This window comes from Cherax quadricarinatus, chromosome 29, assembly GCF_038502225.1.
Source record: "Cherax quadricarinatus isolate ZL_2023a chromosome 29, ASM3850222v1, whole genome shotgun sequence".
Lineage (NCBI taxonomy): Eukaryota > Metazoa > Arthropoda > Malacostraca > Decapoda > Parastacidae > Cherax > Cherax quadricarinatus.
In genome coordinates, this window is record NC_091320.1 from 37683782 (window position 1) to 37748132 (window position 64351).

The 64351-nt window shown below is 40.5% G+C and overlaps 5 protein-coding genes across 7 annotated transcripts in view; 2 read left to right on the forward strand and 3 right to left on the reverse strand.

Annotated features, from left to right (window-relative positions):
* Positions 1–32039: 32039 nt before the first annotated feature.
* Positions 32040–35950, reverse strand: LOC128690602 (crustacyanin-A2 subunit-like). The gene is made up of 3 exons (XM_053779332.2): positions 35816–35950; positions 35130–35346; positions 32040–32462 (listed from the first exon to the last, which is right to left on the reverse strand). Exons 1-3 carry the CDS (start codon positions 35936–35938, stop codon positions 32230–32232), a joined length of 573 nt encoding a protein of 190 aa, XP_053635307.1. The 5' UTR covers positions 35939–35950; the 3' UTR covers positions 32040–32229.
* Positions 35951–36307: 357 nt separating this feature from the next.
* LOC128690604 (crustacyanin-C1 subunit) lies at positions 36308–38782 on the forward strand. The gene is made up of 4 exons (XM_053779333.2): positions 36308–36477; positions 37769–37853; positions 37966–38088; positions 38360–38782. Exons 1-4 carry the CDS (start codon positions 36340–36342, stop codon positions 38605–38607), a joined length of 594 nt encoding a protein of 197 aa, XP_053635308.1. The 5' UTR covers positions 36308–36339; the 3' UTR covers positions 38608–38782.
* Positions 38783–47980: 9198 nt separating this feature from the next.
* On the reverse strand, positions 47981–53353 carry LOC128690605 (crustacyanin-A2 subunit-like). Its single transcript, XM_053779334.2, has 3 exons — positions 53215–53353; positions 52889–53105; positions 47981–48498 (listed from the first exon to the last, which is right to left on the reverse strand). The coding sequence occupies exons 1-3, from the start codon at positions 53335–53337 to the stop codon at positions 48266–48268; spliced, it is 573 nt and encodes a 190-aa protein (XP_053635309.1). The 5' UTR covers positions 53338–53353; the 3' UTR covers positions 47981–48265.
* Positions 53354–53706: 353 nt separating this feature from the next.
* On the forward strand, positions 53707–59005 carry LOC128690606 (crustacyanin-C1 subunit-like). The gene is made up of 4 exons (XM_053779335.2): positions 53707–53864; positions 57716–57800; positions 57911–58033; positions 58569–59005. The coding sequence occupies exons 1-4, from the start codon at positions 53727–53729 to the stop codon at positions 58814–58816; spliced, it is 594 nt and encodes a 197-aa protein (XP_053635310.2). The 5' UTR covers positions 53707–53726; the 3' UTR covers positions 58817–59005.
* Positions 59006–63513: 4508 nt separating this feature from the next.
* LOC128690401 (crustacyanin-A2 subunit-like) overlaps positions 63514–64351 on the reverse strand; it is an 8011-nt gene continuing 7173 nt past the window's right edge. For all 3 annotated transcript variants that reach the window (XM_053779077.2, XM_053779080.2, XM_053779078.2), the window contains exon 4: positions 63514–64004. In XM_053779077.2, the coding sequence (XP_053635052.1) occupies positions 63772–64004 (233 nt within the window). In that variant the 3' untranslated portion in view covers positions 63514–63771. The remainder of the gene's footprint in view (positions 64005–64351) is intronic.

Below are 64351 nucleotides of genomic sequence, written 5' to 3' on the forward strand. Positions count from 1 at the left end.
CACGAGAGGTAGTCAGCATACACAGGGGCAGAGAAGTCAGGTGTGGGAGGCGCCTTGTCAGCTGTTTCGTGTGGGTCAGTTTACCTGACTACAGTGTAAATTCAGCAACACACCAGTTCATGATTGTGACCAGATATATACATGTAAATGGTTCATTAAAACCATACCCCCGGCCGGGATTGAACCCGCGGTTCATTACCTTTGTAATTTGTTCAGCCATCAAACTTTGGGGCACAGTCCCTGGACCCATGATGTACCTCTGTAATCTTTTGACTACCGCCCACAGGATGGCTATAGGGTGCATAATAAAAACATTAAACTAACTAGGCAGAAATGTTGAAACTACCAACCCAGGTTTCCGAACCACTCTCCTAGAACCTGTGATCAATGTCTCACGGCAGCGCCCTCTTTCTTTATATACAAATCGGTTTTTGATTACTAACTTAGTATCTCCCCCCCCCACCCACGTCATATAAACTACATTAAACTACGCTTCTGTTCTTGATGTAGTCCCCTTAAGGGAGGTTTCTTGACGCTGGTGAGGGGGCTCTTGATCTAGGGAACTGGATCTGTGCTTCAGTTCCCTGAATTGATTCTGAAGACCTTCCATATCCCTCCCCCACAGGCGCTGTATAATCCCTACAGGTTTAGCGCTCCCCCATAGTAATGCTCATGTAGTCCAGCATAAAGTATATTCTATCACCACCACCACACAGACTGACACACAGATATACACAGCAGATATATCCATTTTTTTTTGTTTAATAAAAAACAATAGAGCGACCACGGTAAAGGATTGTAACAATGATGTTAGAAGGGGATTTCAATATCATATATATTAGCAGGAGAGCATTTATAGGGAATCTAAGTCTAACTGCTTCCAGGTTAACAGGGAAATGTTATTAACAGATTATGATATAATTAGAGGAAATAATCTGCTTGATATATTTCTGGCAAACAACGAAACCATAAAAAAATGTTCTTGGAACCGGAGAAAAACTTGAGAAACGAGTATCTATAAGCTTCAATACTTCCTGGAAATACAATAATGAGGATAACTCAGTTATCCGTAGTCTTGAAGGATCTGAGTTCCTTCAAGGCTACGGTGGTCTTCAACAGTTCCAAGACTGAGGGACTGATTACCTCATCTTTTGTATATACACTCTTCAAAATATATCCTTGTATTGTACTGATAAAGCCACTGGTTGGCGAAATGTTTATAAATAAAGATACTTAGATGTTGCACATGTGTCTAATTCTTCGGTAAATAAAGTGATTGACAGTTTTACTTATTTCAGGGATGTACAAGCTGGAAAAGCAATATACGTTTCTTAAAAAAACTGATCAAATAAAAATGGTTCTTGACTTAATAAGAAGGCGCTGGACAGGCACCTAAAGTCTGTACCTAACCAGCCGGGTCGGGTTGCGTGCGGCCAGCAGTAACAACCTGGTTGATCAGGCCCTGATGCACCACGAGGCCTGGCCACAGACCGGGCCGCGGGGGCGTTGACCCCCAAAACCCTCTCTAGGTAAACTCCAGGTAATAAAGATAACACTGAAGATCCTCTTGGACGAGAAGAAGAAAGATATTTATCCAGATCGCATCAAGAGAAGTGAGTCCTATTGTTCAATATGTTAAAATTATCATGGACTAAAAAATAAAAATTCATAAGAGAGTATTAAATCAGAAGCATTAAGTCCAAGACTCTTCAAATCAATTCAAGTTTATTCTCTATAAGGGTTACAATGTGGGGTTTACAGGTTTTGGGTATTGTGTGGTTTACATGTTATAAAATACTAATTACAGAGGGGGCCACTAGGACACCTAGCATGGCTAGGCATTTCGAGCAGACTTAGATTAATTCTTAACATTAAATCCTTACAGATTATGGTATTAAGGCTAAGTGACTACATCATAATTTGTGAGTTTAGCAATGTGAATGCTTTTGTTTTGGCACAATACAAAGTGTCTATATTGGAGTATCATAGGCAAACTTATGACTAGTTAGGAATCATTATTTTAAGATTAAGATTAGTATTTCTGGGTTTATAGTCAGTGGGTGAGTGAGTGCAATTGTGAACCACCAGGTGGTTATCATGTAGTTAGTTGTCGGGGTGGATCAGGGAGATAAGATGTTTTCTAACTGTGGTTTTGAAAGTGATGAATGTGTCTGCAGTTCTAGAGTTTTCAGGTAGGGTGTTCCAGATTTTAGGTTATTTGAAATACATTGAATTTTTGTAAAGGTTTAGTCGGACATGGGGAATGTCATAGAGATGTTTGTGTCTGGTGTTATGCCTGTGGATCCTGTCACAACTATCAAGAAAGCGTTTTAGGTCAAGGTTAATATTGGAATTTAAGGTCCTGTAGATGTAGATTGCACAGTAGTAAGTGTGGATGTTCTGAACAGGGAGTAAGTTTAGATCTATGAAGAGTGGGGGGGTGTGTTGCCAGGGATGGGATTTAGTGATTATTCTTACTGCGGCTTTTTGTTGGGTTATTATTGGCTTTAGGTGTGTTGCTGCAGTTGAACCCCAAGCACAGATAGCATAGGTGAGGTATAGATATATAAGTGAATGGTATAGTGTGAGAAGGGCAGTTTGCGGCACGTAGTATCATATCTTGGAGAGGATCCCAACCGTTTTGGATACTTGTTTTGTTATGTGTTGGATATGGGTGCTGAAATTTAGGCTATTGTCGAGGTATAGGCCAAGGAATTTGCCCTCATTATGTCTGGCAATTAGAGTGTTGTCGATCTTAATGTTAAGCTGCGCAACACCTGCTCTGCTATCAAACATAATATAGTAGGTTTTGCCAGTGTTAAGTGTAAGTTTATTGGCTGTCATCCAAGTCGATATTTTGAGCAGCTCCTCGTTAACAATGGTGTTGAGGTTGGCAAGATTAGGGTGAGAGATGACATGAGTCGTGTCGTCAGCAAAGAGAATGGGTTTCAGGTGTTGGGATATGTTTGGAAGATCATTGATATAAATGAGGAAGAGCAGGGGTCCAAGGACACTTCCCTGCGGAACTCCAGTATCAAGTGGCCGTATTGATGAGGCTGTGTCTTTAATGGTGACATACTGATACCTATTAGAAAGGTAGGATTTAAAATATGCAAGCGCATGGCCTCTTATACCATAGTGATCAAGTTTGTGGAGTAGGATGCCGTGGTCTACTGTGTCAAACTCTTTTCTTAGGCCATTAAAAATTCCATGAGAGTCACTTATGAGAACGGGACTCTAGGAATCTAATGCTGTCTGTGTCAACAGTGACTGCCAGTGTAAGGCATCTCACAAGTTCCCACAAAGGTAACCAGATGCAATACTCGGAAATTTTCACATGAAAAGCAGTATTTAAAATTTTTCCATTTTTCGTTTCCCCAAAAAAAGCAAATTGGAACTTACACAGGAAAAAAAATAGTCCAGACATTTCTCCAAGACCGACCAGCTTCTAAAAAAACAAGTAATTTTTATGCAGGCTTAGTGTACATAACATTAAAAAGCTTAAGAATGGTCTTGAAGGTACACAGATGTTATAGACACATAAAAGAACATTACCTTAACTTAGGGTAGCCAAATAAAGTCATACACTGTGACTTTGATTAAAGGATCACAATGAAAGTAAGAAAATTAGGGAAAGTAAGAAAAACAGGGAAAGTAAGAAAATCAGGGAAAGTAAGATTAGATTAGATTAGATTTTGCCACCGAAGTGGCTAGTTTATTGTGCACCCCATATCCATCCTGTGGACGGTAGCGCGAGAGCATATGGATACACAAAAGGCCTAGGAACTAGGCCCCAAAGGGTTAACAGGAATACATATGGATTTATATCTACATATCTATAGTTCACTTATCTGTTACAAGCAAATTTAGGAAATTTGCTTAGTATATCTGGTATCTTATTTTCATTAATAAGATATCTTGACTTGTCACATAGGTTATTATACTGTCTGTCTCTGTATTCCTCAATAAGTGGATAATTAAGCACATAGTGTTCAAGAGAGTGACCATATGCCTGATCACATAATTTACATTTAGTTTGATCATCATCTGTGTGTCTCCCAAACTGCCAGAAGTACTTGTAGCCAAGCCTAAGCCTGGCCACTTCAACATCAGTCAGTCTGTTCACATTGCAAGTTGCTCCATAAACATACTTATCTACGTTCATGTTATCATAGTGGGTTATAGATCTACTCAGGCTTCTAACTGCATTCCTATAACAATCATTTTCATTATTTACTTCTCTCCTAATATTATTCCTAATGCTAGACACAGTTATACCAAAGTTATATTCTACATTCTCCTTCTGGGTACTCTTCTTGGCTAACATATCAACTTTATCATGAAGGAGTAATCCAATGTGTGATGGGATCCATAGCAATTGTACATTAATTCCTTTGTCCCTAATTTTTGAGTATCTATACCTGGCTTCTCCAAAGAGCATGTTGTTGGAGTCATTATATGAGTCAAGAGCCTTCAATGATGACATAGAATCAGTAATGATAATAGAGTCAAGCTCAGTGTCATAGGTTAGCTTTAACGCCATTAGGATTGCAAACAAAAGTAAGAAAATCAGGGAAAGTAAGAAAATCAGGGAAAGTAAAAAAATCAGGGAAAGTAAGAAAAACAGGGAAAGTAAGAAAATCAGGGAAAGTAAGAAAATCAGGGAAAGTAAGAAAAACAGGGAAAGTAAGAAAATCAGGGAAAGTAAGAAAATCAGGGAAAGTAAAAAAATCAGGGAAAGTAAGAAAAACAGGGAAAGTAAGAAAATCAGGGAAAGTAAGAAAATCAGGGAAAGTAAGAAAAACAGGGAAAGTAAGAAAATCAGGGAAAGTAAGAAAATCAGGGAAAGTAAGAAAATCAGGGAAAGTAAGAAAAACAGGGAAAGTAAGAAAATCAGGGAAAGTAAGAAAATCAGGGAAAGTAAGAAAATCAGGGAAAGTAAGAAAAACAGGGAAAGTAAGAAAATCAGGGAAAGTAAGAAAATCAGGGAAAGTAAGAAAATCAGGGAAAGTAAGAAAATCAGGGAAAGTAAGAAAAACAGGGAAAGTAAGAAAATCAGGGAAAGTAAGAAAATCAGGGAAAGTAAGAAAATCAGGGAAAGTAAGAAAATCAGGGAAAGTAAGAAAAACAGGGAAAGTAAGAAAATCAGGGAAAGTAAGAAAATCAGGGAAAGTAAGAAAAACAGGGAAAGTAAGAAAATCAGGGAAAGTGAGAAAATCAGGGAAAGTAAGAAAATCAGGGAAAGTAAGAAAAACAGGGAAAGTAAGAAAATCAGGGAAAGTAAGAAAATCAGGGAAAGTAAGAAAATCAGGGAAAGTAAGAAAAACAGGGAAAGTAAGAAAATCAGGGAAAGTAAGAAAATCAGGGAAAGTAAGAAAATCAGGGAAAGTAAGAAAATCAGGGAAAGTAAGAAAAACAGGGAAAGTAAGAAAATCAGGGAAAGTAAGAAAATCAGGGAAAGTAAGAAAATCAGGGAAAGTAAGAAAATCAGGGAAAGTAAGAAAATCAGGGAAAGTAAGAAAATCAGGGAAAGTAAGAAAATCAGGGAAAGTAAGAAAATCAGGGAAAGTAAGAAAATCAGGGAAAGTAAGAAAATCAGGGAAAGTAAGAAAATCAGGGAAAGTAAGAAAATCAGGGAAAGTAAGAAAATCAGGGAAAGTAAGAAAATCAGGGAGTCATCAAGTCAAGATACAGATATGGAACTTTTGATGCCACTTTAAAGACAGAGTTGTGAAGTTCTTCGTGTTCACATAATCAGTCAATATTTTTGCAACTAGTCAGACAAAAAAAATTGTCAAATTTTGCATTAAATTTTCTCTTTTTTTTCAGTTTCAACAATTTGTTTAATTTATTGCGTTTAAGATAAATGAAACAGTAATCATAGTTTGCCTATTTCGAATAAACTTGTTCAAACAGTTTATTATATATTTTTTCAGATGAACATCTAAGTTTCTCAATTACCGTAATGTGTAGCGAATTCCACTTCTCATTTGCCACAACTGTGGCTATATTTGACAATAAGCTTATTTAAACACTTAAAAATCTTATCTAATTATAAAACCGTGATATAGTTAGGACCTTAATGGAATTTACATCTTTTCCTGTTGGTATTTAGGGATAATAAGTTATAAAAATGATTGTGTAGGTACAGTCTGGGTCACTAGTTTTATTACTGATGTAGACAGATTATTGAAATTATTTTCCCTACTCTTGACTAAAAAAAAAAATTACTGGAATGATGATAAAAGGCGCCGTTTGGTGTAATTTCAAAATCTCACAGAACAATAGAATTCTTTCCCCATTAAGCGCAAGACAACAGACTTATTGCTAAATGTCTGATAGAAAGTTTCAGAGGCAAGTTTAATGTTGCTGTTCTTGAAGCACAGGAGCTAGACGACAAGTTTCAAGTACAAAGCGACAAGCTTCCTTGACCAAACTTGTTTAAGAAGTGTAAAGCGCAAGAGGTTTCACTTCTTGTTTGCCTGACACTGACATTGTCTCTATCGTGATAGTCATGGCCACAAGGTGGCTGATTCATTACCTCTGTAACTTGCCATGATTAGTGACCAGATCTACCTGGAGTGCATTACCTTTGTAACTAGTTCAGCTATCATGACTTTGGGGTCCAGTCACTGGACCCATTGTGTGCCTTTGTAATCTTTTGACTGCCGCCCACAGGATGGGTATGGGGTGCATAAAGATATTAAACTAAAGTGAGTGTGTGTGTGTGTGTGTGTGTGTGTGTGTGTGTGTGTGTGTGTGTGTGTGTGTGTGTGTGTGTGTGTGTGTGTGTGTGTGTGTGTGTGTGTGTGTGTGTGTGTGTGTGTGTGTGGTGTGTGTGTGTGTGACTCAACAATCAATATTTGCACCAATAACTCATTACAGTTGTGACCGGGTGTGGAAGTGTGAATTGCTCATTACTCTATAATTTGTTCATGATTGTAGCCAAAGTATAAACGTAAGTAACCATTCTACAGAATTCATTACCTTTGTAACTTGTGAGCTCATTACCTTTGTACCTAGTTCAGCTATCAAAACTTTGGGGGCCCAGTCCCTGGACCCATTACGTACCTCTGTAATCTGTAAATACCTTTGTAACTTGTCATGATTGTGACCAGACTTACCTGGAGTTCATTACCTTTGTAAATTGTGAGTTCATTACCTCTGTAACTTGCTCAGCTATCAAAACTTTGGAGTCCAGTCCCTGGACCAATTATGTACCTCTGTAATCTTTTGACTACCGCCCACAGGATGGGTATGGGGTGCATAATAAACATATTAAACTAAACTAACACAAGGTGGCGCAGGGGATGGTATCATCGAGTCCTTTAAGCACTCAGGCCTTCGTATGGATCACCGTAATACAGATATGTATTATGAAATGATGTCATGTATTGGTGAATCTTTCACAGATAATCTCTTGGATGAAATACAGGAGTTGCGCTGAAGATTACAATTAATGAAAGATGCTACCGTCAACGACTACCGTCAGCAACTACCTTCAACAACTATCATCAGCAACTACCGTCAACAACTATCGTCAGCAACTACCTTCAGCAACTATCGTCAGTAACAACTACCGTCAACAACTATCGTCAGCAACTACCTTCAGCAACTATCGTCAGTAACAACTACTGTCAACAACTACCGTCAACAACTACCGTCAACAACTAAGTATAAAGTTCGTAACAACTAGATTAGTGAAAAATGGAACCATCTCCACGCATTTTCGAACAGTGATAGAGCCTGTTGAAAAGGTTGCAAATGGACTAATGAAAGTGTAGATCATGCAGGTGTTGCATCATTCCATCCTCATCAGTTGAAAGAAAACCCACATGTTGAAACAGATGAGGATTTTGCTGCTGATGCAAATATGAATGATTTCAGAGCACCCATTTTAGCAAAATACTTCACTTTCAACTAATGGTGAAGGTGCTAATACATAAGAAAATGCTGGGTAATGGAGGAAAATGAATGATTAATTTAATTACCTGGTTTCCTGTATATGGTGACTTGACATTGCTCGATCTCATCACAGTTGCACCTGAAACGAAACAATGGTATTCAGATGTAAACACCTTCACCTGTCATTAGTTTGTAGCTAATCTGTGAAGAGGGAGCACAAAATACTTGATCTAACTTCCAAGTAATCTGTCAATTCACATTTTATTAGATTTGCTGAACATGTTCAAGACATGTAGTCGAGTAACTTTCTTTTCAGGGTTCGTGTTTAGAAAGTGATGGTAGCAAGAATACAACTGGTGAATTGTTATGGAGGCGTTATATTGGTATTTTTTGGCTAGCTCGGCCTACCATGTCTGCCTCCAGCTTGTGTTGCTTCCTGGCATAATATGACAGACGCTAAGGATAGGGTTGCTAGACAAAGAAAAAGGATTGCTGGGTATTTGAAAATGTAGGAAACACAGGGTCAGGAAGTAGTGGAGACGGAATCCATACACAGCTTAAATTGAATAGAAAAATCAAAATTATTGGTAAATAAACGAGCATATATTGCACGATTTTATTTTTATTTGCGATCAATGTAAACAAAAAGAATTAGGGCACCCACAATAATAGTCCTAAAAGTATGCCTGAATCACCATGCTACATAAACTTGTGGATGTTTTATGCTGCCCATACAAACGATTTTCTGATGTGAACAGCATAAAGTGCCTGATACTAGTAATAATAGATTCAAAGTGCCTGTATTCATGTATCTGTGTTTTCTTGTCTGTCAGAACTAATATCCTTCATTAGGAATGGTTCAACAATGAAAAGAAGGATATCTGGTTCAAACTCCATATATGACCTGTCACCAGCAGATCTAGCTTCGTTATCAGTGCTACTGTGACAGCTGATTCGTATGTGGGAAGGAATCCAGACAAATGAGAAAAGAAAGCCTTTATTCTGAGGACTACCAGTGATATACTGATCCTTGTCAAATGCAGCTATACCATGGAATCTTGGTACAAAGGACATCTCTACAATGCATTGGTTTGGTAAGAGAGTTGTGGATGAGTGGAACAAACTCCTGAGTACCGTCATAGAAGCTAAGATATGTAGTTTTAAAAATAGGTTAGATAAAAACAGTGGACCTTTGATTATTGGCCGTTCCGGATATCGGCCATTTCGGTTTTCGTCCACTTTTTTGGCTGAAATTCTATCACAATTATCAGCCATTATTTCAGTTTTTGGCCGCACTGGACATGTCCACCCGCCGCTCCACTGTGTTCATGAGTCAGTCTGGTTGTGTCTATGGGTGAGTGTGGAAGCCTCCACACATTCATCCAAACATTTCACTATAATCCATTGTTTTTTGTGCATTGTTTTGAGTGCAACTGCAAAACAAGCAACCATGGGCCCAAAGAAAGTTGATATTAAAGTTCCTTTGTTAAAGAAATTGAGAAACATGATATAATTCAAGATAGGCAGGCATAGAGGTAAGGAGTGTAGCAGGCATGCAGGGAGTGTAGCTGGAAGGCATGGAGTGTAGCAGGCATGCAGGGAGTGTAGCAGGCATTAAGGGAGTGTAGCAGGCAGGGAGGGAGTGTAGCAGGGAGGCAGAGAGTGTGTAGCAGGCAGGGAGGGAGTGGACAGTTTTTTTGTGTGATAGGGGTGCAGTGACTCACGGTCGTCCAAGTGGCAGTAAAAGACAAATAAGGGAAGTAACGCCTCCTCACCTTCTTCCATATGCCAACAAGTCTTCACTAAAGGTATGTAATGTTCATTTATTAGTAAAATTAGTGCTTTATATTTCTTTTTCATTGTTTTGTGTATGTAAAAACTATAGTTAATTTTTAAAAAATGTATTTTTTGTTCATATGCTTGGGTGTTTGGAACGGATTAATTGTATTTATATTAATTCTTATGGGAAATATTATTCCGGATTTCGGCCATTTCGGTTTTAGGCTGACCTTCTGGAACGGATTATGGCCGATAACCGAGGATCCACTGTACATAAGTGGGTGTGGGTGGGTGCGAGTCGGACCTGACTAGCTTGTGCTAGTAGGTCTGATGTCATTCTCCATTCTGGACAAGCACCTAAAGTCAATTCCTGATCAGCCGTTGGTTTGCGTGCAGCCAGCAGCAACAGCCTGGTTGATCAGGCGCTGATCCACCAGGAGGCCTGGTCACAGACCGGGCCGCGGGGGCGTTGACCCCCGAAACTCTCTCCAGGTAAACTCCAGGTAAGTGAATGTGACTTGACCTGACTAGGTTGGGTCATTGGCTTAAGCCAGTGGGAGACTTGGACCTGTCTTGCATGGGCCAGTAGGCGTGCTGCAGTGTTCCTTCTTTGTTAGGTTGTTATGTTATGTACTTGTTAATCTCCGGCACAATTATTGTTCATGGCCTACTTCCTCCATGATGGGTTTCACCTACCAGTGACAATACCTTTATCTGCTGCACCTCAGCTGACTCCAATATATAAGCATCCATCTTTCTGGCTGTGTTTCAGTCACCAAAACAATGGTACTGAACACCTGCTTAAGCTTAGGCTGAGGGACTGATAACCTCAGCTGCAATGGTCTTCCGTATATAATTCTATGAGACTGGAGGACTGTTTATCATTTTTTTTATTACAGGGACCAGTTTTAAAGGCTAAGAGCTTTTATTCTACCTCAACTCGTATTAAAATCTAGATCTATCTAAGGTATACTACAATCCCCCCGGGATGCCACCCACAACAGTTGACTAACACCCAGGTACCTGCTTTCTGCTATGTGAACAGGGACAGCAGCTGTAAGGAAACATGCCCAACGTTTCTACCCATGCTGGGGATCGAAACACGGACCCTCACTATGTGAGTTGAGTGCGATACCAACCGAACGACAGTATAAGTTTATGTCACTGTATTGCAGTGATAAAGCACTTTTTTTGGGCGAAACGTCTACGAAAAATGATATCCAGATTTTGCCCATTAGTCTAGTTCATCACCTTGTCGGCATTGTGTGATATTTATTTATTTATTTATTTATTTTATTTATTTAGTAATTTGAGCATACATACAGAGGTACAAAAAAATACAGGTAAGAGCAGCATGCCAAAGCCACTTATATGCATAGCATTACGGGCTGGCTTAAAATTAACTTAAGATTAACTAAGCAATGATGAAATCAGTGATAAGACATTATTGTAAACAGATAACTATAAAGCACAAATGAGTATTACAAAGACTGGTCATATGGTTGCATGCATTGCTGTACATATAATGACACTATGTAGGTGATAAGAGGGGGTTGGGATAAAGAGCGGAGGGAACAAGAGGACTGGGGACAGCTTCGTCAAACAACCGTGACTACCTTAGTGGAACAAATCTAAAGACAACAATAGTTGGGTCAACCTGGTGAGGTATTATGTGGGTGTCCCGTTGCTCGATTGCAAGCTAGTAAGGAAACACGCCCAGTGTGGGCGTGTTTCCTTATACCGTTTATCGCTGTTCACCCATCAGTAAAATAGGTACCTGGGTGTTAGTGGACTGGTGTGGGTCGCATCCTGGGACAAAATTGACCTAATTTGCCCAAAATGCTCTGTATAACAAAGGACTTTCCATATAGTAGTATGTCTCTGATGTCGGCTAGGCCTTGTACATGTATTTGTAGCAATAAAGATATTATTATCAAACGTAAAAAAAACTTTCTTGTTAGTTCTTTCCTTAATTGTTTCTCCTTCTGCCAATCCCTGTTTTTCTATTCATTTTTGTTAAACCATCAGCCTCACAATTTAAGTGTGTTAGATTTTGCGGCCTTGCAGTCTGGCAGTTCTGAGAATCACGAAACGAGTTTTGTATCTTAATAACTCCTCAGCCAGGTGGGAGGTGGGAAGGGTGAAGGGTGAAGGGTGAGGGGCACCTTGCCCACCGTATCCTGAGTTGATACGTCGCTTTTAAAAGGTACTACTCTTCGTTACAATTATTCCAGATTCATTGACGACACGTGGACAAGAGCTATACTCTGTCATTCTCTGTGAGGTGAAGTGGGATCTCTGTTAAACTTGCAGTAAGTCAGTGTTCGTGCCTTTGCTAATGTTCCAAAGTCCGCATTTCTGTATGTAATATATTACGATGAAAATAAATGTTATAAAATACCGACACAATGGAAGCATAAACACATATGCAGTTTAATGTGATCCTTTATTGACAACGTTTCGCCCACACTAAACGTGGTGTAATTATAGGCTTCTTCCTGCGTGCACTCAGAATCTGCAGCAATGAGTTCCTTGAGGAAGAATGCACTATAATTGAACAAGTGTTTTCTAAACTCCACTATCCTCGTCACTTCATCAGAGACTGCAGACGACGGGCATTAAACATCTTCAACACACCCAGAGAAGATACTGCCGAGAAGAGATACATAGTCCTCCCCACCAACTCCATTGCCAAACATGTTTCCAACATCTTTTCCAATACCTCATTCCAAGTATCTACCTCCACAACCACGACCATCAAGGACATCACCAGTAATAGACAGGACAAGCTTCCATCCTCTGCAGGGGTATACATAATCCCTTGTAATGACTGCAACAAATTATACGTGGGCGAAACATCAAGAGACCTCCAAACACGTATTTCAGAACACCAATACGCAAGCAGGACTGACGATACAAGGAATGCCTGTGTACAACATCGCAATTCACACAACCATTTAATTAACTACAGAAACTCAAGACTTATCGCCACAGCAACAGCCTGGTTGATCAGGCTCTGATCCACCAGGAGGCCTGGTCACAGACCGGGCCGCGGGGGCGTTGACCCCCGGAACTCTCTCCAGGTAAAACAGAAGACAACACTCAATACCGAAGAATCCTGGAATCATCACTTATCTCTATAACCAACAATTTCAACCAGAACAATGGCTTCTATAACAGAGCTGAACCACTTGCCAAGAAACTTCTTCATCACTATCCCACATAAGAACATAGAACACTGCAGAAGGTCTGCTCACAACTTATCCAATACCCCTTCCAAGCTACCTAAGATTTTAGACTCTAGGTGGCCCGGTGTTAGTTTAAAATGTTTATTATGCACCCCATACCCATCCTGTGGGCGGTAGTCAAAAGATTACAGAGGTACATAATGGGTCCAGGGACTGGGCCTCAAAGTTTTGATAGCTGAGCAAGTTACAGAGGTAATGAATTCACAATTTACAAAGGTAATGAACTCACAATTTACAAAGGTAATGAACGGTGTGGCTAAAGCTCCCGCTTCACACACGGAGGGCCCAGGTTCGATTCCCGGCGGGTGGAAACATTTTGACAAGTTTCCTTACACATGTTGTCCTGTTCACCTAGCAGCAAATAGGTACCTGGGTATTAGTCGACTGGTGTGGGTCGCATTCTGGGGGACAAGATTAAGGACCCCAATGAAAATAAGTTAGACAGTCCTAGATGACGCACTGACTTTCTTGGGTTATCCTGGGTGGCTAACCCTCCGGGGTTAAAGATCCGAACGAAATCTTATCTTATCTTATCTTAACCCCACCCGGTAGATCATCAGATGCAGCATTCTCCACCTGACCTCAACATTCTGAACCTGACTATAAATGCTCACGTACCTTCCACCCCAGGTTTGTGACTTGAAAAAGCCCACTGTGTGGGCGAAACGTTGTCAGTAAAGGATCACATTAAACTGCATATGTGTTTATGTTTCCATGTAATATATTGCATTATATCATTACTAGAGAGCCTCGTGATACACTGGAAGAGCTACTGGCTGGTGTTATGACTTGATGTGGGTGAAGATCACTGTGTAGACTTGTTGTGGGTGAAGATCACTGTGTAGACTTGCTGTGGGTGAAGATCACTGTGTAGACTTGCTGTGGGTGAAGACTACTGTGTAGACTTGCTGTGGGTGAAGATTACTGTGTAGACTTGCTATGGGTGAAGACTTCTGTGTAGACTTGGCGTGGGTAAGACTACTGTATAGACTTGGCGTGGGTGAAGAGTACTGTGCAGACTTGGCGTGGGTGAAGACCACTGTACTCACCTATTTGTACTCACCTATTTGTGGTTGCAGGGGTCGAGTCTTAGCTCCTGGCCCCGCCTCTTCACCGGTTGCTACTGGGCCCTCTCTCTCCCCGCTCCATGAGCTTTATCAAACCTCGTCTTAAAACTGTGTATGGTTCCTGCCTCCACTGTGTAGACTTGGCGTGGACGAAGAGTACTGTGTAGACTTGCCGTGGGTGAGGACTTCTGTATAGACTTGCCGTGGGTGAAGAGTACTGTGTAACCTTGCCGTGGGTGAAGAGTAAGTACTGTGTACTTTGTCTGATAGGTCGTAGGTTCGAGACTTCTCTAGTCTGAGATGAATGTTTGTAAATATTTCGCTTTTATTGCTAATTGTAAGCATTTTAATATCACACGCGGACCAAAGTATGTAAGAGTTAATATAAAAACCTGGTTGCTACCTTATGTTACCACCGGCTGTGGACCAAACGCCTGGTTCAGTGGGCGCCAGTTGATTGTGGCCTGACTTGGTGTGTATTCCTGATGAGTTAAGGGTCTTTGAATTCATGAGGACAAACACGTAATGATAAACAATTTCACTGTACTTTCTATACTCTCGGGACTTCTTGAAGATGGCAGGTGAACCGCCTTCTTCTCTGCTGTACTGGAGATAGGTGTCAGTCAGTTTAGATGACCATATGTAGTTCCATAACATCTGTTTGCTATCTGTCCAAGTTTTCACGGTAGTTATATCATCATGCTTTAGGCTTCCATGACGTCTATATAGCTGATGTTGCTCCTGTATTGTTCGACATCCAACTTTTGCAAGGCTTCTCTTTCCCTCAGACTTATGGCAAACGAGACCATGGTACCCGGATCGGTCTACTGATGCATTGTCGCATATTTACTTGTGTTCAGTGAGGGAAGGCGAAGTGCAACACCAATACAAATTGCCTGCGGGTTGACTTGTGTGCTTAAAGAGAACTTTGGGATTGCCAACAGAAAGTCCTTCGCTTCATTAGTGCCAATGAACCAGAGGAGACATAATCACAGCATAGAAGACAGTTATAAACATGAGCAATTTAGACAGATGAGTTACTCATTACTCTATAATTTGTTCATGATTGTAGCCATGTATAAACGTAAGTAACCATTCTTACAGGATTCATTACCTTTGTGTGTGTGTGTGTGTGTGTGTGTGTGTGTGTGTGTGAGTATGAGTGTGTGTGTGTATGAGTGTGTGTGTGTGTGTATGAGTGTGTGTGCGTGTGAGTGTATGAGTTTGTGTGTGTGTGTGTGTGTGTGTGTGTGTGTGTGTGTTTATGTGTGTGTGTGTGAGACAGAGAGACTCAGCAATCAAGATTTGCACCAATAACTCACTACAGTTGTGACCGGGTGTGGAAGTGTGAATTGCTCATTACTCTAAAATTTGTAACTTGTCATGATTGTGACCAGACTTACCTGGAGTTCATTACCTTTGTAAATTCTGAGTTCATTACCTTTGTAAATTGTGAGTTCATTACCTTTGTAAATTGTGAGTTCATTACCTCTGTAACTTGCTCAGCTATCAAAACTTTGGAGTCCAGTCCCTGGACCAATTATGTACCTCTGTAATCTTTTGACTACCGCCCACAGGATGGGTATGTGGTGACTACCGCCCACAGGATGGGTATGTGGTGACTACCGCCCACAGGATGGGTATGTGGTGACTACCGCCCACAGGATGGGTATGGGGTGCATAATAAACATATTAAACTAAAGGCAGAATTTTTTTTTTTTAATTTAGCAGAAACAGATTTTTTCGACATAGGGAATAGAAAGAGGGAACATAAACTAGAGGATTAATTGATCCAAACAAAATAATGCATTCTTTCATTATTAATACAGTGAAATGCATAAGGAAGACATTCATAAATAGATTTAAGTATAAACATAATGAAGAATCTGTAAAAAAGGACAGGATGGAAGTGATATAATAATATCTTCATCTTCTACAAGTACATGTACAAGGTATACAGACCATAGCTGCCATCAGTGACATACTACTATATAGAAAGCCGCTTCTTATGCTGAGCATTTCCCGCAAATTAGGTCAGTTTTGTCCCAGGATGCGACCCACACCAGTCCACTAATACCCAGGTACCTATTTTACTGATGGGTGAACAAAGACAACCAGTGTAAGGAAACACGGCCAATGTTTCCACCCCTTGGCCGGGAATCGAACTCAGACCCTCACCGTGCGTAGCGAAAGCCTTTGCCACCAGGCCACGGGGGTCTAGGGACCCGGTTCCCATGAGTACAGGAAAGAAAAAAACACCACAAGACGCTGAATATTGCATCTTAGTTTAATATGTTTATTATGCACCACATACTCATCCTGTGGGCGGTAGTCAAAAGATTACAGAGGTACATAATGGGTCCAGGGACTGGGCCTGGTGGCCTGGTGGTTAACGCTCTCGCTTCACACGGTGAGGGCCTGGGTTCGATTCCCAGCCAGAGTTGAAACATTGGGCGTGTTTCTTTCCACCTGTTGTCTATGTTCCCCATCAGTAAAATGGGTACCTGGGTGTTAGTCGACTGGTGTGGGTCGCATCCTGGGACACTGACCTAATTTGCCCGAGATGCTCAGCATAACAAGTGGCTTTCTATGTAGTAGTATGTCATTGTTGTCAGCTAGGACTGCATACCATGTACTTGTAGTAAATAAAGATTATTATTATTATTAAAACTGAAGTTAGCCAGCATAGAGAAGACCACAGACGATCGTGGGCACCACCAGAGGCGTACGTCATAAGAATAAATTATGGAGGCAAAGCCGTAAGTGGCAAACATAAAAACCCACTTTAGTAGCCCGAAAAAAAAAAAAAATTCCCATTAAACACATCGTAAAGCAGGTCCTTCACAGAGTCCTCAAAAAGAATGGAAGAAAACGAGATTTGCAACCTAAACAATTCCTAAACTCAGAGAAAACGACAAACGAGGATAAACTAACTTAATTTTATTTCGTTACCTTTGAAGACTTGAGAGCCAGAGGAGGCATTAGCAAGACTACAAGATATTCATAAGCATTTATAGGAACGACATGAATACTGTAATGAAATAAACAATGAACACGACCCACAGAGACATCAGGAAACAAACGTCGAGTTTCAGATTTAGAAATAAAATGATTTAGAGAATGTCATGGAGTTAGACTAAGAGAGAATCAAACACACGTTTGATAGAGCACATGAGGCTAGAAATCTCTTAAACCGGTCGATAGTGATCCAGAGCTGTAAAACAACCCAGTTTTCTCGCACCTTGGCGAGTATAATTACGTGCCTATGCACCTAATTATACACGTACACCACGCCCCTCCCTACACACACCACGCTCCTCCTTACGTACACCCTGACTTTGCTCCATGTAAATAAAGCATTACCGCATGTGTGTGTGTGTGTGTGTGTGTGTGTGTGTGTGTGTACTCACCTATTTGTACTCACCTATTTGTGGTTGCAGGGGTCGAGTCATAGCTCCTGGCCCCGCCTCTTCGCTGATTGCTACTAGGTCCTCTCTCTCCCTGCCCCATGAGCTTTATCATACCTCGCCTTAAAACTATGTATGGTTCCCGCTTCCACTACGTCATTTTCTAGGCTATTCCACGGCCTGACTACTCTATGACTGAAGAAATACTTCCTAACATCCCTTTGATTCATCTGAGTCTTCAACTTCCAATTGTGACCTCTTGTGTCTGTGTCCCATCTCTGGAACATCCCGTCTTTGTCCACCTTGTCTATTCCGCGCAGTATTTTATATGTCGTTATCATGTCTCCCCTGACCCTCCTGTCCTCCAGTGTCGTCAGGCCGATTTCCCTCAACCTTTCTTCGTAGGACAATCCCCTTAGCTCTGGGACTAGTCTTGTTGCAAACCTTTGCACTTTCTCTAATTTCTTGACGTGCTTGACCAGGTGTGGATTCCAAACTGGTGCTGCATACTACAGTATGGGCCTGACGTAAATGGTATACAGAGTCTTGAACGAATCCTTACTGAGGTATCGGAACGCTATCCGTAGGTTTGCCAGGCTCCCGTATGCTGCAGCAGTTATCTGATTGATGTGCGCCTCAGGAGATATGCTCGGTGTTATACTCACCCCCAGATCTTTTTCCTTGAGTGAGGTTTGCAGTCTTTGGCCATCTAAACTATATTGTGTCTGCGGTCTTTGTGTGCGTGTGTGTGTGTGTGTGTGTGTGTGTGTGTGTGTGTGTGTGTGTGTGTGTGTGTGTGTGTGTGTGTGTGTGTGTGTGTGTGCACTCACCTAGTTGTACTCACCTAGTTGAGGTTGCGGGGGTCGAGTCCGAGCTCCTGGCCCCGCCTCTTCACTGATCGCTACTAGGTAACTCTCCCTGAGCCGTGAGCTTTATCATACCTCTGCTTAAAGCTATGTATGGATCCTGCCTCCACTACATCGCTTCCCAAACTATTCCACTTACTGACTACTCTGTGGCTGAAGAAATACTTCCTAACATCTCTGTGATTCATCTGTGTCTTCAACTTCCAACTGTGTCCCCTTGTTACTGTGTCCAATCTCTGGAACATCCTGTCTTTGTCCACCTTGTCAATTCCTCTCAGTATTTTGTATGTCGTTATCATGTCCCCCCTATCTCTCCTGTCCTCCAGTGTGGTCAGGTTGATTTCCCTTAACCTCTCCTCGTAGGACATACCTCTTAGCTCTGGGACTAGTCTTGTTGCAAACCTTTGCACTTTCTCTAGTTTCTTTACGTGCTTGGCTAGGTGTGGGTTCCAAACTGGTGCCGCATACTCCAATATGGGCCTAACGTACACGGTGTACAGGGTCCTGAACGATTGCTTATTAAGATGTCGGAATGCTGTTCTGAGGTTTGCTAGGCACCCATATGCTGCAGCAGTTATTTGGTTGATGTGCGCTTCAGGAGATGTGCCTGGTGTTATACTCACCCCAAGATCTTTTTCCTTGAGTGAGGTTTGTAGTCTCTGGCCCCCTAGACTGTACTCCGTCTGCGGTCTTCTTTGCCCTTCCCCAATCTTCATGACTTTGCACTTGGTGGCATTGAACTCCAGGAGCCAATTGCTGGACCAGGTCTGCAGCCTGTCCAGATCCCTTTGTAGTTCTGCCTGGTCTTCGATCGAGTGAATTCTTCTCATCAACTTCACGTCATCTACAAACAGGGACAGCTCAGAGTCTATTCCTTCCGTCATGTCGTTCACAAATACCAGAAACAGCACTGGTCCTAGGACTGACCCCTGTGGGACCCCGCTGGTCACAGGTGCCCACTCTGACACCTCGCCACGTACCATGACTCGCTGCTGTCTTCCTGACAAGTATTCCCTGATCCATTGTAGTGCCTTCCCTGTTATCCCTGCTTGGTTCTCCAGTTTTTGCACCAATCTCTTGTGTGGAACTGTGTCAAACGCCTTCTTGCAGTCCAAGAAAATGCAATCCACCCACCCCTCTCTCTCTTGTCTTACTGCTGTCACCATGTCATAGAACTCCAGTAGGTTTGTGACACAGGATTTCCCGTCCCTGAAACCATGTTGGCTGCTGTTGATGAGATCATTCCTTTCTAGGTGTTCCACCACTCTTCTCCTGATCATCTTCTCCATGATTTTGCATACCATACATGTCAGTGACACTGATCTGTAGTTTAATGCTTCATGTCTGTCTCCTTTTTTAAAGATTGGGACTACATTTGCTGTCTTCCATGCCTCAGGCAATCTTCCTGTTTCGATAGATGTATTGAATATTGTTGTTAGGGGTACACATAGCGCCTCTGCTCCCTCTCTCAATACCCATGGGGAGATGTTATCTGGTCCCATTGCCTTTGAGGTATCTAGCTCACTCAGAAGCCTCTTCACTTCTTCCTCGGTTGTGTGCACTGTGTCCAGCACTTGGTGGTGTGCCCCACCTCTCCGTCTTTCTGGAGCCCCTTCTGTCTCCTCTGTGAACACTTCTTTGAATCTCTTGTTGAGTTCCTCACATACTTCACGGTCATTTCTTGTTGTGTCTCCTCCTTCCTTCCTTAGCCTGATTACCTGGTCCTTGACTGTTGTTTTCCTCCTGATGTGGCTGTACAACAGTTTCGGGTCAGATTTGGCTTTCGCTGCTATGTCATTTTCATATTGTCTTTGGGCCTCCCTTCTTATCTGTGCATATTCGTTTCTGGCTCTACGACTGCTCTCCTTATTCTCCTGGGTCCTTTGCCTTCTATATTTCTTCCATTCCCTGGCACACTTGGTTTTTGCCTCCCTGCACCTTTGGGTAAACCATGGGCTCATCCTGGCTTTTTCATTATTCCTGTTACCCTTGGGTACAAACCTCTCCTCAGCCTCCTTGCATTTTGTTGCTACATATTCCATCATCTCATTAACTGGCTTCCCTGCCAGTTCTCTGTCCCACTGAACCCCGTTCAGGAAGTTCCTCATTCCTGTGTAGTCCCCTTTCTTGTAGTTTGGCTTCATTCGTCCTGGCCTTCCTGCTTCTCCCTCCACTTGTAGGTCTACTGTGTATTCGAAGCTTAAACCACATGGTCACTGGCCCCAAGGGGTCTTTCATATGTGATGTCCTCGATATCTGCACTACTCAAGGTGAATACTAAGTCCAGTGTGTGTGTGTGTACTCACCTAGTTGAGGTTGCGGGGGTCGAGTCCGAGCTCCTGGCCCCGCCTCTTCACTGATCGCTACTAGGTCACTCTCCCTGAGCCGTGAGCTTTATCATACCTCTGCTTAAAGCTATGTATGGATCCTGCCTCCACTACATCGCTTCCCAAACTATTCCACTTACTGACTACTCGGTGGCTGAAGAAATACTTCCTAACATCCCTGTGATTCATCTGTGTCTTCAACTTCCAACTGTGTCCCCTTGTTACTGTGTCCAATCTCTGGAACATCCTGTCTTTGTCCACCTTGTCAATTCCTCTCAGTATTTTGTATGTCGTTATCATGTCCCCCCTATCTCTCCTGTCCTCCAGTGTGGTCAGGTTGATTTCCCTTAACCTCTCCTCGTAGGACATACCTCTTAGCTCTGGGACTAGTCTTGTTGCAAACCTTTGCACTTTCTCTAGTTTCTTTACGTGCTTGGCTAGGTGTGGGTTCCAAACTGGTGCCGCATACTCCAATATGGGCCTAACGTACACGGTGTACAGGGTCCTGAATGATTCCTTATTAAGATGTCGGAATGCTGTTCTGAGGTTTGCTAGGCGCCCATATGCTGCAGCAGTTATTTGGTTGATGTGCGCTTCAGGAGATGTGCCTGGTGTTATACTCACCCCAAGATCTTTTTCCTTGAGTGAGGTTTGTAGTCTCTGGCCCCTTAGACTGTACTCCGTCTGCGGTGTTCTTTGCCCTTCCCCAATCTTCATGACTTTGCACTTTTTGGGATTGAACTCCAGGAGCCAATTGCTGGACCAGGTCTGCAGCCTGTCCAGATCCCTTTGTAGTACTGCCTGGTCACCGATCGAGTGAATTCTTCTCATCAACTTCACGTCATCTGCAAACAGGGACACCTCAGAGTCTATTCCTTCCGTCATGTCATTCACAAATACCAGAAACAGCACTGGTCCTAGGACTGACCCCTGTGGGACCCCGCTGGTCACAGGTGCCCACTCTGACACCTCGCCAAGTACCATGACTCGCTGCTGTCTTCCTGACAAGTATTCCCTGATCCATTGTAGTGCCTTCCCTGTTATCCCTGCTTGGTCCTCCAGTTTTTGCACCAATCTCTTGTGTGGAACTGTGTCAAACGCCTTCTTGCAGTCCAAGAAAATGCAATCCACCCACCCCTCTCTCTCTTGTCTTACTGCTGTCACCATGTCATAGAACTCCAGTAGGTTTGTGACACAGGATTTCCCGTCCCTGAAACCATGTTGGCTGCTGTTGATGAGATCATTCCTTTCTAGGTGTTCCACCACTCTTCTGATAATCTTCTCCATGATTTTGCATACTATACATGTCAGTGACACTGGTCTATAGTTTAATGCTTCATGTCTGTCTCCTTTTTTAAAGATTGGGACTACATTTGCTGTCTTCCATGCCTCAGGCAATCTCCCTGTTTCGATAGATGTATTGAATATTGGTTAGGGGTACACATAGCGCCTCTGCTCCCTCTCTCAATACCCATGGGGAGATGTTATCTGGCCCCATTGCCTTTGAGGTATCTAGATCACTCAGAAGCCTCTTCACTTCTTCCTCGGTTGAGTGCACTGTGTCCAGCACATGGTGGTGTGCCCCACCTCTCCGTCTTTCTGGAGCCCCTTTTGTCTCCTCTGTGAACACTTCTTCGAATCTCTTGTTGAGTTCCTCACATACTTCACGGTCATTTCTTGTTGTGTCTCCTCCTTCCTTCCTTAGCCTGATTACCTGGTCCTTGACTGTTGTTTTCCTCCTGATGTGGCTGTACAACAGTTTCGGGTCAGATTTGGCTTTTGCTGCTATGTCGTTTTCATATTGTCTTTGGGCCTCCGTTCTTATCTGTGCATATTCGTTTCTGGCTCTACGACTGCTCTCCTTATTCTCCTGGGTCCTTTGCCTTCTATATTTCTTCCATTCCCTAGCACACTTGGTTTTTGCCTCCCTGCACCTTTGGGTAAACCATGGGCTCATCCTGGCTTTTTCATTATTCCTGTTACCCTTGGGTACAAACCTCTCCTCAGCCTCCTTGCATTTTGTGTGCGTGTGTGCGTGTGTGTGTGTGTGTGTGTGTGTGTGTGTGTGTGTGTGTGTGTGTGTGTGTGTGTGTATGTGTATGTGTGCGTGTGTGTGTGTGTGTGTCTGTCTGTCTGTGTCTGTGTATGTGCGTGCTTGTGTGTGTGTTTGCATGTGTATTTGTGTGCTCATATATATGTGAGTTCTTGTACTCGTGTGTGTATGTATACTCGTGTGTGTGTACTCACCTATTTGTGTGTGTGTGTGTGTATGTGTGTGTGTGTGTGTGTACTCACCTAGTTGTACTCACCTAGTTGAGGTTGCAGGGGTCGAGTCTGAGCTCCTGGCCCCGCCTCTTCACTGATCGCTACTAGGTCACTCTCTCTGAACCGTGAGCTTTATCATACCTCTGCTTAAAGCTATGTATGGATCCTGCCTCCACTACATCGCTTCCCAAACTATTCCACTTACTGACTACTCTGTGGCTGAAGAAATACTTCCTAACATCTCTGTGATTCATCTGTGTCTTCAACTTCCAACTGTGTCCCCTTGTTGCTGTGTCCAGTCTCTGGAACATCCTGTCTTTGTTCACCTTGTCAATTCCTCTCAGTATTTTGTATGTGTGTGTGTGTGTGTGTGTGTGTGTGTGTGTGTGTGTGTGTGTGTGTGTGTGTGTGTGTGTGTGTGTGTGACTTAACAATCAATATTTGCACCAATAACTCATTACAGTTGTGACCGGGTGTGGACGTGTGAATTGCTCATTATTCTATAATTTGTTCATGATTGTTGCCATGTATAAACGTAAGTAAGTAAATTCACTTACAGGATTCATTACCTTTGTAACTTGTGAGTTCATTACCTTTGTACCTAGTTCAGCTATCGAAACTTCGGGGGTCCAGTCCCTGGACCCTAAATTTCAGCACCCATATCCAACACATAACAAAAAAAAGTATCCAAAACGGTGGGGATCCTCTCCAAAATACGATACTACGTGCCGCAAACTGCACTTCTCACACTATACCATTCACTTATATATCCATACCTCACCTATGCTATCTGTGCTTGGGGATCAACTGCAGCAACACACCTAAAGCCAATAATAACCCAACAAAAAGCTGCAGTAAGAATAATTACTAAATCCCATCCCTGGCAACACCCCTCCCCCACTCTTCATAGATCTAAACTTACTCCCTGTTCAGAACATCCACACTTACTACTGTGCAATCTATATCTACAGGACCTTAAATTCCAATATTAACCTTGACCTAAAACGCTTTCTTGATAGTTGTGACAGGATCCACAGGCATAACACCAGACACAAACATCTCTATGACATTCCCCGTGTTCGACTAAACCTTTACAAAAATTCAATGTATTTCAAAGGACCTAAAATCTGGAACACCCTACCTGAAAACTCTAGAACTGCAGACACATTCATCACTTTCAAAACCACAGTTAGAAAACATCTTATCTCCCTGATCCACCCCGACAACTAACTACATGATAACCACCTGGTGGTTCACAATTACACTCACTCACCCACTGACTATAAACCCAGAAATACTAAACTTAATCTTAAAATAATAAATCCTAACTAGTCATAAGTTTGCCTATGATACTCCAATATAGACACTTTGTATTGTGCCAAAACAAAAGCATTCACATTGCTAAACTCACAAATTATGATGTAGTCACTTAGCCTTAACACCATAATCTGTAAGGATTTAATGTTAAGAATTAATCTAAGTCTGTTAATGTTAAGAATTAATCTAAGTCTGCTCGAAATGCCTAGCCATGCTAGGTGTCCTAGTGGCCCCCTCTGTAATTAGTATTTTATAACATGTAAACCACACAATACCCAAAACCTGTAAACCCCGCATTGTAACCCTTATAGAGAATAAACTTGAAATGAATTGAATTGAATTGTGTACCTCTGTAATCTTTTGACTGCAGCCCACAGGATGGGTATGGCAGCTTAATGAATTTTTCCTTCTTGTATTTAACCTGGAGGTGTGCATGTGCAGAGACCTACAAGTGCCACCTACTTCATGTCAATACTACATCAAGTTGAAATTAGGTAAATTAGGTTATGTTATGTTATGTTATGTTAGGTTAGGTTAGGTTAGGTTAGGTTAGGTTAGGTTAGGTTAGGTTAGGTTAGGTTAGGTTAGTTTAGGTCACGTAAGGTTAGGTTAGGTTAGGTTAGGTTAGGTTAGGTTAGGTTAGGTTAAGTTAGGTTAGGTTAGGTTAGGTTAGGTTAGGTTAGTTTAGGTCACGTAAGGTTAGGTTAGGTTAGGTTAGGTTAGGTTAGGTTAGGTTAGGTTAGGTTAGGTTAGGTTAGGTTAAGTTAGGTTAGGTTAGGTTAGGTTAGGTTAGGTTAGGTTAGTTTAGGTCACGTAAGGTTAGGTTAGGTTAGGTTAGGTTAGGTTAGGTTAGGTTAGGTTAGGTTAGGTTAGTTTAGGTCACGTAAGGTTAGGTTGGGTTAGGTTAGGTTAGGTTAGGTTAGTTTAGGTCACGTAAGGTTAGGTTAGGTTAGGTTAGGTCAGGTTAGGTTAGGTTAGGTTAGGTTAGGTTAGGTTAAGTTAGGTTAGGTTAGGTTAGGTTAGGTTAGGTTAGGTTAGGTTAGGTTAGGTTAGGTTAGGTTAGTTTAGGTCACGTAAGGTTAGGTTAGGTTAGGTTAGGTTAGGTTAGGTCACGTAAGGTTAGGTTAGGTTAGGTTAGGTTAGGTTAGTTTAGGTCACGTAAGGTTAGGTTAGGTTAGGTTAGGTTAGTTTAGGTCACGTAAGGTTAGGTTAGGTTAGGTTAGGTTAGGTCAGGTTAGGTTAGGTTAGGTTAGGTTAGGTTAGGTTAGTTTAGGTCACGTAAGGTTAGGTTAGGTTAGGTTAGGTCAGGTTAGGTTAGGTAAAGATTGGTCAGGAAACAGGTCAAGTGTTGTGATAAATGATTTTGATAACTGACAAGTTGAAGATTGAGACACTTATGCAACATACGGGAATCTATATTAAAAATAGATTCCCATATGTTGCATAAGTGTCTGAATCATCAGGATAAGTGTTTCCTGGCGTAGGTCTTAGGCACATGACGACCCGCCACTGGAGTGTCTGGTCATCTGACCGAGGCCTTCCACTGGCTCACCCTTCCACCCCTTTAAAAAAAATATATAGGCTGAAATAAAAACAAAAAAAGTTGTAGGGAAATAACGTTTACCACGCCATGACGTGGACAACAGAGAGAGAGAGAGAGAGAGAGAGAGAGAGAGAGAGAGAGAGAGAGAGAGAGAGAGAGAGAGAGCAGTTCTTGCATGTCGGTAAGTGTACCAATCTTCACAACATAATTATGTCGCAGGTAATAAGCACCGTAGCGTCCACTGTGAACAAAGCGTACACTGATGTATAACGTATAAAAGTTCTGCGGAGAGCGATCTGCTGTTAATGGCAGCAGAAATAAATGGATCATTAACTGGGTAACATTAATAAAACGAACTTTTTGTGGCGATGTTACCGAGAACTCAATGAATATTGTCCAGTTGGGTTTATTTTAGTGTCTAATTTGTGAGTCGGAAAGGTGAGGCAATGACGCGCGCGCGCACACACACAGACACACACACAGACAGACACACACACACACACACACACACACACACACACACACACACACACACACACACACACACACACACACACACACACACACACACACACACACACACACACACACACACACACACACACAGCTTTAAGATGAGGTATGATAAAGCTCATGGAGCAGGAAGAGAGAGGACCTAGTAGCACTCATTGAAGAGGCGGGGCCAGGAGCTGAGTCTCGACCCCCTGCAACCACAATTGAGTGAGTACACACATCTGAAAACACTATAGCAGGGGTGGGCAACCCTTAGCACGCGTGCCAAACCTGGCACGCCAACGACTTCTTTCCGGCACGCTTACCTCTGGTGTCATCTCAAAAAAAAAAAAAAAAATGCGATATTTATCACGTATTCGTTCCAAGAAAAGAGAGGAAATAGTCGACATATGCTTCCAGAGATTCTCTATCAAAGATACGGCCGACTTTGGCACGCCCATCCCTGCACTAGAGGATAAGAGGGATAAGAGGGATAAGGGGAACATAATAATGACGTATAAAATACCGAGAATAATTGATAAGATGAACAGGGCCAGAATATTTCAGAGATGGGATGCAGGAAGAAGAGGACACAACTGGAAGCTGAAAACTCAGAAGGGTCACAGGGATGTTAGGAAGTATTTCTTCAGCCTTTGAGTTGTCAGGAAGTGGAGCAATATGGAGAGTGAAGTGTTAGAGGCAGGGAGAGAGTGGATCTATTAGCAACCAGCGAAGAGACAGGGCCCAGGAGCTGCGAATCGACCTCTGCAGCCACAAAATAGGCGAGTACAGGAACACGAGATGGCAGGGGGACGTGAGGCTGGTGTATGTAATGAGGGACGTGGTGTGCATAGGGAGATGCATGGTGTACGTAGGGAGGGGCGTGGTGTACGTAAGGAGGGGCGTGGTGTACGTAGGGAGGGGTGTGGTGTACGTAGGGAAAAGGACGTTACGGTCACCAAGACGGACTAATCGATGAATAAGATACACGTATTAATATACAGTATATAGATATCCAAGTGTTACACATGCATCTCATTCATCAAGACTCGTCTGCAACAGGAGAAAGACGTCGCCGAGCTTCCTCCCGAGGTTCCCTGGGATTCCGGGCGCTGGCTCAAGATTCGGTTATGAAAGCCAAGGAAATCAGATAAGAGATAAGATTGTTTTTTTTAACCCCTGACTGTCAGCCACCCAGAATAACCCAGGAAAGTCAGTGCGTCATCGAGGACTGTCTCTCTTATTTCCACTGGGGTTCTTTAGTCGTGTCCCCCAAGCTGCTACGCATACCAATCGACTAACATTCAGGTACCTACTTGCTTGCTAGGTGAACAGGGGCAGAAGGTGGAAGGAAACACATGCAGTGTTTCCACCCGGTCGGGGGTTGAACCATGAGTAGATGGCAAGAAAGCTTCCATGGCAGCGGTTGAGTGGATGGTTACATGGTTGCCTCCAGAGGCTACTAGGGGTAATAACCCCCAGCGGCCCGTTCCCAGACCAGGTCTCTTGGATATTACCCTGATCTATCAGGCTTTTAATACTCTCCGCCGTCAGCTGGGTAGCTGACTTCTACAAAACCTTCAGAGACTTCTCTTTACTGAATGAATACTTCCTAAATCAAGTATATATATATATATATATATATATATATATATATATATATATATATATATATATATATATATATATATATATATATATATATATATATATATATATATATATATATATATATATATATATATATATATATATATATATATATATATATATATATATATATATATATATATATATATATATATATATCACATCTGGCAACATCCGTGCACACAATGGATGTCTAGGCTCCAGGAGAGCTCCAAATGAGAACTACCAACAGCCTCCCCCAGCAGATAGGGCTGACAGCTACCGTGACTTCACCTCTACAGAGGACCTCAAATCTGCAATCAAATTAACATCCACCAGGACTCTGACACACATCCCCAAAGCAGCTCGCCCTCAGGCTGCTAGCAAATTCGCTGACCTTCTGAAGAAAGTCAGCGATGCTCCTTCAAACAACAGATCCCGGCACAACTTGCTGCTTTTTGGCAATGCTTGTTTGGCTGTCCCACCAAGGAGGGACAAGTCACTAGCAACACATGTTATTAGGGCAATAAATGCATTCCCAAGGGATGACAACCTCGTCCGTCTCGTCCCTAGGGCGACAAACACCCGTCGGGCAAATGCCAACAACAGGACACCCGACACCTCAAAAATCAGAGCCCAAATTAGCAAAAAAATAGAAGAGGGTAATACTATTGGAGCTCTGAGACTTATAACCAGTGAGGATACCATCGCTCCCAAGAACGTCAGCACGGCGCAAGCTCTGAAGGACAAACATCCACCCAGGGCTCCCAGTACCAACATTGACCTCCCTGACATTGCAGCAGGCGTAGAACATCTAACCTTACAGGATGCTGATGTGTATAAAGCTGCTATGTCATTTCCACAGGGTTCAGCAGGAGGTTTCACCGGTTTAAGGCCTCAACACTTAAAACAAATACTCAATCCAGCACTTGGTGAGGTTTCAGAGAGGCTGCTGTCTGAACTCACCAAATTTTCCAACCTGTGCCTGGCTGGCGGTGTCCCAGAGGCCATCAGACCCTTTTTCTTTGGCGCCTCATTGTGTGCCCTCCGGAAAAAGGATGGCGGAATCAGGCCCATTGCAGTGGGTAACACCCTTCGGCGCCTAGTCGCCAAGGCTGCAGTAAGAAGAGTGAGTCAAGAGGCTGCTGCAATGCTGAAACCAACTCAGCTCGGTTTCGGCGTTCAACAGGGCTGTGAAGCAGCTGCCCATGCAGCACGAGTATATATCAAAAACATGTCCTATGAAAAAGCCTTGGTCAAATTGGACTTTGCCAATGCTTTCAACTCAGTCAGAAGGGATGCTGCTCTCCAAGCAGTTTATAGAAACTTCCCTTCCCTTTATCCCTTCATAGAATCGTGTTATAGTGTGACTTCCAAACTATTGTTTGGGGACCATGAAATTGACTCGTGTGAGGGCGTGCAACAGGGGGACCCTCTCGCCCCCTTTCTATTTTGTTTGGTCATCAAGGAAGTCACGGAGGCACTCTCCAGCGAGCTCAATATCTGGTTCCTGGACGACGGTACCCTGGCTGGCACAACAGAATTTCTCCTAGAGGACATCAGTAAAATTAAAGACATGGGAGAAAGCCTGGGCCTTTCTTTAAACCCCACCAAATGTGAAATAGTTTCTACCAATCAACAGATGATCCAGAATATAAGTGCCGTTTTACCAGGAGCACGAGCCATTGATCCAGCCAATAGCACTCTCCTCGGTGCTCCTCTTGGGTCCAATGCCATCGATCTGATCCTAGGAAAAAAAGTCTCAGACCTCCGGACGATGGAAAGCAGGATGAAAGACATTGACACACACGATGCCTTCTACCTACTCACCAGGTGCCTGTCAATCCCAAAACTTACCTATTTTCTGAGATGCTCCCCAGCCTTCAGCAATCCAAAACTCAAGGAATATGACTCTCTCCTGAAGGCCATGCTAGAGAGTGTATTGAATCTTTCCCTTGACGATGGACAGTGGTTGCAAGCCTCACTTCCGGTCAGGCTTGGAGGGCTAGGAGTACGCAGATCTTCCCAGATTGCTCTACCAGCTTTCCTGTCCTCTTCCATTGCATCAAACGAGTTGATAAGACAAATTCTTCCTGACACCCTCAGTGACTCAGCAGGAATAGAAGACCCTAGCTATGCCAGTGCCATCACCGAATGGGAGACTCTTGCTGCTCCAGCACCAAACCCTAGTGCAGCACTGGCTCACAAACAGTCAAGCTGGGATGGCCCAATTGCTGAAAAGGTGCTTGCCAACATGCTCAGGGCTGCAACATCAGATAGGGAGATTGCCCGTCTCCAGGCTGTGAGTGCACCTCACTCCGGGGACTTCCTCCAAACAGTTCCCATATCGGCAATGGGAACGCGACTCGACCCTAAGACCCTCCGTATTGCAGTGGCTCTGCGCCTTGCTGCCCCAATTCACACAGAATATATGTGTATTTGCGGCGAAGTGCAAGCAGACCAATACGGTCTACATGGTCTTAACTGTTCCAAAACCAAGGGCTGGCATGCAAGACACAATGAGGTCAACGACATCATTAAGAGAACCCTTGCTACAGCTGGATGCCCTGCCGAGAGGGAGCCACGATCCCTTGCAGCAAACAATACCCACAACCCAGCAAACAGCCCCGACGGGATCACCATCTATCCTTGGAAGAATGGCAAGCTCTTAGCATGGGACTATACCTGTGTGTCCACACTGGCTGACACCTATATCCATCACAGTGTGGGGCGACAGGGAGGAGCTGCTGACCACAGGGAGGAGTACAAGATCAGCAAGTACAGGGACATAAGCCAACAGTATCAATTTGTCCCAGTGGGATCAGAGACCTTGGGATCATGGGGAAAAAATGCCACACGTTTCCTTAAAGAATAGGGTTCCAGACTCATCGACACCACCAGGGACCCAAGGGCAGCCACTTTCATGTTCCAGCGCCTCAGCGTCGCCATCCAGAGGGGAAATGCTTGCTGCATACTTGGCTCACGTCCAGCCTCGGAGGAGCTGGAGGAAATTCATGATCTTTGATACATTGTGCCATTGTATTCATGTTTATGTTTTTTTCTGTAAATGTATTTTGTTTATTAATAAATGTTCTCTATATATATATATATATATATATATATATATATATATATATATATATATATATATATATATATATATATATATATATATATTATTATTATTATTATCACACTGGCCGATTCCCACCAAGGCAGGGTGGCCCGAAAAAGAAAAACTTTCACCATCATTCACTCCATCACTGTCTTGCCAGAAGGGTGCTTTACACTACAGTTTTTAAACTGCAACATTAACACCCCTCCTTCATATATATATATATATATATATATATATATATATATATATATATATATATATATATATATATATATATATATATATATATATATATATATATATATATATATCTCCTATATATTATTTATGTTGCCTTACTCTGTGATTATGGAGGTATCTTTATAAAAAATACATTTCTCCCGTGCATGGTTCAGGCTATCTTGAGAGATGGAGATTGTCAGGCTAAAGAAACTGAAGTTCTGAAACGACGCTGGTGAAACTTTAAAAGACATACTTGACGATATCCACATTGCCCTACTGAAGTCTCTCAGCTGAATTTGACAGATGTCAACACTATGTACATAATCCGTCCACTAAGATGGTATATAATTGGGAAACATAACTAGATTTTTTCCCATTATATAGAATATAGTAGCAGCTCATTGCTGATGTATTTAACTTTACTAGATACTAAAATGTTGTGAAACAGCTGGCTTATATGCTCGTCATTCAGCTGACTCTTCATCTTACTTCAGGCTCTCTGTACACATTACCCCTTTCTGTTCAAGTTTAAGCTCTTGTGACTTGGTAAAGCAGACTGCATGAACGCAACGTCCTCAAGAATTTAATGTAACTGAATTTGTGTCTGTTTCTCTGTACACTGTTATCCACACGAGACTTTTGATGTCCAGGTGTAGTAATGAATTAATTTTGAAAGGAAGAAAATTTTTATATAATTTTTAATTGGAAATTTATTAAACATATTGTAACGATAGCGCAAATTATATATATTGATACAAACCATATATATATATATATATATATATATATATATATATATATATATATATATATATATATATATATATATATATATATATATATATATACAGATTTATGTATAATCCCTATTAAAAAACTTTTTACATATTCACACCAAGATGTTCAGGGCTCGTTGCTTGGGAATAACGTGTGGTCACCTCTTACGCTTGAGTTGGATAAGTGTTCATTATTTTGTTGCATCATGATGGTATAATGAAAGAATGATTTGATCTTCATTATAGCATGTTAAAGTTTCCAAGAGATTTAAGCTCTGTAGATACACTCAGCCGTCTGGGAGACAGGCACAAACTTGGAGAACTCAACACCGTTCTTGTTGAAGACAGCGGCACACTTCTCGGCAGCAGGTCCTGAGGTCTGGGGAGTACGAGAGAACACGAAGCCGAACTCTGCTTTGTAGTTATCGGTGCTGATGCAGGAGTAGACGCAGGAGTAAGTTTCGTAGTCAGTAGCGATGACCTCGAAGGGTGAAGCAAACACTGTCGAGAAATAATGCAAAATTCATAAAAATATATACTTGGTAAACAGAAACCTCTCAAGGAGGTAGTCAACAATGAGTGAAAATCACAAATCTGTTTAATGTTTTACACCGTGAAGAGTGCTGGTATTTTCTTTGACTCGTGAGCATTTAAGAAAGTAGGAAAATCATATTAGTTTTTACATATGTTTAATATAAGAAATGTGTTGGTATTTAGTACCATTTACAAACTACCTGTCTGACTCAGCGGAACACTGAGCATTTTATTCAGTGAATGTCTTTATTATCCCATCATAGGACACAGCTCAGGAAAAGGCACAATTTTCTGAAGGATTGTCTTGGAGATATAGGTATTCCAAATTCTACACTCAACCGTCTCAAACTCCAGACATTCCTTTTCTCCCACAGAACATCTATATCTCAAAGGCTGGATGGAGGAGGTATCAGCACAAGCAAAAAAAAAAAAAAAAAAAAAAAAGAAAAAAAAAAAAAATATATACTAAGTTCTGAGCCCCTGCATTCAGTCAACACCATATGCAGCTTATCTTCAGTTAATTCACCAGAGTCAATGCACAACATCAACTTATACGTATTTACATGTAAACTGTTGATTGTCTGTGATACTAGACTAGACGTTGGATGACGGACTTGATCAACTGTTAGATAAATGGTTTAGAAAACTGATAAGTTGGTGTATGAGACACTTGTTCAACATTTGGAGTATCTTTACTAGCGAAATTTTTCCACAATAAAGAAACCCAAGTGTTGCACAAGTGTCTCATTCATCAACAACAACCTTCGCCGGTCCTCTCCTCCCATAAACCGAGCTACGGAATGTTAGACATTTCGGTCCAAGTTGGACCGAAACGTAATTGTAAGCCTTTTTTTTTTTATCTCTCTGCCATTCCCTATCTTAACTGGCCGGGGATGAGTCTCATTGTCACAGCAACCGATAATGGAAGTGTAGTTGTGACGACAACTACAAAACTCATACACAACAGACACATCTACCAGCCTACCTATCTCCCTCCTCTCTCTCTCTCTCTCCTTCATAAAAACACGATAAATATTAAAACTCGTAAAACAAGTTTAAAATCTTCTCTACTTTTTCCCCAATAAACCAAGACCAATACACATATATGAGTTACCTAAAATTCGTGGGCGTTGACAGTGAACTATTTTATGAACTCTAAAAAGATACCAAATTAATCATCAGAGACACTTCCCTCTCTCTCTCTCTCATATATATATATATATATTTTTATATATATATTTTTATATATATATATATATATATACAATATATATATATATATATATATATATATATATACATATATGTATATATATATTTTTTATTTTTTATTATCACACTGGCCGATTCCCACCAAGGCAGGGTGGCCCGAAAAAGAAAAACTTTCACCATCATTCGCTCCATCACTGTCTTGCCAGAAGGGTGCTTTACACTACAGTTTTTAAATTGCAACATTAACACCCCTCCTTCAGAGTGCAGGCACTGTACTTCCCATCTCCAGGACTCAAGTCCGGCCCGCCGGTTTCCCTGAATCCCTTCATAAATGTTACTTTGCTCACACTCCAACAGCACGTCAAGTATTAAAAACCATTTGTCTCCATTCACTCCTATCAAACACGCTCATATAATATATATATATATATATATATATATATATATATATATATATATATATATATATATATATATATATATATATATATATATATATATATATATGTCGTGCCGAATATGTAAAACTGGTCAATTAGCAAGAACTCATTTAAAATTAAGTCCTTTCTGAAATTTTCTCTTATACGTTTAAAGATATACTTCTTTCATTAATGTTAATGTAAAAAATTTTAATTTTGCACCAAAAGAATCTTAGAAAACTTACCTAACCTTATTATAACAAGAACAATTTATTTTAGCCTAACCCAACTAAATATATTTTAGATTTGTTTACAATAATTTAATACTAAACAAACACAATCAAATATATTTTTTTCGTTAGGTTCAGAATGATTTTGGCGAAATTATTGCATACACAAATTTTCACTTGTCCTATATGGCAAGATGAACGTTGCTATTTAAGCCAAGATCGAAAGTTCTGCCTATTCGGCACGACATATATATATGTATATATATATATATATATATATATATATATATATATATATATATATATATATATATATAAAAATATATATATATATATATATATATATATATAAATATATATATATATATATATGCAACAGTTAGGTGTCTTTATTCGAAACGTTTCGCCTACACATTAGACTTATTCGGTCGAGTATAAAAGAGTTTAGCAGAAGCAGTAGAGATGTGAAGATGATGTAATCAGTCCATCAACCACGAAGACCTAGTTTTGATGTGGTTAGTCCCTCAGCCTGGAGAAGAGTTCTGATCGTCTTCACATCTCTACTGCTTCTGCTAGACTCTTCTGTACTCGACTGAAGAAGCCTGCTGTGTGGGCGAAACGTTTCGAATAAAGATATCTAACTGTTGCGTATGTGTCTGACTTATCAACTTGTCGTCATTTTATACCATTTTAATATTCCTTGATATAATTTTGAGGATTTAATTCCAGATGCGGCAATATCTGCAAAAAATTGTTTATCTCCATACACTTACCCGAGGGAGCATCAATGAGCATGTGAGCTGCTGGGAACTCCTTAGTTGGGTAGACCTTGAAGTCCATCTGAAGGTACTCGTCGCTGGGGTTGAAGCCGGCGGTGGTCACCTTGAAGCCGTAGTCACTCTCGGAATAGTCAAAGTATGAGTGGACGCAGCGAGTTACTGGCTGGTATGGGTTCTCGATGACGTGGGTCTGGTACCATCGCCCAGCATACTGCAATACAGAGAATAATGTACACAATCAGAAAAATAGAAAATAGATATAAACCATACCACGGGTAGGGTTTGAACCCGCGGTGAGAGATCTCAAACCTGCGGTTGATACTACCTGACCGCGGGTTCAAACCCTACCCGTGGTATGGTTTGTTTACAATCGTGTCATTAAGATTTCGTAAGAAAATAGACTTCTTATACATTATGATTACCAACAGACCCCTGGCAGTCTTCAAGCTGGCACTGGACAAGCACCTAAAGTCGGTTCCTGACCAGCCGGGCTGTGGCTCGTACGTTGGTTTGCGTGCAGCCAGCAGTAACAGCCTGGTTGATCAGGCTCTGATCCACCAGGAGGCCTGGTCACAGACCGGGCCGCGGGGGCGTTGACCCCCAGAACTCTCTCCAGGTAAACTCTAGGTTATGAACATTCTTGATTTTTATGTATAAATTTAATATGACCCTCCACTAACCTTTCTGAGGTCGAAGTTATCCTGATTAGCAACTGAGGCACATTTGCCAGGTTTGAGGAAACTAGGAATTCCCTCGGCGGCAACACAGGCCAGGAGGGCGGCACTGATGACTATAATATACATGGCGAAAGTTACGCACACACTGAGGTACTTAAACTCGTGCTTTTGCTTATATAGATTGCTTCATGCACAAAAAAAAGTGGGAGGCGCTCGGTCTCTGTGATCATGTGGAAGATTCATATAACGTTATAATTTCTTTTAGCTTTCTTTCCGGCACTTTTATTTTTTTTTGTATACAACAACAGTATCTTTGCATACTGAAATTCTTTATTCGTATATAATTATGAGAAAGAAAATATGGTTTTGTATAAGCGAAAGTTGGTAGTGCAAATTGGTACTGGAAGGGCTACAGTAATAATTTTCTACCAAAAGCCGAGAGTAGCTGGAATGACCCTGATCTGGAGGATGTATAAATGAGAGGTGAGAGGGACCTATCCAGCCAGAACCTACCCTAGCCTGACACCATGCAGTCGCTGCCCATCCTGCTGGTCCTCGTGGCCGCCGTCGCTGCTGACAAGATCCCAGACTTCGTCGTCCCCGGCCAGTGTCCTGCTGTTGACAAGAACAAGCTGTGGTCAGAGCAAGTCCCAAACCACGCCAACGTAAGTTCTGTTATTGTCTTTTCTTTGTCTTGAAAACAAAATATAAGATAACGGGTATGGCAGAAATGCCCAACTGTTGTACACGTGTCTTATTCATCAAATTGTCAGTATTTTATACCATTTTTCATGTCTAGATTAAGCCAGTCTAGACATAACTTGGCCTGATTTATCGACACTGTCAGGATCGGTAAACACGTTGATCAGTCATCCTCAGGTATAAAGTACTTAGATTATTCTTCAAGGTGCACCTTAAGAAAGTGATATATTGCACTTTGTCGAGGCAAGAGTTGCACTGAGTTATTCATATGTTGTGAATCTCTACCATTTATGAAGAATTAGACACATGTGCAACATGTGTCTAATTTATATTGATAAAGCCATCCAGTGGCTTTATCAATATAAATTCAAGGACATAATTGGTAGACAGTAGAACTATATACAACTGGCTGGGTAAATATTTTTGTCGGTGGGTTTGGGTTTGAGAAGGACTCGCCTAGTATGGGCCAGTAGAACTACTGCAGTGTTCTTCCTTTCTCATGTTCTTATGTTAACAATCTCAGGAGCATGAAACAACATCCCATTTGCATAATGTTTCCATTTACTCAAGAAAGCTAAAGCAAATATTATTGACATAGATAAAGAATGAATAGGTTTCAAATCATGAATTAAATTTATTAATTATTTGCATTCATCAACAATATATAAAGGAATCATGCACGTCAAAGACGTCGACAACGTTCACAACACCAATAACATGTGAAAAATTTGCATGAAAACTAGATTTAATACTGACTATGTATTGCTCTAAGTTGAGTTTTATCGAGTCACCAGTTTGTGAAGAGCTTTTCTAAATCATTGGTTTGTGAAGAGCTTTATCGGGCCATCGCTCGGTATAGAGCTTTATTGAGTCAATGGGTTGTGAAGAACTTTCTCGAGTCATCGCTGTGTGTAGAGCTTACTAAAGCTCTACACACAGCGGTACATTATCCCCACAACAACTCGCCCTCTAATATTTTTGTTCTCATTGTTATCGACAAGACTATTTCATCCGCAAGACATTTCGTCCGCAGCAAAATACGAAACGTACACAACACTTAGAACATTAATTTAGGAAACATTTCGCCCACAAGGATCTTTTCATTCCAACCCCATTGAGCGAAACTTTTCCTAAATCAATGTAACTCTTGTTAATACTGAATCTAGGGGGGCTCATATAATTCATGGTATTTTCATGATAAAGGTTCTCTGTGCCCTTATTTTATATAAAATGTTTATTTTTCTTGCATTGCAGTATGCTGGTGTATGGTACGAGTTCGCACTTACTAACAACCCATATCAACTTATCAACAAATGTGTCCGCAACGAATATACCTTCGGTAAGTTTTCTGACCAGAAATTCTAAACACGGTGTTTAGGCACAAATTTACCTCAACATGGATCTGTAGGAAGTTATTTTCGAGTAACGATAACGATAATTTATTTTGACAGATGGAAAACAGTTTGATGTTGCGTCGACTGGTGTCACTGCTGACGGCAGTTTGTTGAAGCGCAGCGGTCAGGTCTACGCTAACCCCCTGGGTGAACCTCACCTCTCCATTGACTTTGAGAACTGTAAGTTGTCGCAGATTCTTGTAACTTTACCATGACAAAAAATTTTGAGGTGCCTCGTGGTATGTGATAATGCATAACATGTTATGTACGTATATATATATATATATATATATATATATATATATATATATATATATATATATATATATATATATATATATATATATATATATATATATATATATATATATATATGTGCGTATGAAATTGATCCTTGCAAGATGTTTTAATCTTATTATTTATGATGTTATAATTTAATAATTTTTTCCAGCGTTCGCAGCTCCCTACATTATCCTGGACACTGACTACACTAACTTCGCCTGTGTATATTCCTGCATCAGTTACAACTTTGATTACCACTCAGACTTTGCTTTCATCTTCACTCGCTCCCCAAGTCTGGCAGACAAGTTCGTGAAGCGGTGTGAAGCTGCCTTCAGGAGCATCAATGTTGACACTTCCCGCTTCACCAAGACCGTTCAAGGATCCTCCTGTAATTATGATGACCAGAAAACTCTTTGAATGATTTTATTCAGCGAAATTTGACCTTTATGTCTAATTTTGATGTCTTAGAGGCCAAGAAATCTTGATCATATGTATGTGAAAAATGTCTGGAGGGACTTTTTTTTAATGTGCATGAAGTTAATATTTTTTTTGTGTTTGATAGCGCATTTGTATATGTTGTGCATACAATATATGTGCATATAAATACTGAATTTTGTTTCCACTGAATCCTTCGAAAATTTAATTTTTATATTAATTCCTAATATATTACATAAGTTTCTGAATATTACATGGAGTTTACCTGGAGTTTTCCTGGAGAGAATTCCGGGGGTCAACGCCCCCGCGGCCCGGTGTGTGACCAAGCTTCCTGGTGGATCAGAGCCTGATCAACCAGTCTGTTACTGCTGGCTGCACGCAAACCAACGTACGAGCCACAGCCCGGCTGATCAGGAACCGACTTTACGTGCTTGTCCAGTGCCAGCTTGAAGACTGCCAGGGGTCTGTTGGTAATCCCCCTTATGTGTGCTGGGAGGCAGTTGAACAGTCTCTGGCCCCTGACACTTATTGTATGGTCTCTTAACGTGCTAATGACACCCCTGCTTTTCATTGGGGGGATGTTGCGTCGTCTGCCAAGTCTTTTGCTTTCGTAGTGAGTGATTTTCGTGTGCAAGTTCGGTACTAGTTCCTCTAGGATTTTCCAGGTGTATATAATCATGTATCTCTCCCGCCTGCGTTCCAGGGAATACAGGTTCAGGAACCTCAAGCGCTCCCAGTAATTTAGGTGTTTTATCTCCGTTATGCGCGCCGTGAAGGTTCTCTGTACATTTTCTAGGTCAGCCCTTTCACCTGCCTTGAAAGGTGCTGTTAGTGTGCAGCAATATTCCAGCCTAGATAAAACAAGTGACCTGAAGAGTGTCATCATGGGCTTGGCATCCCTAGTTTTGAAGGTTCTCATTATCCATCCTGTCATTTTTCTAGCAGATGCGATTGATATAATGTTATGGTCCTTGAAGGTGAGATCCTCCGACATGATCACTCCCAGGTCTTTGACGTTGGTGTTTCGCTCTATTTTGTGGCCAGAATTTGTTTTGTACTCTGATGAAGATTTAATTTCCTCGTGTTTACCATATCTGAGTAATTGAAATTTCTCATCGTTGAACTTCATATTGTTTTTTGCAGCCCACTGAAAGATTTGGTTGATGTCCGCCTGGAGCCTTGCAGTGTCTGCAATGGAAGACAGTCATGCAGATTCGGGTGTCATCTGCAAAGGAAGACACGATGCTGTGGCTGATATCCTTGTCTATGTCAGATATGAGGATGAGGAACAAGATGGGAGCGAGTACTGTGCCTTGTGGAATAGAGCTTTTCACCGTAGCTGCCTTGGACTTTACTCTGTTGACTACTACTCTCTGTGTTCTGTTAGTGAGGAAATTATAGATCCATCGACCGACTTTTCCTGTTATTCCTTTAGCACGCATTTTGTGCGCTATTACGCCATGGTCACACTTGTCGAAGGCTTTTGCAAAGTCTGTATATATTACATCTGCATTCTTTTTGTCTTCTAGTGCATCTAGGACCTTATCGTAGTGACCCAATAGTTGAGACAGACAGGAGCGACCTGTTCTAAACCCATGTTGCCCTGGGTTGTGTAATTTATGGGTTTCTAGATGGGCGGTAATCTTGCTTCTTAGGACCCTTTCAAAGATTTTTATGATGTGGGATGTTAGTGCTATCGGTCTGTAGTTCTTTGCTATTGCTTTACTGCCCCCTTTGTGGAGTGGGGCTATGTCTGTTATTTTTAGTAACTGTGGGAGGGCCCCCGTATCCATGCTCCCTCTCCATAGGATGGTAAAAGCTCGTGATAGGGGCTTCTTGCAGTTCTTGATGAACACGGAGTTCCATGAGTCTGGCCCTGGGGCAGAGTGCGTGGGCATGTCATTTATCGCCTGTTCGAAGTCATTTGGCGTCAGGATAACATCGGATAGGCTTGTGTTAACCAAATTCTGTGGCTCTCTCATAAAAAAATAATTTTGATCTTTGACTCTCAGTCTGGTTAGCGGCTTGCTAAAAACTGAGTCATATTGGGACTTGAGTAGCTCACTCATTTCCTTGCTGTCATCTGTGTAGGACCCATCTTGTTTAAGTAGGGGCCCAATACTGGACGTTGTTCTCGACTTTGATTTGGCATAGGAGAAGAAATACTTTGGGTTTCTTTCGATTTCATTAATGGCTTTTAGTTCTTCCCGCGATTCCTGACTCCTATAAGATTCCTTTAGCTTAAGTTCGATGCTTGCTATTTCTCTGACCAGTGTCTCCCTACGCATTTCAGATATATTGACCTCTTTTAGCCGCTCTGTTATTCTTTTCCGTCGCCTGTAAAGGGAGCGCCTGTCTCTTTCTATTTTACATTTACTACTTTTTCTTAGAGGAATAAGCCTTGTACATACATTGAGTGCCACCAAGTTAATCTGTTCTAGGCATAAGTTGGGGTCTGTGTTGCTTAGTGTATCTTCCCAGCTTATATCGGTTAGGACTTAATTTACTTGGTCCCACTTTGTTTTTGTTATTGAAGTTGAATTTGGTGAATGCTCCTTCGTGACTAATCTCATTATGTCGGTCTGGGGCTCCGCGCAGACATGTCTGAACCTCAATTATGTTGTGATCTGAGTATATTGTTTTTGATATGGTGACATTTCGTATCAGATCATCATTGTTAGTGAAGATGAGGTCTATTGTATTCTCCAGTCTAGTAGGCTCTATTATTTGCTGGTTTAAATTGAATTTTTGTGCAGAGATTTAAAAGCTCGTGTGAGTGTGAGTTTTCATCAGAGCTGCCTCCTGGTGTTATTACTGCAACAATATTATTTGCTATATTCCTCCATTTTAGGTGCCTTAAGTTGAAATCCCCCAGGAGCAAGATGTTGGGTGCAGGAGCTGGCAGATTTTCCAGACAGTGGTCAATTTTTAACAGCTGCTCCTGGAATTGCTGGGATGTTGCATCCGGAGGCTTGTAGACTACCACAATGACTAGGTTTTGGTTCTCGATCTTTACTGCTAAAACTTCCACTACATCATTTGAGTCATTAAGCAGTTCTGTGCTAACAAGTGACTCTGCAATGTACAGGCCAACCCCCCCCCCTTTTTTGCCTGTTCACTCTGTCGCATATGTATAGGTTGTAACCTGGGATCCATATTTTTTTGTCCAAGTGATCCTTTATGTGGGTCTCAGTGAAAGCCGCGAACATTGCATTTGCCTCTGCAAGCAGTCCACGGATGAAATGTATTTTGTTGTTTGTTGCTGGCTTTAGACCCTGTATATTTGCAAAGAAGAATGTCATCGGACTGGTGGTATTGTTGGTACTGGGGGGGGGGATTTTTTTTCCGGCATTAGTATCTGTATCTGTTGGTTTGGAGTGGAGGCCATCGACTGTGGTTCCACTCCAGGAATGACTGGATTTGGTGTACGATTTCTGCCATTTCCTGCTAGATTTTTTTTCCTTCCTGGCACTAAAAAACCTCTCCCTCTTGAGTGGCTGTGGCTACCCAGGTTTTCCCATGGCCTGGATGTTTTGTATCTTTTTGTCTCCTTTAGATGGTGTGCCTGGCAATTTTAGTTATAGCACAGTCTTTCCTGTACTGAAGAGGTACACATTTCAGGGTGAAAAAGCTTACAGGAAAGGAGTTTGCATTTTCCTGTTGTCATATGGGCACGGCATTTTCTAGGGTGGTCATAGTTGCACGTCCCATCTGTTTTTCCAGATTTCCCATGCTTGCAGATACCAAGTGCATAGTATGTGCACAGGCTTGGTTTCCGTTTGCCTTGGGTTTCTGTGACTGTATTCCCTGTTGGTGCATGTTTACCTGTCTTATTCCTATCCTCCCTAGCACCAACAATGGAGCTCCCACCAGTTGTTTTTGGTAATATATCCTCACTATTGCTAGTGGAGTCCTCTTGTTTGCCATTTCCTGTGGTATTTTTGGTTTGCAATATTGGTTTTATCTTATCTTTGACTACACTTGTTTCCCCACTACGGCTCCTGTCTCCCACGAGGTCATTTATATGCATTCCTTCCTGCGTATAATTCCCGACTACCTGGACAAAATCTCCAGCTTCACCATTACTGTCTCCCAGGACAGCACCTCCAGCTTCCCCATTACTGTCTCCCAGGACAGCACCTCCAGCCTTACAGTTTCTGACTACATGGCCAGTATCAAGGAGATATTTTTTACTAATTCTTTACTACTGATAAAAGAAAAACTTTCTACAAGAATGGTTTATAATTAGCACATAACTGGTGGTGTTAGTAATATGGTGTTTAAAAACCTTGGTTATACAGAACATCTAGTTCAGTCTTACAGTTATAACTGTTTATATTGAACGGATGGGCAAGTTTTAATAAAATATTTCTAGTTTTCCACCGAATTGTCTTTAATTAATTTGAACATCAAAAAAAGCAGTGATTCTTAATTTAAGATTGGGAAAGTGGTCAAATTTCTTTGGTGTCATATCTCTTTGAAAATCTTTATTTTTATTATGAAAACTGATTGGGCAAGTTCTGTAGTAACTTTGTTCCTTCCTTGTAGTGCCAGGTTTAGATACTGCAGGTGATGATTTACATCTGTGAAGAACATTAGGTCCTGTACCCATTCGTGATCTTCTAGTTGTGGGTATTTCGTTTCTTTTCTCTTATAAAACCAATGATTGATTAAAAAAGAGAAACAAACTTATTCTCCAGCTCCTCAATACAATTTCTAAATTCACGGTATGTTTTTGTACTTGTCGAAATGAAATTGACAATTTCTAAAATATAATTTATGACACTGTTAAACTTGAAGTGTTCACTTACTAAATGGTCAAAGTGGATGATACTGTGGATCAAGAGACGTTTAGGATAGAGGAGATCATGTGTCAATTGCCCAACTAGGCCAGTATTTTGACCTACCACAGCTGGTTAAGATAAGATAAGATAAGATTTCGTTCGGATTTTTAACCCCGGAGGGTTAGCCACCCAGGATAACCCAAGAAAGTCAGTGCGTCATCGAGGACTGTAACTTATTTCCATTGGGGTCCTTAATCTTGTCCCCCAGGATGCGACCCACACCAGTCGACTAACACCCAGGTACCTATTTGCTGCTAGGTGAACAGGACAATACGTGTAAGGAAACGTGTCGGAATTTCCACCCGCCGGGAATCGAACCCGGGCCCTCCGTGTGTGAAGCGGGAGCTTTAGCCACCAGACCACCAGGCCACCTGACAGACCACCAGGCCACCAGGTTCTCCGTCTGTTGAAATGTTAACAAGTTTATGCAATGATAGTAGCTTTGTTAAGTGTATTTTTGGTGTCATTACATTCTGTGGTTTCCTTTAATCTTATCAAGTCTTAAGAATTCTTTTTTTTACACATTTCCATCGTTTGTAACATAGTGAACAAATGTAGCAAGCTGAGGAATATCCTGAATATCTGTAGATTCATCCAATGCTGAGCTGAAAGTAACGCAACTTTGCACTATAATCGTATGTTCACTGCAGAGTGAAAATACGATTATAGTAACTAATTTCAGAAATACGTCTCTCAATAGTGCAGCGCTAGAAAATAATTTTTTTCTAGTACAAATTTAAGTTTTGAGTTCTCTGGAGCGAATTGCAATATCACTGATATTCTTATTTTTTACAAATTTTCCTTGACTGTAAGGTAGTTTGAGCAATATTCTAAGCTATAACAAAACTTCAGTAGCCAAATCACTTAGCTTACAAAGGGAAAATAAGCTATTTTGTTGAATGACTAAATCTAATTTCAAAATTTTTATCTTATTTTTACGCAGTTCTGATTCAGGAGGAAATTCACATGCAAATTTGTTATGGTTACATTCATGGTGAAGCTTTAAATTACTGGCCTTAAAGTGGCTGATGGTTGCATGACAGATAAAGCACAGAGACTTTTCAATCTTAACAGTAAAAGAAAAATCGCCCTTCCATTGATGGTTAAAACACTCTTTTCTTGTTCGTATTTGTGTTTTATGCTCTTCTGTTGCTCTGTCATATTAAACAAGGGTTTTGCAATTTTAAAACCAATCTTAAGTATTTATTAATTAGAAAAGTACTTATATACACTTCACTGCGCTAGTTACGTCCCGCTACCACTGCCACTACTACTACCACTAGTGTGTACTGCATGAAGATTTATGGCGCAGAGTCCAGTTGCTTCATCACCTGTTTACTGTGATCTTATTGCGCATATATATATATATATATATATATATATATATATATATATATATATATATATATATATATATATAGTATAATATATATATATATATATATATATATATATATATATATATATATATATATATATATATATATATATATATATATATATATATATATATATATATATATATATATATATAAATAATCTCAATAACAACACTGCTCTAGCCAACAATTCGAACCCATATTGTACTGGCTCGCCTTCCTGGTGAGCCAGAACCACATGATGGCTTAACTCACAACCACCTAATCCTACAAAGATGGTGCAGCCAGCAGAGCTAGATGTTTTACCGCCACCCGAGGAGATATGGTAATGTGGGAGCTTCTAACCCTTTATCGGGCAGGCTCTAAAATTTTCTAGCTTAAACACGTGCAAGTTTGCGCGTGTCATCCTACACGCGCCGCGCATCTGGATTCCCGTTCTTTAATTCTAACCAATCACAAGACTTCCCTGAGTCGCTTCAGCTAAGTGGTGATGGCGTTTGCCGCCTTCCCATTGGTTGAGAGAACAAAACATAAACACTTGTGGCTTGGCGTCGCCCAGAGTGGGTTTTTTCCATCCAGTGTCACTAATATACTCTTGGATTTTACCCTCTACAATGTCGGTAAGTACTTATTGTTGTGTTTAGTGCATACATGAATAGTTTAGGCATATTTTGATATATACATAAAGTCCCTGTGAAGCATAATGTGAGTGTAGCATGCAGTTGAAAAAAGTGCAACAAAGGAAGCCCACAAATTTTCATGGCTGCCCGAGAGGTGACATAGTACAATTTCAGTAAAATAAATATTTATAAAAAAAATTCTATTGTATATATGAATTCTGTAGTGGTCTGGATCTATACAGAAGGTTTTTATTGTCCTTCCAGATCAATGAGAAGTTGTTTTATGGAGAGCCCTCCAGCACCAGGTCAAAATATGTCTGCATTTTGGAGGACAATGACTCAGAATCAGAAGTAGATGACCCAGAATTGCTGGATAGTGATGATGAATATTTGCCACTGGATGCAGAGGTGTCAAGTGATGATGAGGAGGAAGAAAGGCCAGCCAAAAAGCAGAAATTATTGAAGAAAAAGAAAGGTTTAGTTGCAAGTATTGCAGCAACTCGAAGAAATATGTCACATCCTCATTTCAGTGTTCTGTATGCAAAGTAAATCTGTGCATAAAGAGTAATAGAAATTGTTTCAGGGACTACCATACTATGAATTAGGAACAAGAATAATTGGTCTTCCTCATGAATCTCAGGAATATGGGACTTGAAAGTTTTATCCCTTTGCAATGTGTCCTTGTTGCTATTTGTTTCATTTTTATATTTTTCTAATACATACAAACTGTTTTGATACAAGTTCCATTTATGTTTTTGATATTGTCTGTTTGTATAATAAATTTAAAAAATAGTTATTGGGTGTTTTATTAATAATTGCACAGTTTGCAACATTCAGATTTTTACTCCCTATGTCGGGCAAGGGCGTAAATTTTCGTGCTTCGGAGATTTGCAGTTGCTTGAAAACTAACCATCAGAATTCCATTTATATAGGCTCATTGACCTTATATTGAGTTACTAAGCTAATTTCATTCTCATCCCTGTTTGGTGTACTAGCCTCACGAGCAGCAATTATATATTATTGTAACCACGAACGAGTGGTATTGATCAATAACAATACTGCGGTAGCCAAGGATTTGAACCCATATTGTACTGGCCTTCCTTCATGGTGAGCCAGAACCACATGACGCCTAAACCCACAGGACCACCGAATCCTACAAAGATGGCACAGCCAGCAGAGCTAGCTGTTTTACCGTCATCCGAGGATGTATGGTGATATTTATATCGGAGACGTTTCGCAAGCTATTGGCTTCTTCAGTTCATCACAGCTCCCTCAACGGATCCGTCCCTGGAATGACCAAATCGACTCCAAGTTGAGCGACTAATTACATCAAGCCTCTCATTTTCCACCGTTTTTCTCTGTAATGGACTGAAGAAGCCACTGGCTGGCACAGTGAAGTTCCAAACTTCCATTCGCAATGTCTACATCATTCTCTAGGAACAGTGCCCCAAGAAATATGTAAAGGGAACAGGCAGAAATGCTTCGGTCCGTCTAAGTGAACATGGAAGCGCCTGTGACAGGGACAACATAAAGAACGATTGTGACCTCCACAGGACATATGATAAGTTGGAATGAGGCACACCACGAGCCCACTGAAGATGACCTTAGACGCCAACGGTACCTAGAAGCCTCTCTAATCGATGTCACCGGCACCGTGGGACATAATACTGTGAGTTACAAAACTAAAAAAAAAAAAAATGGCATATATAATACTCAACGAGGCAAAGCCAACCTACCTCACAACACAGGAATCACGTAACTTTATTGTATACCTGACATTATCTCAAAAAGCCTCACATGCATTTTTCAAGTCACTATGTGATTGATAGAAGTCCTCCAAACTTTCCTCAGCACTAGTGAGCACTCGTCTAAATGGACCATGAAAACGGGAACGGACCCCGCATGAACCAGATACATGATCTACTGTACGTCAAATAAGGCAACAGCGATACTCCCGCTCCATAGAAAATTATCCCCGTTTCAAATCACTATTCCTCTTTACCCCCCAAGAAAAGAACTTCTTAAATCACACCATAAGCTTCGCCTTGAAGCCAATCAGCATGTCTTAAGATGAAAACGATGCCTTAGTCACACAGCACACATTTTCACAAATTGTATTCATGGTTCTGTTCACCAATACACTGGTGCAGCTGGCAGTGCTGTTGCCATACAGAATGATGACTCTCATCAAGAAACTGGAGAATCCACCAATAATTTGACCTCTACCCTTCAAACTGAGCTTTTTGACATACTTCTCGCACTCAAATGTGTCCTTGTATCAAATGTTGACACTTAAATTGTAAATGATACTCTATCATCCATAACTCCTTTTAACTCCTTAAATATCAATTGTGTTATACTTGTGTCAGAAGCCAGACACTGGTTTGGTAGGATTGTGGACAATGGAGTCAGTGCACACTTTCTGTGAATTCCATCTCACATTAGCCTTCAGATGCATAATATATTTTAGATGTTCATGTGTAATCATGGGTTAATTTTGATATGAATACAATGACAGTTTCGTTTTATTGAAAATTTATCAGACATATTTTAACGATAGCGCAAATTATATATATTGATACAAACTATATACACATATATACAGATTTATGTATATTGTCTAATAAAAACTCTTTCCATTTTCACACCAAGATGTTCAGGGCTCGTTGCTTGGGAATAGCATGTGATCACCTCTTACGCTCTAGTTCTATAATTGTTCATTATTTTGTTGCAACATGATGATATAATGAAAGAATGAATTGATCTTCATTATAGCATGTTAAAGTTTCCAAGAGATTTAAGCTCTGTAGATACACTCAGCCGTCTGGGAGACAGGCACAAACTTGGAGAACTCAACACCGTTCTTGTTGAAGACAGCGGCACACTTCTCGGCAGCAGGTCCTGAGGTCTGGGGAGTACGAGAGAACACGAAGCCGAACTCTGCTTTGTAGTTATCGGTGCTGATGCAGGAGTAGACGCAGGAGTAAGTTTCGTAGTCAGTAGCGATGACCTCGAAGGGTGAAGCAAACACTGTCAAGAAATAATGCAAAATTCATACAAAATATATACTTGGTAAACAGAAACCTCTCAAGGAGGTAGTCAACATTGAGTGAAAATCACAAATCTGTTTAATGTTTTACACCGAGAAGAGTGCTGGCATTTTCTTTGACTCGTGAGCATTTACGAAAGTAGGAAAATCATATTAGTTTTTACATATGTTTAATATAAGAAATGTGTTGGTATTTAGTGCCATTTACAAACTACCTGTCTGACTCAGCGGAACACTGAGCATTTTATTCAGTGAATGTCTTTATTATCCCATCATAGGACACAGCTCAGGAAAAGGCACAATTTTCTGAAGGATTGTCTTGGAGATATAGGTATTCCAAATTCTACACTCAACCGTCTCTAACTCCAGACATTCCTTTTCTCCCACAGAACACCTATATTTCAAGGGCTGGATGGAGGAGGTATCAGCACAAGCCATAAAAAGAAACATCTCTTCTGAGTTCAAATAACTAAAATCTGAGCCCCTGCATTCAGCCAACACCATATGCAACTTATCTTCAGTAAAGTCACTGCTGATTGTCTGTGATACTAGACTAGACGTTGAGTGACGGACTTCATCAACAACTGTTAGATAAATGGCTTAGAAAACTGACAAGTTAGTGTATGAGACACTTGTGCAATACTTGGGGTATCTTTACTGGCGAAATTTTCCACAGTAAAGAAACCCAAGTGTCGCACAAGTGTCTCATTCATCAACAACAACCTTCGCCGGTCCTCTCCTCCCATAAACCGAGCTACGGAATGTTAGACTTAACTGGCCAGGGATGAGTCTCACTGTCACACCAACCGATATGGAGGATGGTGTGACTACAACTCCACGACAAATCTTGAAATTAATAAAACAAGGTTAAAATCTTTTCTACTTTTCCCCAACAAACCAAGACCACTACACATGAATGAGTTACCCATCTCCATGAGCATTGACAGTGAGCCATTTTATGAACTCAAGTAGGACACAAAATTATTCAACACAAATACACACACACACACACACACACACACGCACACACACACGCACACACACACACACACACAAACACACACTAGGTAAGACACATATGTAACAGTTAGGTATCTTTATTTCGAAACGTTTCGCCTACACAGTAGGCTTCTTCAGTCGAGTACAGAAAAGTTGATAGAAGTAGAAGATACTTGAAGACGATGTAATCAGTCCATCACCCTTAAAGTTTTGAGGTGGTCAGTCCCTCAGTCTGGAGAAGAGCATTGTTCCGTTGTCTGAAACACTGACTGAGGACTGAGACTGAGGGACTGACCACCTCAAAACTTTAAGGGTGATGGACTGATTACATCGTCTTCAAGTATCTTCTGCTTCTATCAACTTTTCTGTACTCGACTGAAGAAGCCTACTGTGTAGGCGAAACGTTTCGAAATAAAGATACCTAACTGTTACATATGTGTCTTACCTAACAATCTGTCGGTATTTTATACCATTTTAATGTTCACAAACACACACACACACACACACACACACACACACACACACACACACACACACACACGCACACACACACACACAAACAGACACATACACACACACACACACACACACACACACACACACACACACACACACACACACACACGCACACAAGCACACACACACACACACTCACACATACACCCCCCCACACACACACTCACACATACACCCCCACACACACACACACACACACACACACACACACACACACACACACACACACACACACACACACACTCACACATACACCCACACACACACACACACACACACACACACACACACACACGCACACACACACACATACACCCACACACACAAACACACACACATACAAACACACACACACACACAAACACACACACACACACACTCACACACACACACACACACACACACACACACACACACACACACACATACACATACATACGTGTGTGTGTGTGTGTGTGTGTGTATGTGTGTGTGTGTGTGTACTCACCTATTTGTACTCACCTATTTGTGGTTGCAGGGAGATGAGTCTTCAACTTCCAACTTCGATGTTAGGAAGAACTTCTTTGGTCATAGAGTTGTCAGGAAGTGGAATAGTCTGGCAAGTGATATAGTGGAGGGAGGAACCATACATAGTTTTAAGAGGTTATATAAAGCTCATGGAGCAAGGAGAGAGAGAGGACCTAGTAGCGATCAGTGAAACGGCCGTATCCCACCGAAGCAGGGTGGCCCAAACGAGAAAAACGTAAGTTCCTTCTTTTGACTTTAGTAATGCATACAGGAGAAGGGGTTACTATCCTTGTGCTCCCGGTATTTCAGTTGCCTCTTATTTCATTTTTTAATTAACACATCGGCCGTTTCCCACCGAGCCAGGGTGGCCCGAAAAAGAAAAACTTTCATCATCTTTCATCCCATCACTGTCTTGTCTGTAATTGTTTTACATGATGGTAGGATTGCTGGTGTCCTTTTTTTTGTCTCATAAACATGCAAGATTTCAGGTACATCTTGCTACTTCTACTTACACTTAGGTCACACTACACATACATGTACAAGCATATATATACATACGTACCCCTCTGGGTTTTCATCTATTTTCTTTCTAGTTCTTGTTCTTGTTTATTTCCTCTTATCTCCATGGGGAAGTGGAACAGAATTCTTCCTCGGTAAGACATACGTGTCGTAAGAGGCGACTAAAATGCCGGGAGCAAGGGGCTAGTAACCCCTTCTGTATATATTACTAAATGTAAAAGGAGAAACTTTCGTTTTTCCTTTTGGGTCACCCCGCCTTGGTGGGATACGGCCAGTGTGTTGAAAGATATATATATATATATATATATATATATATATATATATATATATATATATATATATATATATATATATATATATATATATATATATATATATATATATATATATATATAGGGGTCGGCCTAGGAAAGGTTGGAGGGGGGGGGGTAAAGGAGGTTTTGTGTGCGAGGGGCTTGGACTTCCAGCAGGCATGCGTGAGCGTGTTTGATAGGAGTGAATGGAGGCAAATGGTTTTTAATACTTGACGTGCTGTTGGAGTGTGAGCAAAGTAACATTTATGAAGGGGTTCAGGGAAACCGGCAGGCCGGACTTGAGTCCTGGAGATGGGAAGTACAGTGCCTGCACTCTGAAGGAGAGGTGTTAATGTTGCAGTTTAAAAACTGTAGTGTAAAGCACCCTTCTGGCAAGACAGTGATGGAGTGAATGATGGTGAAAGTTTTTCTTTTTCGGGTCACCCTGCCTTGGTGGGAATAGGCCAGTGTGATAATAAAAATAAAATAATATATATATATATATATATATATATATATATATATATATATATATATATATATATATATATATATATATATATATATATGTCGTGCCGAATATGTAAAACTGGTCAATTAGCAAGAACTTGTTTAAAATTAAGTCCTTTCCAAAATTTTCTCTTATACGTTTAAAGATATATTTTTTTCATTAATGTTAATGCAAATTTTTTTAATTTTGCACCAAAAGAAACTTAGAAAACTTACCTAACCTTGTTTTAACAAGAGCAATTTATTTTAGCCTAATCCAACTAAATATATTTTAGATTTGTTTACAATAATTTAATACTAAACAAACACAATGAAATATATTTTTTTCGTTAGGTTCAGAATGATCTTGGCGAAATTATTGCATACACAAATTTTCGCATGTCCTATATGGCAAGATGAGCGTTGCTATTTAATCCAAAATCGCAAGTTCTGCCTATTCGGCACGACATATATATATATATATATATATATATATATATATATATATATATATATATATATATATATATATATATATATATTTATTATATATATATATATACATTATATATATATACATACATTATATATATATATATATATATATATATATACATATATATACATATATACATATATATATATACATTATATATATACATTATATATATATAAACATTATATATATATACTTTATATATATATATATATATATATATATATATATATATATATATATATATATATATATATATATATATATATATATATAAGAATAAAACTGAAATGGAGGAAGCAGGTGTAAATGAAGTGCAGGAATGAAGAGTGCCCTTGTTCAACGGGCATATATAAGAAGGAAAGGACTCAAGGCTTGGCCGAGGGTATATGTTGTTCCTCTGTATAAAGTTGTAGAAGATAACAGACAGTAAGAGGAGTGTGATAGTACGTAGCCGTGGAGATGCATGGCATTCCTTGATATAATTTTGATGATTTATTTCCGGATGTGGGAATATCAACAAAAATTATTTAGTCTACCTAATACACTTACCCGAGGGAGCATCAATGAGCATGTGAGCTGCTGGGAACTCCTTAGTTGGGTAGACCTTGAAGTCCATCTGAAGGTACTCGTCGCTGGGGTTGAAGCCGGCGGTGGTCACCTTGAAGCCGTAGTCACTCTCGGAATAGTCATAGTATGAGTGGACGCAGCGAGTTACTGGCTGGTATGGGTTCTCGATGACGTGGGTCTGGTACCATCGCCCAGCATACTGCAATACAGAAAATAATGTACAGAATTAAGAAATAGAAAAACAGACATCTTATACATAATGAACATTCTTGATTTTATGTATAATTTTAATATGAACTTCCACTAACCTTTCTGAGGTCGAAGTTATCCTGATTAGCAACTGAAGCACATTTTCCAGGTTTGAGAAAACTAGGAATTCCCTCGGCGGCAACACACGCCAGGAGGGCGGCACTGATGACTACAGTATACATGATGAAAGTTACGCACACACTGAGCTAGTAACACTCGTCTCTTTGCTTATATAGGTAGCTTCATGTATAAAAAAAGTGGGAGGCGCTCTGTCCCTTTACCCATGCGGAAGAGTTAGGTGTTTTCATTTCTTTTAGTTTTCTTTGAGTTACTTCTTTTTTTCTTGTAGATAAGAACAGCATCTTTGCGCACTGATATTTATTACTAAATAAATATGAGAGAAAAAAATATGGTTTGGTATAAGCGAAAGTAGGTAATACAAACTGGTACTAGGAGGGTTCCAACAATTCTCTTCTGCCAATAACCGAGGAGCTGGAATGACCCCTGATAGAGCGGGTATATAAATGAGAGGTGAGAGGGATCCAGCCAGATCCTACCCCAACCTGATAACATGCAGTCGCTGTCCATCCTGCTGGTCCTTGTGGCCGCCGTCGCTGCTGACAAGATCCCAGACTTTGTGGTCCCAGGCCAGTGTCCTGCTATTGACGAGAATAAGCTGTGGTCCGAGCAAGTCCCAAACCACGCTAATGTAAGTTCTGTAATTAACCTTTCCCTGTGGTATTGTCAGGAATCTTGGGGGCATGAAATAACCGCCCATTTGCAAGATGTTTCCATCTACTTGCGCAAGCTAAAGAAAATATTATTGACAGATTGAACATTAAAATGGTATAAAATACCGACAGGTTGTTAGGTAAGACACATATGCAACAGTTAGGTATCTTTATTATGAAACGTTTCGCCTACACAGTAGGCTTCTTAAGTCGAGTACAGTATCTTCTGCTTCTATCAACTTTTCTGTACTCGACTGAAGAAGCCTACTGTGTAGGCGAAACGTTTCATAATAAAGATACCTAACTGTTGCATATGTGTCTTACCTAACATTATTGACAGAGATGAAAGCTAAGCAGATTTCAAATAATGCATCAGATTTACTAAGTATTTGCATTCATCAAAATATATGATGGAATCATGCGAGTCGAAGCCATGGACAGCGTTCAGAACACCAACAACAATATGTGAAAAATTTGCATAAAGACAAAACATAAGACGAAAATTCGTGATCAGCAAAATACGAAACGTACACAAAACTTTGAACATAATTTAATAAGCCTACGAGAGCCTTTTCATTCCAACCCCTTTCAGTGAAATTTTTCCTAAAACAATGTCCTAAATGTTTCAGACGTTTCTATATTTTACATTTTGTCGTTGTTGAGGTATCTAGTGTTCATATTGTATCTAGGGAGCTTCTATAATTCATATTATTTGCAAGATATTTTTCTTTTATCAAGAACACTTTAAAGTGTAATAAAGTTGGTAGAATTACCGACAATATGTAAAGTAAAAGGACACAAGTGCAACTAATGTGACATTTTCTTGTGGCAACGTTTCGCTCTCCAGGAGCTTTATCAATCCATTACATAAGAACATAAGAACATAAGAAATGAGGAACACTGCAGCAGGCCTGTTGGCCCATACTAGGCAGGTCCTTTACAATTCATCCCACTAACAAAACATTTGCCCAACCCAATTTTCAATGCCACCCAAGAAACAAGTTCCGATGTGCAAGTCCCTCTCAAATCCAACCCCTCCCACTCATGTACTTATCCAACCTAAATTTGAAACTACCCAATGTCCTAGCCTCAATAACCCAACTAGGTAGACTGTTCCACTCATCAACTACCCTATTTCCAAACCAATACTTTCCTATGTCCTTTCTAAATCTAAACTTATCTAATTTAAATCCATTACTGCGGGTTCTCTCTTGGAGAGATATCCTTAAGACCTTGTTAATATCCCCTTTATTAATACCTATCTTCCACTTATACACTTCGATCAGGTCTCCCCTCATTCTTCGTCTAACAAGTGAATGTAACTTAAGAGTCTTCAATCTTTCTTCATAAGGAAGATTTCTAATGCTATGTATTAATTTAGTCATCCTACGCTGAATGTTTTTTAACGAATTTATGTCCATTCTGTAATATGGAGACCAGAATTGAGCTGCATAATCTAGGTGAGGCCTTACTAATGATGTATAAAGCTGCAGTATGACCTCTGGACTTCTGTTGCTTACACTTCTTGATATAAATCCCAGTAATCTATTTGCCTTATTACGTACGCTTAGGCATTGCTGTCTTGGTTTAAGGTTGCTGCTTACCATAACCCCCAAGTCCTTTTCGCAATCTGTATGGCTAAGTTCTACATTATTTAACTTATAAGTGCTAGGGTTATGGACACTCCCGAGCTTCAGAACCTTGCATTTATCTACATTGAACTGCATCTGCCACTTTTCTGACCAAGAGTAGAGTTTGTCTAAATCCTCCTGAAGTTCCCTAACATCTACGTTTGAATCAATTATCCTACCTATCTTCGTGTCGTCGGCGAATTTGCTCATATCACTAGCAATTCCTTCATCAAGATCATTGATATATATTATAAACAACAACGGGCCCAAGACTGATCCCTGTGGAACGCCACTTGTTACAGATCCCCACTCGGATTTAACCCCATTTATGGACACTCTCTGCTTCCTGTCTGTGAGCCATGACTCGATCCACGAGAGCACCCTTCCCCCAATGCCATGAGCTGCTACTTTCTTCAACAGTCTTTGGTGCGGAACTCTATCAAATGCCTTACTAAAATCTAAGTAAACAATATCAAATTCTTTATCGTGGTCAACAGCCTCAAAAGCTTTACTGAAGAAAGTTAATAAATTAGTTAGACAAGACCGGCCTCTTGTGAATCCATGCTGAGTATCATTAATCAAGCTATGCTTATCGAGATGGCTTCTTATAATCTCAGCTATAATTGACTCTAGTAATTTGCCTACAATTGAGGTCAGGCTTATTGGGCGGTAATTTGACGGTAACGACTTGTCCCCTGTTTTGAAAATAGGAATTACATTAGCCATCTTCCACATATCAGACACTACACCTGTTTGAAGAGATAAATTATTAACAAGGGATTCATTGTTTGCCAGAACTAAGTCAAGCAGGTTATTTCCCCTTGTAGGTTCTGTCACAAACTGCTTCAAAAAACAATCCTGAACTACTTCTAAGAAATCGTATGATTCTAAATTCCCAGTCAAGAAATTCCAATCAATATGACTAAAGTTAAAGTCTCCTAGAATTACTACATTATCGTGCCTTGTGGCCCTAACAATTTCCTCCCATAGTAGTCTCCCCTGGTCCCTATCTAAATTTGGGGGACGGTATATCACACCAAAAATTAACTTTTCATGCCCCTCTGAAAATTCTATCCAAACAGACTCTGTATGTGTTACTTCAGACTTAATACCCGCTTTTATGCAACAGTTCAAGCGATCTCGGACACACAGTGCCACCCCACCCCCCCTCCCGATACTTCTATCTACTTGGAACAATTTAAAACCCTGAATGTGACATTCTGCAGGCATGTCCCGACTTTTTGAATTAAACCACGTCTCAGTAATGGCAAATACATCTATGTTACCTGCACTAGCAACTAGTCTCAACTCGTCCATCTTACTCCTAGCACTGCGACTACTTGTGTAATAAATACTTAAAGACCCTCCTCTCTCTTTACCCTTCCTGCTCCTTTCTGTTATTCCACTAAACCTATTACTGTCCTTGTCAATTAGTGCCACTGGCCCTCCAATATCCACCTCATTTTGCCTATTACTAGTTCTCCTAGTACTCACACCACTTCCCCGAGACTTCACAGTTTTCCCGCAAAAACCCATACCACTAACTATTCCTAGTTTAAAGACCTAACAGCTCCCTCCACTGCGTTGGCCAGTGCTCCCACCCCACACCTAGATAAGTGAACCCCATCCCTGGCATACATGTCATTTCTGCCATAGAAGAGGTCTAGGAGAGACTATGTGATGGCAGTAAACCCTGCCATCATATAGTCTCTCCTGTTATACTACACAAAGCACATTACAGAGAGTGAACACTGAAACAAGCTGCCTCTTACCACTCTATATTTGTCCAAACTATTTTTATGTTACCCAAGTAATAGCTTTTATATCCTTTTACTCATGTACGAATTAATTGGTCTACCATATTGTATTACTTTTGTCACTACTGCTACTACTACTACTACTACTACTACTACCACCACCACTAGTGAACATCGAAATGGTACCTCTAGTATTGCACCTCACTCTGAGCCTTTATATACCCTCTGTGTCCATGTATTGTTTGTAATGGCTTGATAAAGCTCCTGGAGAGCGAAACGTTGCCACAATAAAATGTCACATTAGTTGCACTTGTGTCCTTTTACTTTACAACACTTTAAAGGTTTTTTTTTTAAGGCACAGAGAACATAGGTTCTCTGTGCGCTTATTTTATATAGAAGAAATAATGTGCATTAATAATGTTAATTTTTCTTGCATTGCAGTATGCTGGTGTATGGTACGAGTTTGCACTTACTAACAACCCATATCAACTGATCAACAAATGTGTCCGCAACGAATATACCTTCGGTAAGTTTTCTGACCAGGAATCTTAAACGGTGTTTAGGCACAAATTTGCCTCAACATGAATCTGTAGGAAGTTATTTTCGAGTAACGATAACGATAATTTATTTTGACAGATGGAAAACAGTTTGATGTTGTGTCGACTGGTGTCACTGCTGACGGCAGTTTGTTGAAGCGCAGCGGTCAGGTCTACGCTAACCCCCTGGGTGAACCTCACCTCTCCATTGACTTTGAGAACTGTAAGTTGTCGCAGATTCTTGTAACTTTACCATGACAAAAAATTGTTTTAAAATGCCTCGTGATATGTGATATACAGTGTATAATGCTATGTAATGTCCGTGTAGATATATATATATATATATACTACTAGGCCAGCGATTCTACAAGAACCACGCACACAGCACGGAGCTATGTGTTTTGCCTTGGTTCGAGGACACTCGTGGCAGTGGTATCGCAAAACACAGAGCTCCGTGTTGTGTGCTTGGTTCTTGTAGGATCGCTGGCCTAGTGGTACATTGTGCTGTCTCTGGATTCGGCACAAGGTTCGTAAATAATTTAAAATCACTTGTTTCGTGATTTCATTGCTATATATATATATATATATATATATATATATATATATATATATATATATATATATATATATATATATATATATATATATATATATATATTTATTTATTTATTTATTTATTTATTAAATGTGTGTGTGTAAAATTTATCTTACAAGATATAAGTATTTATGATGTTATTAATTCAACAATTTTCTTGCAGCGTTCGCAGCTCCCTACGTTATCCTGGACACTGACTACACTAACTTCGCCTGTGTATATTCCTGCATCAGCTACAACTTTGATTACCACTCAGACTTTGCTTTCATCTTCACTCGCTCCCCAAGTCTGGCAGACAAGTTCGTGAAGCGGTGTGAAGCTGCCTTCAGGAGCATCAATGTTGACACTTCCCGCTTCACCAAGACCGTTCAAGGATCCTCCTGTAATTATGATGACCAGAAAACTCTTTGAATGATTTTATCCAGCGAAATTTGACCTTTATGTCTAATTTTGATGTCTTAGAGGCCAAGAAATCATGATCATATATATGTGAAAAATGTTTGGAAGGACTTTTCTTTAATGTGCATAAAGTTACTATTATTTTTGTGTTCGATAGCGCATTTGTATATGTTGTACATACAATATATATACATATAAATACTGAATTTTGCTTCCACTGAATCCTTCGAAAATTTAATATTCATATTAATTCTTTATATATCACATAAGTTTCTGAATATGAGGAGATATTTTCTGCGAATACTTTACCACTGATATAAAAAAAATTCATATAAAGAATGGTTTGCAATTAGCACAGAAATTGTGATATAAATGGCATGTTGCTTAAAATCCTTGGTTATACAGAACATCTATTGCAGTCTTAAAGTTATAACTGTTTATATTACACGGGTGGGCAAGTTCTTATAAAATGTTTCTAGTTTATATTACACGGATGAGTAAGTTCTTCGATAAGATGAGCCACATGTGATACTTTTCATACATTTTTGAATGTTCAAGAGCCACAGAAAATATTTTAAAATTGGATTTATAAGTAATAAAAATACAGAAGACAGAATACGTTTAATCTCTGCTCGTTGAAGACTTTGATTAAGTCTTAATTTTTGCAGTTAATAGTTTAAAATCTGGCTGGTAGGATGTCGAAGCTGTTCTAAGAAGCTCAGTTTGGTGGCTCATAAATGTCATTCCTGAGAAGAGAGATTCACAGCAGTAAGTTGTCCCAAAAATTGAGAGTAGTTGGAAGCCAGTTTTCTGAAGACTGGGATACGTTGCTTCTGGAATTTATTTCCAAAATTCAGTTAGATGTGAGCTTTTATGTCCTAGCTTCAAACCCACATCTTCCTGCAGCTCGATAAGCTTTGTTGCTATTGAAGCAACAAAGGCAAAAGGTGCAACTACAGGACATCCATCCTTGATGACATGTCACTAAAGGTACAACAGGACACCCATCACTGATGACATCAGTCACTAAAGGTACAACAACAGGACACCCATCACTGATGACATCAGTCACTAAAGGTACAACAGGACACCCATCACTGATGACATCAGTCACTAAAGGTACAACAACAGGACACCCATCACTGATGACATCAGTCACTAAAGGTACAACAGGACACCCATCACTGATGACATCAGTCACTAAAGGTACAACAACAGGACACCCATCACTGATGACATCAGTCACTAAAGGTACAACAGGACACCCATCACTGATGACATCAGTCACTAAAGGTACAACAGGACACCCATCACTGATGACATCAGTCACTAAAGGTACAACAGGACACCCATCACTGATGACATCAGTCACTAAAGGTACAACAGGACACCCATCACTGATGACATCAGTCACTAAAGGTACAACAGGACACCCATCACTGATGACATCAGTCACTAAAGGTACAACAGGACACCCATCACTGATGACATCAGTCACTAAAGGTACAACAGGACACCCATCACTGATGACATCAGTCACTAAAGGTACAACAGGACACCCATCACTGATGACATCAGTCACTAAAGGTACAACAGGACACCCATCACTGATGACATCAGTCACTAAAGGTACAACAGGACACCCATCACTGATGACATCAGTCACTAAAGGTACAACAGGACACCCATCACTGATGACATCAGTCACTAAAGGTACAACAGGACACCCATCACTGATGACATCAGTCACTAAAGGTACAACAGGACACCCATCACTGATGACATCAGTCACTAAAGGTACAACAGGACACCCATCACTGATGACATCAGTCACTAAAGGTACAACAGGACACCCATCACTGATGACATCAGTCACTAAAGGTACAACAGGACACCCATCACTGATGACATCAGTCACTAAAGGTACAACAGGACACCCATCACTGATGACATCAGTCACTAAAGGTACAACAGGACACCCATCACTGATGACATCAGTCACTAAAGGTACAACAGGACACCCATCACTGATGACATCAGTCACTAAAGGTACAACAGGACACCCATCACTGATGACATCAGTCACTAAAGGTACAACAGGACACCCATCACTGATGACATCAGTCACTAAAGGTACAACAGGACACCCATCACTGATGACATCAGTCACTAAAGGTACAACAGGACACCCATCACTGATGACATCAGTCACTAAAGGTACAACAGGACACCCATCACTGATGACATCAGTCACTAAAGGTACAACAGGACACCCATCACTGATGACATCAGTCACTAAAGGTACAACAACAGGACACCCATCACTGATGACATCAGTCACTAAAGGTACAACAACAGGACACCCATCACTGATGACATCAGTCACTAAAGGTACAACAACAGGACACCCATCACTGATGACATCAGTCAGTAAAGGTACAACAACAGGACACCCATCACTGATGACATCAGTCACTAAAGGTACAACAGGACACCCATCACTGATGACATCAGTCACTAAAGGTACAACAACAGGACACCCATCACTGATGACATCAGTCACTAAAGGTACAACAACAGGACAACCATCACTGATGACATCAGTCACTAAAGGTACAACAGGACACCCATCACTGATGACATCAGTCACTAAAGGTACAACAGGACACCCATCACTGATGACATCAGTCACTAAAGGTACAACAGGACACCCATCACTGATGACATCAGTCACTAAAGGTACAACAGGACACCCATCACTGATGACATCAGTCACTAAAGGTACAACAGGACACCCATCACTGATGACATCAGTCACTAAAGGTACAACAGGACACCCATCACTGATGACATCAGTCACTAAAGGTACAACAACAGGACACCCATCACTGATGACATCAGTCACTAAAGGTACAACAACAGGACACCCATCACTGATGACATCAGTCACTAAAGGTACAACAACAGGACACCCATCACTGATGACATCAGTCACTAAAGGTACAACAACAGGACACCCATCACTGATGACATCAGTCAGTAAAGGTACAACAACAGGACACCCATCACTGATGACATCAGTCACTAAAGGTACAACAGGACACCCATCACTGATGACATCAGTCACTAAAGGTACAACAACAGGACACCCATCACTGATGACATCAGTCACTAAAGGTACAACAACAGGACAACCATCACTGATGACATCAGTCACTAAAGGTACAACAGGACACCCATCACTGATGACATCAGTCACTAAAGGTACAACAGGACACCCATCACTGATGACATCAGTCACTAAAGGTACAACAGGACACCCATCACTGATGACATCAGTCACTAAAGGTACAACAGGACACCCATCACTGATGACATCAGTCACTAAAGGTACAACAGGACACCCATCACTGATGACATCAGTCACTAAAGGTACAACAGGACACCCATCACTGATGACATCAGTCACTAAAGGATTCGCATAAAATTAAATAAAAATGGCTTTACATATTTTTTGTTTTCTCAAACCTGTTTTATAAAGTGTTTCTAGGTTTTCTCCGTATTGTTCCAATTTCCTGTCTTTAATTTCAGCCTCAGGAAAAGTAGTTATTCTTAATTTAGAAAGTTGGGAAAGTGGTCAAATTTCTTTGTTGTCAGATCTCTTTGAAAAAACTTTAAGCTGAGTACTGAAAACTGATTGAGGAAGTTCTGTAATAACTTGTTCCATCCTTGAAGGGCCAGATATAAATACTGGTGTTGAATTACATCTGTAAAGGACATCAGATCCTGTACCCATTCGTGATCTTCTAGTTATTGGTATTTCTTTTTTCTTTTCTCTCAATAACTAGTTAAAAAAAAAAGAGAGACAAAATTATTCTAAAGATTGGTATTTGAGAACTATATTACACTACAGTAGAATGAAAGGTCACCTGGCTTTTCTTCAAGCTTCAGCTCCTTAATATTAAGCAGACTCTTGGATGTCATACTGCCAGGCTCCTGCTCGCTTATCAATATCCCTGGCAGGTTAAATCACCAACACCTGATGATGTAGACCAAACTTAAAAGTATTTTTTCCAAAGTGGAAAAGTACCAACCATTCTGGAAAAATTCCTGACTTTGCCCACCGTAAATAACGCATATCCACTTATTTTTTTCGAGGATACCTTGCTAAAATATAGAGTATTTTTTTGCGTGTGTGTCCTAATTCATGTCTGCATAAATAACGAATTACGATTGTAACCAGATATAAACACGTAAATAGTTCATTACCACTAACTTGTTTAGTTATCAGAACGTTACTGCCCAATCCCTGGACCCATTATGTGCCTCTGTAATATTTTGACAACCGCCCACACCATGGGTATGGTGTGCATAATAAAGATATAAAACTAAGTGACACACCTCACTTCCTTCGTATATATGCTGTTATTTTCGGCTCTTGTATACTAGAAGTGATCAAGGTCTTAGGACCTCTGTTTTCTAATAAATATGTTCTGTTTCCTGTCGTGTATTTTTAAACCAGTTTGTTGTTATCAATTATCAAGGTTAATACCACATTCTTATGTACACAAGACATCAGGAGGTCTGGTGTACCAAAGATTTCTGCTCAGAAATTCAACTCAGTGACAATGTTTGTGTCACAGGAGAGAAAGAAACGCATGAAAGATTCGTTTTATTGTAAATACATTTCAAACATCATAATACCGCAATTTATATATATATATATATATATATATATTGATACAAACTATTTACATACAGATACAAACAGAATCTTGCATTTTCCCTTCGAAAAGTCTCCATAAATCACTCTAGACACTAAAGATCACAAGTACTGAGTGTTGAAGAATCAGCTGCGATCCATCATTATGCACAGGTTGGACATGTGTTCATCATTCTTGGTAAAATGATAGAATACATGATTAGTGGACTGGTCTCCATAAAAGTATGATGAAATAATGCAGAAACTAAGCTCTGTAGGTACACTCAGCCGTCTGGGAGACAGGTACGAACTTGGAGAACTCAACACCGTTCTTGTTGAAGACAGCGGCACACTTCTCGGCAGCAGGTCCTGAGGTCTGGGGAGTACGAGAGAACACGAAGCCGAACTCTGCTTTGTAGTTATCGGTGCTGACGCAGGAGTAGACGCAGGAGTAAGTTTCGTAGTCAGTAGCGATGACTTCGTAGGGTGAAGCAAACACTGTCGAGAAATGTTGCAAATTTCAGTAAAAAAATATAAGTAGACAGTCTGTAAACAACAATCTCCCAAGAAGGTATTATGTCCTTTAATATATAAATGAAAATAAGAAACCTGTATGACATTTTTTTTTCACTCTGTAAAGATTGCTGAAACTTTCTGTCTCGTAAACATTTAAGATATCAGGCGAATTATATTTAGTTCTACTTATATTCCTTATTCGCTTGATCTTTCTATATTTCTCATTAGTTCTTAATTTTGCAAAATATTAAGAACTAGTGTATGATTGCTCCTTTTCATGCAACAAAATTACTGACAAAAACAAAATGAAATAGCCGAAAAGTAAATTC

Excerpts from the sequence above, each read along its gene's own strand:
- LOC128690602 (XM_053779332.2), bottom strand. The coding sequence starts at position 35,938 with ATGTATATTATAGTCATCAGTGCCGCCCTCCTGGCCTGTGTTGCCGCC. Across the intron at positions 35,347-35,815 it reads ATAACTTCGACCTCAGAAAG|TATGCTGGGCGATGGTACCA; the intron begins GTTAGTGGAGGG and ends TCTGTATTGCAG. Across the intron at positions 32,463-35,129 it reads GCTCATTGATGCTCCCTCGG|TGTTTGCTTCACCCTTCGAG; the intron begins GTAAGTGTATGG and ends ATTTCTCGACAG.
- LOC128690604 (XM_053779333.2), top strand. The coding sequence starts at position 36,340 with ATGCAGTCGCTGCCCATCCTGCTGGTCCTCGTGGCCGCCGTCGCTGCT. Across the intron at positions 37,854-37,965 it reads CCGCAACGAATATACCTTCG|ATGGAAAACAGTTTGATGTT; the intron begins GTAAGTTTTCTG and ends TTATTTTGACAG. Across the intron at positions 38,089-38,359 it reads CTCCATTGACTTTGAGAACT|CGTTCGCAGCTCCCTACATT; the intron begins GTAAGTTGTCGC and ends AATTTTTTCCAG.
- LOC128690605 (XM_053779334.2), bottom strand. The coding sequence starts at position 53,337 with ATGTATACTGTAGTCATCAGTGCCGCCCTCCTGGCGTGTGTTGCCGCC. Across the intron at positions 53,106-53,214 it reads ATAACTTCGACCTCAGAAAG|TATGCTGGGCGATGGTACCA; the intron begins GTTAGTGGAAGT and ends TCTGTATTGCAG. Across the intron at positions 48,499-52,888 it reads GCTCATTGATGCTCCCTCGG|TGTTTGCTTCACCCTTCGAG; the intron begins GTAAGTGTATTA and ends ATTTCTTGACAG.
- LOC128690606 (XM_053779335.2), top strand. The coding sequence starts at position 53,727 with ATGCAGTCGCTGTCCATCCTGCTGGTCCTTGTGGCCGCCGTCGCTGCT. Across the intron at positions 53,865-57,715 it reads AAGTCCCAAACCACGCTAAT|TATGCTGGTGTATGGTACGA; the intron begins GTAAGTTCTGTA and ends CTTGCATTGCAG. Across the intron at positions 57,801-57,910 it reads CCGCAACGAATATACCTTCG|ATGGAAAACAGTTTGATGTT; the intron begins GTAAGTTTTCTG and ends TTATTTTGACAG.